This window comes from Periplaneta americana, chromosome 7 (assembly GCF_040183065.1).
Source record: "Periplaneta americana isolate PAMFEO1 chromosome 7, P.americana_PAMFEO1_priV1, whole genome shotgun sequence".
NCBI lineage: Eukaryota > Metazoa > Arthropoda > Insecta > Blattodea > Blattidae > Periplaneta > Periplaneta americana.
Window position 1 is genome coordinate 55,848,982 of NC_091123.1, and position 72,089 is coordinate 55,921,070.

The window sequence follows — 72,089 nt, forward strand, 5'->3', positions numbered from 1 at the left end:
CAGACCACTTGAGGTAGCCTATGTGAATATAAAGGGACAATTGAGTCGGTGTCGGGTGTAGTTGCTGGGTAGCTCAGTCGGTAGAGCGTTAGCGCACTCAGTCATAAGTCCCGGGTTCGATACCGTAACAATTTTTCCCTTGAAATTATTTAAATCAGTTTCACAGGGAGCTATACCTAAAAGCCAGATTTGCATGTTACTTTGTTCGCAAGTTCGCTCCACTCGCCCTGCGACCTCGTTTCCCTACCTACTCACAACATAAGAAGTGATTTTTAATAGTTGTATCGTAAATAACTATTCTGTGGCAATTGTGGATTCTACACGTAAGACATGTTTTTCTAGCAATTTATATATTTTTCAATAAGACAATTAAGACTTTTAAAACTTAATTCTTCCCTATAATGATGTGATTATATAATAATAATAATAATAATAATAATAATAATAATAATGAATTATTATTATTATTATTATTATTATTATTATTATATAATCACATCATTATAGGGAATAATTAAGTTTTAAAAGTCTTAATAATTTATTATTATTATTATTATTATTAATGTGCTAGCCAACATTCATTAGCCAATAAGATGGTAGCGCAAGCATTACAATAATGATGATGATTATAATGATGATGATGATAATAATAATAATAATAATAATAATAATAATAATAATAATAATAATAATAATAATAATAATAATAATATACAATCATTTCAATAATCTTCGTTGTGTAAGATTTTTTAATGCGCTACAAGAATATAAAACGCATACACGTTATGGAAGTTTTCAGAATAGTCAGGTAAAGAGGTCGTTTTATACAAACATAGTTAAGTTTCTAAAATAAAATAAAGATTTAAGAGAGTGGAAATAGAGTAAGTTAACCGTGTTTAAATTAACACTCGGTGCGACTGAATAAATGACTGTGAGAGTGAAGATTTCTGCTATCAAATAATTCCAGTATTTTTAACTTGGCCTTTATTATAATCTACAAGTACGTTTTAAATCGTCGTCTCCAAGAAAGCGTAAATTTCTAAGCATTCATTACGGTTCTTAAAACGAGAGGGAAGACCTAAAAGTGAAGAAAATGAAGGAAAGAATACAAGAGTTTTTGTTACTTTGCGAGCGTATGAAGCGAGCATTGTAGAATATGTTGTTTTTAGTATGGCACTTAAAAGCAAAAAGAAGGTTAACGGCAGTAAGTGCGCAATAGATGAGGACTGAAGCGACGATAGACAAGTTAACAAACGGCAGGAGAGAGCTGAGTACGAGCGTCAAAAGTTTCCGCGGCACGGTTCTATTATGAAATCTCCACAGGGTGTTCTTAAAATAAGTTTATTTTATGCGTCTTTATGGTTAAGTACGTAGAATGTACAATCGTAATAAAAGAAAGACAGAGAGTGAAGATGGCTTATTGGAATGGCACTGCTTATGCAACACGGCAAAACCTCAGTATATACCGTATTTGTGGCTACAGTGCCAGAGCGCTGGCGTTCCATCCAGGCGACCCGGGCTCGATTCCCAGTCAGGTTTGGGTTACATTTGTGATGTACAAAACAGACGTGGTAGATAGTAATGGACGATAATCGATAGTATTATTGATACTATCGATAGTTATGACTTCAAGTATCGAAACTATCGATGATCAGACTGTTTCAAATACTATCGATAGTTCAGACGATTTCTGATAGTACCGAAAAAAGGGAAGATTATTTATTTGTCTAATGCAGCGGTCCTCAGCGCAGAGTACCCTGGGGCTAGCGTCTCTTACCCGCGGAAAAAACAGCGCACCATGGTGCACTCGTAGCTGCTAGCGGGTATGCTCTCTACCTCTTCCTGCTGCACGACGGTGCACACGGGACGGCACCGCTTACCCTTTGCACATTTCAGCGAGTGCTGACGACCACTGGTCTAATGGCTAGTATATGGTCAGACAACATCTTGCAAAATGCCCTGCTCTGAAATTCTCCAAGGAAGTCGACCGCTACTGAGAAACCAGAGCTCGAATGTTTTTGATTACTTAATTCGTAGTTTTGTTCATCACTTTCTTGTTTTCCCTCAGTCAATGATTGTAAAGGGAAGATTATTTATAATAATATACTGGGGAATTCGAAAAGTAATGGCAACATAGTTACTGTTTCACAATAAATTTATTTAGGTTACTTTTGACATTACATACTTCAAATATAGTCTCCTGCCATGTCAACAATACGTTGCCAATTCTTGAAATACGGCGGACTCCATCTGCAGCAGCATTTCTCACTCACTGATCAATCTAAAGTTGCTCGGATGTCAACTCTTGATGGAAAGCGAATGCCTCGCTCCCACCCAACTTGCAATAGTTCAGTATGGTAGGACTTCTCTCCTACAGGCTTCTTGTAATGATCTAAAGCACTGAGTTGCATGTTTTTCTCTTGCAACTTGGATTTTTATGAAGCACCTTTGTTCATACCTTTACGGCTGTATTGCTTATTACAAATCAGAAACAATCACTGTATGTATTTACAAAATATAGCTACTTCCATCACGCAATCGTATGAAGTACCATATAGGCCTATATCCACTCGATTATTTTCCATTTTTCAATACGCACTCATAACGTTGCGTCATGATGACTGCCGCAAAGCATTACCCTATTCAACTTTGTTATTTTATGCATCTACATCAGGCCTGCACAAACAGCGCTCAACGAGAGACCGCGCTTCTTCGGAGCGGAAGAGCGGTGTTTACCGCTCGCAGAAACGGAGAGGAAGATACGTCAGAATGACATAGATTTGCTATAGGTAGAGGAGAGGGAAACGACCACTCATTTATCTAGTGGAGTGCAGTGCGTAGGCCTATTCTCAGTAACTGTTTCACGTTGCTTACCTACTGCTACAGTACAGTATGGAGGAATCTAAAAGACGGAACATAACATTTAACATTTAACGATTTACAGCTCCAACTTATTGATCTTCAATGTGACCAAAGGGCTAAATATCGTTTGAATAATACTACTAGCCTGGTTGAGTTTTACAAAACTAAACATTAGCAATAATATCCACGACTACACAGGCTGGCTGTGAAAATGATTGCTATGTTTGGCTCAACATTTATATTTGTGAGCAATTGTTTTCTATAATCAATTTTAATAAAGGCAGACATCGAACATCTGTAACTGATGTTTCATTACGATCAGTAGGCTACTGTTCCTTTCAGTTGCCAACAGCATAAAACCTCATTTTCATGTACTGATAAATAAATATATAACAAAATGATATTGTACATTTAAGTAGCTATAGAATTTCTATTATTTCTAAAAATAAATATTTCTTTTTTAATTAATAATAGTGAAAGATAGCTTTGTAAACACTGAACGGGAATTCATTTCATGAACACCTTGTGTACATTTTTGTACGAGATCACCCCTTCTTCCAGTCCCCCCATAGACAGAGAGCAACTAATACCTGCATTCCGCTCATGAGCTGTGAGCCGGCTCGGAGAGCGCAAATCTTGTGCAGGCCTGATTTACATCAAACATTGTAAACATTTTTTTTTAATACTCCTATTTCAATGCATGTTACTGGCAATTTTAAAACACTGACTTTGTAAGAATATTTATTACTTACATTTAAAACATTGAAACCCACTTTTGTAAATAATTACACATCCAAATAATTGGTTTTGCGCACAATTCTGTGTTTGTGATGACATTGTTTTTAAACCAATAATTTTATAATCTTCCCCATGTATTTTGCAAGATCATACTATATTTGCACACTGTTCATGTTTTTATGTTCATAATATTGAAATAAACTATGTTACTCTTTTAGACGTGATACCACACACGGCGAAAGCGCTAGTCACATTACAATTGTAACTATAACCTAATGCATTTTGTTTATATAATTCATTTGGATAATAAACTAAGACAGTTATTGAAGGATTTTATCAATTATTTTAAATTATACTGTGCTCAAAGTAAAGAAAGTCTTGTGCCAAGAAAGTGTTGCCAGTTTGAATCTAGATATTACAAACTCACAATACAGTATTTCTAGGCCTATACTAAAATTCTGTCCAATAACATCATTTGATGTTGAACAACCAGAAGCATTCAAATTTGTCCTTGTAGATAACAAAGCACGACAACAGAGAACATTTGAAAATTTTTAATTGTGTTTTTCAACCACAGAAAGTAAGATAAACAAAGAAATAAAGTGTACGCATTGAACCTTGCATAGAATAGAATGGAAATTTACGGGAGGGAGATAATGGCCTAACACTGCGACCTGTTACGATCTATTGCGCTAACCCTCAAGCTAGGCGCATTCCCAAACCTACACCGGTTGACTAGAGTAAAGTTCGCTGCGTACCCGGGTTTCGAGCAGATAACCCCCCCCCCCCTTGCCCCTAGGCCAGGCCACTCCGTGCGTCGCCAGCCGCCGATCGGGGAATTCTATGGAATGATGAGGAAATTGTGACGGAATGATGTAGATGTCTTGTATGGGGGAAAACGAGAGAACCCCGAGAAAATCCCCAACTGCGACCTGGTCTGCCAGAAGTGTCACTATGGATTTTTCAATACTGATAACCAGGCTTAGAGACTTTAGACCCGATAGATGGAAACAGTGCGATTTCAAGTTGGAAAGCAGGGCGGTAGTGGGTGGTGGCAGTGAGGGTAGCGACCTACATGTTATCCCATGTGCTTTATTTACTCAGTCATACTCATAAGGCAGGGAGAGGAGGTACTGTTCTGATAATAAAAACAATCCCGTACACCTAGTTCACTTTATCAGAAGAGAGGACAGGAGATAGCTAGTAGTCTAGTTGTGATCTGTGCATCTGTGTGATTAGTCTAAGAATATATGCGATATTCTGTGACATAAAAGACATGCTAGCAGGGAAGAAGTCTACGGACACTGCTGGGTTAGCGAAAATAGATTTCAATGACTTAGTGTTTTTTCGTTTTGCATCCATTACATCATCCACACCTGTGGAGTAACGGTTAGCGCGTCTGGCCGCGAAATCAGGTGGCCCGAGTTTGATTGCCGGTCGGGGCAAGTTACCTGTTTGAGGTTTTTTCCAGGGTTTTCCCCTCAACCCAATGTGAACAAATCCAGGGTAACTTTCGGTGCTGGACCGCAGACTCATTTCACTGGCATTATCATATTCATCTCATTCAGACGCTAAATAACCTAAGATGTTGATAAATCGTCGTAAAATAACCTACTAAAATAAAATAAATCCATTACATCATGTGATGTAGAGCGGAGCGTCTCCCAATATAAACTTTGTCTTGCCGACTACCGAAGAAAATTTAGTTTTGAGACCTTCAGAATGTGTGTTGCAGTAGGCTACATTGTAACAGTACCATGTATTGTACACCATAAGTTGTGTATATTGTGTAGGATTATTCTGTATGTTGAGTAAGTATTGCACTTGTGCTTATGACAGAAGCCGAAAGGAAATGCATATTAATTTATTTTGAAAATTTCGCATTATAGGTTTTTTTTTTAATTTTAATGTATGTAAACATTAATTTTTTGGTCCTATAGAATGTTTTCCTCTAACAATCGTTTTACTCTAATGTTTGATAAATTAGTTGCTTTTTTTTTTTTTTTTTTGGAACGTCACTGTACAGCACCATCAGACTGGACTGAACTGGGTTTCATGTACACATGCCTCTTCTTCTGCCGACTCCCATCCCCCTCTAACACAGTGAAAAAGCTGCCTATAGTATGGACTTAGTAAACTTATTCTATCGGGTCCAAAATCTCGATGTCTGCTGATAACTAAGCTGAGGATTTATGCCTATATGCCTATTTTAATCCTTAACCTGAAAACGCAAGCTTTTAGGTTACATATTCATTTTACGGCATTGTGAGTATTATATGCGAATTCTATAGTGCCTATAATTGCCTATTTCACTAATAAATGCCTATTTGCTTATAAATGCCTGAAGGTTGCCTAAATATCCGTATTATATATTATACTTGAATTTATTGACTATTCTAAAAGATATTTTTTTAAATCTGTAATTTCTTTCCTTTTTTATCCAGCAGCAAATATGAGGAGCATCGTTTCAAAACGTATTATGTGCCCCTTACAATTTTTTTACACGAACGACGAAAAACTGGATTACTCGTAAACCAGAGAAGTTTTCAAAACACTACACAAAACCATTTTTAAGTACTGGTTTCACAGTTTACAAATATGACGACTTGGAACCATCAGACGTCACAGCATGAAAGATAAATAAATAGAAGGTAACAAGTTTAATTTCGTCCACTGGGGGACTTAATACGTTTTGAAACGATGCTCCTCATATTATCCTGGCAAACCCAAAGCTAAATCTGATCTTGCTTTCATCAAAGAAAACTTTGGAAAGGTGCCTGCTTACATAACGAACCTGGAAACGAGGAGTATTCCACTCCACACTGCTGTGCAAGTAATGAAGAAAGTAGAAACTGTTCTTAAAAAAATACCAAGCAGTGTAGGAGAAACAATGAGAAATAAGTATTTGAAAATTGTGAAAAGAAATCCTGGTGGGAGCAAGTGTTATTGCTGATTGGAAATGCCATTGACATTACTACGTTCCCACTGGTTTGGTTCCCAGCTGAGATTGGATCCCTGAAGTATTGCTCCATCACTTCATGTTAAGTGGAGAGAAGTTTCTCCCAATTTAAGAACATTCTTACAGACAACAGACATCAGTTCTCATTACAACATTTGGAGGAATATTTAGTTATTCACTGCCATAATGACATTCCTATAGAAAGTAGTGTATAATGCTACGATATGGACGTGTTAGCCATTAAGAATTAGAAATTGTTAGTGCCTTTTTAAATGCCTATTTTATAATTTTGAATGTCTATTTTGCCTGCCTATTTCAACTGTTTTTAGCGCCTAAAAATCCGCAGCTTACTGATAACTTTACTGAGCACGAAGAGAAAAAGGAATTGGCTGGGTCACAGGCTGACAAGAAACTGCCTAATGAAAGATGCAGTGGAAGTAATGGTGAACGAGAGAAAAGTTCGAGGCATAAGGAGATATTAGATGAAAGATGACATTAAGATACAGTAATATATAGATCAGCGGTCATCAGCACAGAGCACCCTGGGGGCCAGAATCTCTTACCCGCGGAGAACATACTGCTCTTTGGTGCAGTCGTAGCTGCTAGCGGGTATGCTCTCTACCTCTTCCTGCTGCACGACGGGGCACACGGGGCGGCTCCGCTTACCCTTTACTCATTTTAGCAAGTGTTGACAACCAATGTTGTAGATCGTATGCGGAGACTAAGAGGAAGGCAGAAAACAGGAAAGATTGGAGAATGTTGGATTTTGAAGTGAAGGACCTGCCCTTGGGCAGAAAACTATGAATGAATGATGTCTATACCTGCCTGTCATTGACAATTTTTTTTAAATAGTAGGCTAAATCCTACAAAAATTGTCATTTGCCTGTTGATTTGCATATTTCTCGTTTTATTATGGATATTTCAGACTTTATGCATATAAATTCTGGCCCTAGTAATATCGAAATCGTATTTGGCGAGACGAGGCCAAGAATTCGCTTATGTGATTATTTGGTATTCGCCTTACAGTTGTGGAAACCTCGGAAAAACTCAACCGGGTAATCAGCCCAAGCGGGAATCGACCCACGCCCCTAAAGCAGCGACGGATCAGTAGGCAAGCGCTACAGCCAGAATTACGCCGCTGATTGTACATCTCCGCGTCATCACGTTGTATACAACTTGACACTAGTCTTTTTTTCATTAACAGCCTGCAATACTCCATGAAGTAAAAGTGCGTCCCCATTGTACAACTGCTTTCTTTTGTTAAAAGAAGACGAGAAAGGTTGCTTTCATATCAACACTTGATAGAAAGAGCAGGACCGCCTGTCCGCCTTTACGCCGTCGTTTCTTCTATTGTAACCAACGGATTCTTATTTTTATACGAACAGTCCGAGATGGACGTCCTCATACAAGAGCTCCGACTTGTGAAATATGTGTTCGCATGTGACATCAAAAGACTATGGCAGACTTCATGTTTTGCACAAGAATACAATGTCTTACACTGAAATGCAGCCAGTACAAACGTTCTTCTGCTATGAATGACAAAACAGTGGTCAGAGCTCTTTTCAAGTTACAATACAGACTTCTTTCACATTATGCATCGGATTAAAATGACTGGGTTTTTCAAAATGTTAGCAATAAAAAAGTATCGTCTCGAGGTTTCCTTTTAAACTAAGTTTTGTTTAATACATCAAATATTCATATGTATGAGGTCTCGCCCACATCATTGAATATAACACGACTAATATGAATTAGTCAATTGTATTATTACTATTAAATACGAGAAAAATTCGTACCGGCACCGGGAATCGAACCCAGGACCTCTCAGCTCTGCGCGCTGAGCGCTCTTACCAACTGAGCCATGCCGGAACACGACCCACGGCGCCGGCCGAACCCCCCCTCGTAATGCTATTTTACGGCCTTACTACCTGCACTTGAGACGATACACTTTATATATGCAGGAGCGCATATTTTAAATGACTTTGTGGCCATACTCAACGTCAGTTTCATGACAACTGCTAACAGCTTAATACATAAAATATTCATATGTATGAGGTCTCGCCCACCTCATTGAATATAACACGACTAATATGAATTAGTCAATTGTATTATTACTATTAAATACGAGAAAAATTCTTACCGGCACCGGGAATCGAACCCAGGACCTCTCAGCTCTGCGCACTGAGCGCTCTAACCAACTGAGCCATGCCGGGACACGATCCACGGCGCCGGCCGAATCCCCCTTGATTCCCGGTGCCGGTACGAATTTTTCTCGTATTTAATAGTAATAAGTTGTGTTTGTTTAATCAACTGTCCGAAGGCAGATTACAAACTAATAACACCAATAAGGCATCAGTCATCAGCAGGCTTCGGTCCTGGGCACAGAAACACATGAAGTTCAGAACGCACGGACGATAGTGTTCTGTTGGTCGAGAGCACTGGGAGATGGAGAGCGCCGTTACTTCGTGTCTCAACATGTAAACAGTCCGTCATAGTGCGACACAAAATATATTTCACCCTGTACAGATGCAGTATATACAGTACAATCCTAGTGTAGACAATAAATGTCTACCGTTAAAGTATTAACGTGAGTTGTAACCTTCAATCAGGTGTCCCTACGCCGAAGCCTGATACACGTATCGCAGCCAAGCAGCAATACAACAACGGTAATGCACATTACGGATCCACCTGTGCTGTTGCAGTCACCACACACGGGTCATGACGTCATTTATACTCCGTGTACTCTAAACCTCATACTGGTTACTCTGTGTCCCTAGGTCGAAGCCTTGTCATCAGGCAAGTAAGGTAAAAGATAATGGGGTAGGGTGACTAGTTCCTTTTCTCCTCCATTGCGTACATCGCTGATTAGTAAGTAACATTACACTAATCAAACTTCAGACGCACACATACAATTGTTTTCCTCTGAGATACAGACACAGACAAAACTATTCATACACAGTCATGATTCAAGTATAACATCATTCTATTACAGGTCTGGAACCAATTTTGCAGCTTCCTACTAAACCTGCCCAGACATTGACTTTTTGTGAATACTGTGTAATTATGTGCTTATGTCATCCAATGGGGGTTGTGAGGAGACTAATGCCGACAGTCATGGCGATTGACGGTGCCATGTAGAGAGAAAGTTGCTTCATCTGAAAATATGATACACTTCTATGGGCTCTGATTTATCATCCCAATCATTGTCTCACAGAATTTATTCTATCAAAATCATCCTCATTTTAGTATTGCGAAAGATGAATTTTATATGGCTGCCATTTCTGTGATTTCAACAATTTCCATACTGATACATGACTGACATCATATTCAAATGCCTTCTGTCTAGTTGATTTATGAGGATCTTCTTCAATGCATAACATCATATCAAGGGCATTTTCATCACCTGTAATTTTTTTGGTCTTCCAGCTTTTGGTTTATTCTCGACACTTCGTGTTTTATTAAATTTTTTAACTGTGTTATGTTCTTATTTGGGTATACCTCATTAAATAAGTTACATACGTACCTCTTGTTCATTTCTCTTTGTCACCATAACCAACCATCATAAGGATTTCTATCCTTTCTCTTTCGGAAACCATTGCCATGAACAGTAGTTTTAAACTCAAGAATGAAAAGAAGTCATTGTTGATTTATGTTTTTGTTTTGTTTGTTTCATGGCCTACTTCATATGAATACACACATTTATTTTGTGTTACACATCAAAGCATTTGAAAGAACCATAATTATAAACGTTCCCTGAAACAGTTATGTTATTGTTTTGTTTCATGGCCTACTCCATTATGAATGCACAAATTTATTTTGTGTTACATTATCAAAGTACAGGATTTGAAAGAACTATAACATTTACAAGAGAGTATTCGTCATTTATGCTGAGTCAAACTTCTATTTCTATGTAAAATTGAATGGAGATTTCAAATAGGTAACATTTAATATAGGGTGCCATTTAAAAAAAAAAAGTGTATTTTTTTTGCTACACCTTGTACATGAATCAGTACTTTTGTGAGATCACAACCATAAGTTTTAGTTAGATACCTGCAACAACTTTTGTTTTTGGTATTTTTTCATAAAATGAATATATAAAGAGTTATTAGCAATATTCCATACTTAATTAGCACACTATATATCAAACACAACACTAGAAGGATTATTATAACCTTTTATTGTGTTCTGAAAAGTGATGATCATTAAATAAAACCAGCGTTTCTCAGTTAAAACTTCTCGAAACGAAAACAGTTCCTGTTCTTGGAAAACACTGCCCCTCTGTTTCATCCTACAGAATCAGCAGTCATTAAAATTCCGAGTTTCATGAAAAGATGAGAATATTCACTAACGGGGATGAGGACGGTTGCGGGAGAACGGGAGGGGAAAGCGGTATCTCCCCCAACCCCAGCAGGTACGACAATTTAAGTGTCCTATTCACTGGAGGATCGCATAGTTTTATGTCTCACCGAACTTGTTCGTGCATTGTACTCAAACAGATTTTAAACTCGTTCATTTGAGTATCCCTGAATATTTGAAACCTGTTTCTTGGTTGGTTAGTCAAAGCTTTCATCAGATGAACAAAGCAAATGTCTCTTATAGAGATATATGAGTACACTACAAATTTATCAGAGGTAGGGTGGTGCAGTAACCATGGTTACCATAATGTTTATTTCCTCATTATATGAAGTATAGAGAAAGTAGCGTGGTGTCATAAAAAAAGGAAATGCAGGGTGTTTCCGAGGTGGTGTTACAAACTTTCAGGGATGATGGCGAAGGGCACATGTATCAATTTGAGATAAGGAATCCTGATCCGGAAATGACTGAGTCGAAAGTTACAAGCAAAAATAGTTGTTGGAAATGAAATAATTTTATTCTTCTGTACACGTTATTTATGTGTATTTATCTGTACATTTTACACATACTGTATTCATCTGACGTTGTTTACGTTGTCTACTTACAGTATTCCATTCAGTGCGCTGTCTGAGGGATGGGGACAGGAAACTACACTAAAGCAATGCAGATAGCGTAATGTGTAACGGACATGGTCGGTCCTGATATGCACGTCTGTAGACAGCAATGTATGTGTACAAGTTGCAGTGTCCAGTCGATCAGTCCTAGTGAAATGAAGGAGTACACGAGAGCGGAATAAGAAGACCTGATTTTCGAATACGGATGAGCCAATGGGAACAGTAAACAAGCTCACAGATTGTGTTGATACAAGTACCCACGTAGGAGACATCCGGCCCATACCATCTTCCTACGACTATTCCAAAGGTTAAGGAAAGAAGGGCACGTGGTGCCAAATTACAATTCCATTTCCACACAACTATTTTTGCTTATAACTTTCGACTCAGTCATTTCCGGACCATGGTTCCTTATCTCAAATTGATACATGTACTCTTCGCCACCATCCCTGAAAGTTTGTAACACTAGCCCGGAAACACTCTGTATATTGCGAGATTGTGAATAAAAAACGCACTTTTCAGCTTCTCTGATACAGTAAAAATATTCTTAGCATGCTAGATGTATTATCGGTGTCTTTATGCACTCTTTCTTCATAAATCTGGACATAAAGTGTAGCAGAGAACGTATTTCATTCCTTCTCAAATACGATTCTTGGAATCATTTATAATATTATGTACTTCATGCACGGCTTTCGGAAAAAAAAAATCTACGCTGTATGAAGGGTACACCGGACGTAGAATGTCACACAGTTTCGTGTTGGTTTCAAGTTTTATTTTCGTCTCTGTTTATAAATTGAAAACATGGGTCTATAATAAGATATCAATCAATCAATCAATCAATCAATCAATCAATCGTTTATTAATGTCATGAGCAACAGTTTGTTGCAATAGACAAAATAAAATAATATTTGACATAAAATATAAAAACAGATGAATACAACAATACAAATGAAATATAATACTGGTAATAATAATAATAATAATAATAATAATAATAATAATAATAATAATAATAATAATAACAATAACAACCAATACTAATAATAATCGTAATAATGAAGAGCAAATGTAGCTTATAAATTTAGATTATATTTAGAGTGGAGTCAAGAAATTCACTAATACTATAGAATGGATGGTTGATTAACCAGTTATACAAAACAGATTTAAATGGTATATAACTTGCATCATGTGTCTTTTGTGGTAACTTATTAAACATTGTTATAGCAATAGAATTGAATCATTTTTTGGACTTACTTAATCTAACTCTAGGTTCTGAAAGACAATACTTGTTAGCAATGAAACAGACTCTTTTATGGATACAATCGACACAAAAACCATAGACCAAAATAAAAAATACAATTAAAATTGAAACTAAAAATAAAAGAAAAGTATTTAGCCTATAAGAGAAACAGACTTACTTCCTTGCATGACTTTTATTCCTTATTTCTCTTATCACAGACTTTCGAACACAACAGTTCAGATGAAACACAATAATGCCACTGCAAGTAATTATACCGATATATGGTAGAGGCCTATATTAAATAAAGAAATAAACAAAAACAATCATTAATAATGCCAATAAATTGCATTAAATTTATTTCACTCGTAATCTTATTCACAATCCTTACAAATAAGAACCAAAGTTACTAAAATAACATCCAAACGACAGCATAAACGCTTCAATCTCTTTTTCTACTGAACCTGTTCTTAAATAACTGTTTAGTACTTGTATGGTTTGTGTAAATTTTGTAATTTTTAAGATTTTGTTTTTATTTTCGTACGATAAATCACAGTTCAGAAAATCCTGCTTCCACCTCTAGTTATTCAATTATGCCGTAGGAAGTAGCCTATATCACAATTAACTCAAACGATACTTGGGTACAGCCTGTGTTTCGATCTGTTTGCTATTTACGTATATCTGTAAACTATTCCCTCCAAAAAGTTACTTGAATTTAAAAGCGAAGGTTAGACAAGATCAGTGATTTAGTATGTCAAACGTACTAGAAGTTGGAAGTGATTTTCAAGAATTCCATGTTCGCCTTCACAACGACAATATCCTCGTCACGCATTCAATGTATGATGCTGAAGAAAGAGATACGCACTTCTGTCTGAAGTACGCACTGTTCCGACGGAAATTGACGTTTCTGATGCAACTCGCTTCCGTTAGCGAGGTCGATTCCTTCAAAATATTTTGTACACTTAGTTCCTGTGAAAAAGGCACAGAATAAAACTTTTCACCGCTTCTCACTACAGGCTTACATGCATCAGCAGTGTAGTAACTGTTGTTATAATATTGTTTTTACTGTAGGCTATTTCTCAGGTTTCATCGGCACATTCAGTACTCCTGCCTAGATGGAATTCCGTCAAGTTCAAGTAAACATGTTAAGATTCGCCATTTCAGGAGGAATTATTATGTTCCTTTTTTAATTTAACGAAGCTCGCAACTGCCGAGGTTACATCAGCGTCTTTAAGGACCGTATTCATAGACATTCTTAGCGCAGGCTTCCGGTGGATGATCAGCGAACTAACGTTTTTCGTATTCATAAACCAGTGTTAGCGATACGATACGATACGATACGATACGATACGATACGATACGATATGATATGATATGATATGATATGATATGATATGATATGATATGATATGATATGATATATGATATGAATCCTGTACAAATAACCAGTCGATAGCCGGGGCTAGTTTAGCACGCTCGTAGCGCGGGCTAGCGAAATGTCTATGAATAGCACCCTAAATCTTTAAGCACACTTAAATGCCATCGACCTGGGCCGGGATCGAACTCGTAACTTCGGACACAGAACGTCAGCACTACCGACTGTGCCACTCAGACTGACTTCAAGAAAGATATCTCCTAACAATGTAGCAAGTGTAAACAATTACAAATTAAACGTTTGTCTCATTGCACGAAGATTTTTGTGTCCAACCGGAAGTACCTATCGAACAGCGATACCCTCGACTGTCTTCACTGCTCATGCGTGGTTTTTTTACAAGGTAAGTGACAAGGTTAGTGGGTTAGTTGAGGGGATATCTAAGTGATGTGAAGCAGAGGATCTTAAAACATTGAAATATTTTCACATATTCCTCGCCCTCACGTACTTACATATCTCCTCAATTAACCCACTAACCTTGACACCTTGTACAAGACCGCGCATGCGCAGTGATGAGAGGCGAGGGTGAGATTTATCCACTCGTGTGTCGCTGTTCGATAAATACTTCCGGTTGGAACAAACACCTTCCGGCATTGAGACAAACGTAAAATTAATGATCTACAGGCACTTACTTTCCAAATTGACTTCCTAATTTCAGTAAACGATTTTATTTCTCGCCTGCCGATTATAGTGAAGCATTAGTCGGTGCTTGTATGAAGATCAAATAGGCAGATGACATCAGAATGCTTATTGAACATTTTGCTGGTGTTAGTTCTAACGACGACTCACGCGATGAGTTCAGAAACGGCGAAATTAGTGAGGAAAGGTCTGGTCGACTATTTGAAAATGCGATATAAATAGAAAAGATAGCTTGTAGTGCTATCAACTCTGAAACAAGAAGGCACATCGCTGAGACAAATGGAATCGTGTAGAATTGGACACTCAGCATAGATATACAGATCCGTGTCAACCATCTCAGTTCTGTAACAGCTGTAAAATTTGACCCACAGAATTTGATCATTTCAAGAAAAGAGAGCGAAAGAAAAAAAGAAGGACGACCTTGCCTTTGCAGCATCAGTATAATTTTACATTTACGACAAATGACTCATAATCAAGTATTAAGATTGCGCTTGGTTGAATTTTCAAGGGCTGAACCAGGGACAGATCCTTACAGTACTTGAACTTGCTTTGGCCCATTGTGCGATCTAACTTATATAGGCGATGATTGTTCAAGAACGACAGGTGACACTGTTGGCAGACTGTTGCAGATGATAAATGAAAAGAAGTTAATGTGGAGTGTGTTGGTGGAATTATAGAGGAGAAAGAGAGTAAACCCCCTGAAAGGTCTATTTTGTCCAACATATATTTCATCACGACCTCGCCGGAGATCCAACCCGAGCCTCCTGGATGGAAAATCAAACCATTGACGCAGAAAAATAAACCTCTTAAGATTTGGTATTTCAGAGGAGATATCTCCTATCAATATAAGAGATGCAAGGAATTAGACGACGTTATGTAACAACAGACCAACTAGCAATTGAGGACCGTTTTTGCAAAACTTGCTAACTGCAAAATTTAGATTTTGATAGATTCATTAACGTAAGGCAGGCCTCTTCATGATGTTCAAAGCGTCTTAGTAAAATTGGGTTGTTCCTCTTAATTGTAGTGTGTCAAAGTGTGATCGTTTTTTCAAAACTTGCTTTCTGCTATAAGTGAGAGATACAGCAGAACTTGCTACTATAGTATTTTGTCTCTTCTGTAAAATTTAGTTTTTTCAGTTAGCAAGTTTTCCAAAAATGGTCCTCAATTTTGCAAAAAATGATATTTTGGTGTCATCTGCAGGTAAATAGTTGAAAATATCTTAAAATACCAGAACACATGGTTTCTTATTTTTCGCTCTCAACATTTTAGCTGAGGCGCCTGTCTTCCAATACGGAGTTGCGCTCGGGTTCGATTCCCGCTTAGGCCGATTACCTGGTTGGTTTTTTCAAAGGCTTTCCCCAACCGTAAGGCGAATGTCAGGTAATATATGGCAAATCATCTCATCTCGAAAAATACCATCTCGTTATCACCAATCCCATCGACGCTACATAATATAGTAGTTGGTACAGCGTCGTTAAATAACATACTACAAAAAAATTGAGTTTTAGTTCTTGAGCACTTTCTTTTCCTCCATTTTGTATTCTGTAACAACAGACCACACATAGTTTGATATTAAAAAGTTCACATATCATTAACAGAACAAAGAGATTGATATAATATGTCACTTTCAGAAAGCGTGATTCTGTATGGGGTAGAGACCTAGACGATGCAGAAGAATATTTTGTAAGTCGACTACGGTTTAAATGAGCTTCTGGAGAAACCAATCTAGGAAATCACGGCTAGAAAAGAGAGCAATATTGAGGAAATTGAAAGAATACGAATGAAGTGGTATGGACATTTATGCAGAATGGATGAGACACGTATTCCTAATGGTGTACGGATGGAAGTTGAAGAGAAAAAGAAGAACAAGAAGAAAATGACTACAGACTTCATGAAAACAGAATATACAGCAATCTGTGAGGAATACTGGGGTCGAAGAGGATGATGTTCAAGATAGAGATCGATGAAAGAAATTAATAAATGGAAAGCAAGAATGAAGCGTGGTTGTATTGATATCTTGTTCTAGCGGGCGAAGAATCTACAACCTCTTTATGAAGAATATTCTCAATTTAAAAAAAATACTATAATGGTAAATCATGTCCTGTTTAGTACAAGGTGAGCCACTCAAACGGAAAGATTTCAAGGCGCAGAAAAATAATGAAAAGTTACTATTACATCAATTTAATGAGTAAAAATGACAAGTACATGAATAACCATTAGGTATGCAACCAGAAAAAAATTTCTTAAAAATTACGTCAGCCAAGTGACCTCCATTGAAACGCACACATTCTTCGAGTCTGGCCACGAACTGTTGCATAACCCCTCTCAGCATATTGACAGGTATCGCAGCGATCTCTTCTCGTATACGTTGTTTTAGGGCTGGAATTGTTATGGGTGGATTTCTCCCAAGCACCTTTATTTTGAGGTGTCCCCATAGGAAGAAATCACATACCGTTAAATCAGGTGACCTAGGCGGCCGAGAAATGACATGGCCCGGAAACAAAACATTCAAAGAATCCTTCGAAATTCTTGCGGTGTGGCTTGTTGCTCCGTCCTGTTGAAACAGTGTGTTTTCATTCACTGGAAAATGGGCGAGTCGTGGTGTAAAAAAGTTCTGTATCATTTCAACATATCGCACTGAATTAACAGTTACTGCAATTCCAGCCTCATTCTAAAAAAAGAAGAAGGTAAATACACTTTAAGTGTGTAGCTACGCTGTTCCCCGGTCCAACGCTCCATTGAAATCAAGTAATTGCAGTTTTCAGTAACGATCAGCACCATTTAACAAAACATGGTAGAGACAAACAACTTGATTACTAGGAAACGCGGAAATAGTGACGTCACCGCCTAAGAAGTCATAAATTGTAAAGGAAATAGATAGAGAAGAGACGGTTATATTCATTATTTACCCTCTCTATATGAACAGTATACTCCTATAAAATCTTTCCTTTGACTGGCCACCTTGTATTTAAATAATTTCTTCCATTCTCAGCGTCAGTTGAATTTTAAGAAAACTGGTACTATGAGTTTATAATTAATTTCAACTAAATACCTCAGCATCTCTAAGAAGTGACTGTGCTGGTTGGTCTGTTGTTGCATAACTCTATCCAATTACAGTTTAAAGGTCGATATGGCCTTAATTTACGAATTTCCCTAGTAATTTCTGTAAAACTTTATATTTCTCATATGTGGCTAATAGCCCAGATCAGATAGCCTATGTGTATGAATTAATCAACCTATATTATATTTGTATTCTATAATTTTGAAATATATATATATATATATATATATATATATATATATATATATATATAGTCCTGCTTTTCACGTGCGATATTATTCTTCTCTAGTGTTAATATTATATTATATAATTCCACTGTCGCTGTAATTTAAATTTTAGTTCCTATTTTATTTTACTTATTTTTTATTATTATTTTTTTATTTCCTATATTTCTCTTATATTAATATTGTATTATATAATTTCTGTAACTGTAATTTTAATTCTATTTCCTATTTTATTTTATATTCTCTTATAGGCCTATTAATATTATATCTGAACTGCGACCGAACACGAGCGCTGCTCATTCGATCTCAAATTTTATTAATATTACTGTATTTCCTGTTTTATATTGTTTGTATTATTTTATTTCTATTTCTCCTGTTTGTTTGTAATTATATTCTTTATTCTGTAAATTTAAATAAATAGATACGGATTTTTTAAATACATATAACAAATTCATCAGCCTAATGCTCTTTCAAGACAACTTTTATCAATTTAATTATTCTGCCATCTAGCGACTGCAAAAGAAGTCACGTCATAACCCTGATGAAATTGCATGGAGTAATAACTTGAAACTGTTGGCTTCTATCTAGCGGTAGTTGCCAAAAAATTCATTTTCGACAGTGGAGATTCTGGTGGTTGTTGTCTTTTATTATGTTGTCATTTCATAACATGGGAATGGCCAATCAGGGCTAATAGTCAAGCATTCAGTCGGCGATTACATGAACACGAAATAAATAAAACAGAAGTCTTACTAAAAATTTTCCTTAATATCAGCTCTAACGACGAATCAGGCAATGAGCTGAATGAATTAAGCGAGGGATAAGGATTCTGTTTGACAACTTGAAAATGCCAAGTAACGTGATTATAGTCTATGTCATCAAGTCTGACGCAAGGTGGCACACAGCGCTAAGACAAATGAAATCGCGTAGAATTGGGCACTCAACACAGATATAATAAGGGCCTTACAGATCCGTGTCAACGATCTCAGTTCTATTACAGCTGTTGAAATTGAGACACAGAATTTGATCATTTGTAGAAACGAGAGCGAAAGAAAAAAAGTGGGTGAGGAGAGAGGCAGAATGAAGCTTATCTCATCATTCTTCTTTCCTCTCCCTTTCTACGCTATACTAATGGCAGGACAAGAGTCGTCATTAGCTAACACTTCTCTAACACTGTCGAAGAAACATAGTAGAGCACACTGTGGGGATGTTGTCGTGAGCTAACGAAATGACGCAAAACTTGAAACGGGGGAGGTAGAGAAGTGGTGTAATGTGCTGTAATGGTGCTGACAGTGGACAAATACGAGGAGACTGTCTGTGCTAATGGTTTTTAAAGTTGTTTGTCGCTTCTACTGTCTGTGAATGGAGGGTAATCAAGTCTGTACCTTTCCCTCACATCTCTGCTGCATCTTCTAATTGTTTTGTGACGATCTTTGTAGAGTTTCTTTTTATAAGGAAAAAGACATATATTTCATAGCTAACTTTCCACATTTATTTATTTCTTTCTCCAGTACAAGGAGTGAGTTCGAAAATTATAATGTGCGTTCATTTCAGTTACAGACGCTTCACAAAATTTCAACATTGCTTATACAATACGGTACTACACATTACTTATTTATTCATTAAATGAAAAAAAAAATGAATTTACAGAGGCTGAGAAGACAAAAACCACTAAAGAATGATGATAAACTGATACTAGGGAACGGATTTCTAATTCCGTACTATTTTGCTTGTTACATCCTAGACATATGCTATTAAAAGATCTCTACGTTTCATGAACACAGGATCTCCCTATTAAAATTCTATAGGATCTAAAACGCCTAAATCAGGGCTGGGCACATTACGTGAATCTGAGAAGTGAGCGCTGTGTGCTTTAAAGAGCGGTTCTTCCGAGCGCTGTGACGTATGCATACTGTACGTCATTCAGTGTCGGTACAGTGGTGACTCCGCAGTATGATGGCGAACTTTGAAGACGGAGCTTCCGCTCATACAGTAAGCGGCCCGCTACTCCCACTGCTTTTAATGTATCATGGGAGGAGGAGTTCTTTTTCGTAGAGAGCAGTGGATTAGCGAAGTGTTTAATTTGTCATAAAACACTTCAACTGATTAAGAAGAGTATCTATTTCATATTTATATTGCATTATAAGTTATTATGCATTTAGTAATATATAATTTTAAATTATACAAGTGTTAACTTATATCTTAGTATAGTATATCAAAGTTTATGATCATATCACATTATATAAAGTTACATATTATGTCATGTCATGTCATGTTATGTTATATTATATTATATTGTTGAAATCCTCTATTACATATGTTTATATTATTAACACCCTACCATTATGTCTGAATGTAATCCTTTATGTTTATATTATTAATAGCTACCATTATGTCTGAATGTAATCCTTTATGTTTATATTATTAATAGCTACCATTATGTCTGAATGTAACCCTTTATGTTTATATTATTAACACCCTACCATTATGTCTGAATGTAATCCTTTATGTTTATATTATTAACACCCTACCATTATGTCTGAATGTAATCCTTTATGTCTATATTATTAATAGCCTACCATTATGTCTGAATGTAACCCTTTATGTTTATATTATTAACACCCTACCATTATGTCTGAATGTAATCCTTTATGTTTATATTATTAACACCCTACCATTATGTCTGAATGTAATCCTTTATGTCTATATTATTAATAGCCTACCATTATGTCTGAATGTAACCCTTTATGTTTATATTATTAACACCCTACCATTATGTCTGAATGTAATCCTTTATGTTTATATTATTAACACCCTACCATTATGTCTGAATGTAATCCTTTATGTCTATATTATTAATAGCCTACCATTATGTCTGAATGTAACCCTTTATGTTTATATTATTAACACCCTACCATTATGTCTGAATGTAATCCTTTATGTTTATATTATTAACACCCTACCATTATGTCTGAATGTAATCCTTTATGTCTATATTATTAATAGCCTACCATTATGTCTGAATGTAATCCTTTATGTTTATATTATTAACACCCTACCATTATGTCTGAATGTAATCCTTTATGTCTATATTATTAATAGCCTACCATTATGTCTGAATGTAACCCTTTATGTTTATATTATTAACACCCTACCATTATGTCTGAATGTAATCCTTTATGTTTATATTATTAACACCCTACCATTATGTCTGAATGTAATCCTTTATGTTTATATTATTAACACCCTACCATTATGTCTGAATGTAATCCTTTATGTCTATATTATTAATAGCCTACCATTATGTCTGAATGTAATCCTTTATGTTTATATTATTAACACCCTACCATTATGTCTGAATGTAATCCTTTATGTCTATATTATTAATAGCCTACCATTATGTCTGAATGTAACCCTTTATGTTTATATTATTAACACCCTACCATTATGTCTGAATGTAATCCTTTATGTCTATATTATTAATAGCCTACCATTATGTCTGAATGTAATCCTTTATGTTTATATTATTAACACCCTACCATTATGTCTGAATGTAATCCTTTATGTCTATATTATTAATAGCCTACCATTATGTCTGAATGTAACCCTTTATGTTTATATTATTAACACCCTACCATTATGTCTGAATGTAATCCTTTATGTTTATATTATTAACACCCTACCATTATGTCTGAATGTAATCCTTTATGTCTATATTATTAATAGCCTACCATTATGTCTGAATGTAACCCTTTATGTTTATATTATTAACACCCTACCATTATGTCTGAATGTAATCCTTTATGTTTATATTATTAACACCCTACCATTATGTCTGAATGTAATCCTTTATGTCTATATTATTAATAGCCTACCATTATGTCTGAATGTAATCCTTTATGTTTATATTATTAACACCCTACCATTATGTCTGAATGTAATCCTTTATGTTTATATTATTAACACCCTACCATTATGTCTGAATGTAATCCTTTATGTTTATATTATTAACACCCTACCATTATGTCTGAATGTAATCCTTTATGTCTATATTATTAATAGCTACCATTATGTCTGAGTGTAATCCTTTATGTTTATATTATTAACACCCTACCATTATGTCTGAATGTAATCCTTTATGTCTATATTATTAATAGCCTACCATTATGTCTGAATGTAATCCTTTATGTTTATATTATTAACACCCTACCATTATATCTGAATGTAATCCTTTATGTTTATATTATTAACACCCTACCATTATGTCTGAATGTAATCCTTTATGTCTATATTATTAATAGCCTACCATTATGTCTGAATGTAATCCTTTATGTTTATATTATTAACACCCTACCATTATATCTGAATGTAATCCTTTATGTTTATATTATTAACACCCTACCATTATATCTGAATGTAATCCTTTATGTTTATATTATTAATAGCCTACCATTATGTCTGAGTGTAATCCTTTATGTTTATATTATTAACACCCTACCATTATATCTGAATGTAATCCTTTATGTTTATATTATTAATAGCTACCATTATGTCTGAGTGTAATCCTTTATGTTTATATTATTAACACCCTACCATTATGTCTGAATGTAATCCTTTATGTCTATATTATTAATAGCCTACCATTATATCTGAATGTAATCCTTTATGTTTATATTATTAATAGCTACCATTATGTCTGAGTGTAATCCTTTATGTTTATATTATTAACACCCTACCATTATATCTGAATGTAATCCTTTATGTTTATATTATTAATAGCTACCATTATGTCTGAGTGTAATCCTTTATGTTTATATTATTAACACCCTACCATTATATCTGAATGTAATCCTTTATGTTTATATTATTAACACCCTACCATTATGTCTGAATGTAATCCTTTATGTCTATATTATTAATAGCTACCATTATGTCTGAATGTAATCCTTTATGTTTATATTATTAACACCCTACCATTATGTCTGAATGTAATCCTTTATGTTTATATTATTAATAGCTACCATTATGTCTGAATGTAATCCTTTATGTTTATATTATTAATAGCTACCATTATGTCTGAGTGTAATCCTTTATGTTTATATTATTAACACCCTACCATTATGTCTGAATGTAATCCTTTATGTCTATATTATTAATAGCTACCATTATGTCTGAATGTAATCCTTTATGTTTATATTATTAATAGCCTACCATTATGTAATTGTTAAAGCAGTGTGCATATGGGTTATGTGAATAAGCCTAATGATTTATGTGTGTGCATAGAGCGAAGTTTATTCCATTAAATTAATAGGAGTGTTATAAAGTCTGTACTGTACAATGGAGTGATGTAATATCCTTATAAACTATTATGTACTGATAGACTGAATGACTAGAACAACCGTGGCTCTTGTTATATTAATGCAGGGAAGGTAGCTGTAATGCGAGTCCGCCACTGCGTGAGCGTTCTGCTCTGGCTTGCCTTGCGGAGCGAGAGCAGCTCTGGCCGGCTAAATGGAACCGCTCTCATGCCCGGCCCTGTCCTAGACGTAATGCTATTAAAAGACCTCTACGTTTCAGGACACAAGAACCCCCTATTAAAATTCTATAGGATCTAAAAAGCCTAAATGAACCATAAAGTGCTATAAATGCCTAAAAACTTCATTTGTCCTTTTTAGTATTTCGCGTATATTTAAAATAAAGGGGTGGGGGCAAAGGCTAATTGGGATTTCCCGGTTTTTGATCGGGTCAAAAACCCTGATAGAACTGATATTTAACCCTTGCGGTGAATTTCAGTGAAGTCCGGGGGGCCTAATTAGGCAAATTTACTCTCCTCACCTTCACGCTGGAGCCCCCTGGAATCTTTTAAGATGCGAAAGAGAGAGTGGTGTGCGGAAAGCAACGAGCAGGTACCGCATTTACCTTTCCTAAGAAAAACTGCAAACATGGCATGATGAATCTTTCCACGGTAAAAGATACCGGACGGAAGGATGCACTGAACAGGAGAAGAGTTCGTGGCAAAAGCAGATATCAGATGATAGGCGATATTAAGATATATGGATCATATGCGGAGGCAAAGACGAAGGCAGAAAATAGGAAAGATTGGATAATGCTGGGTTTGCAGTGAAAGATCTGCCCTTGGGTAGAATACTATGAATGAATGAATTAATTAAAATAAAATACCAGTACTAAAAATTAAAAAATGATAAAAAAAATTACAAAAATGGTACTTAAAATGTAAAAACAAAAACAACAAAACTCTTACAAATACTGGTCTGGCAAGTTCGCCCATATTGGTCTTAGAAAAGAAGGGAAGAAGTTTTTACCTAACCGAAGTTCGTTTGGAAAAGTTCATCCTAGCATAAGTTGTTCAGATTAGGCGAAAGTTTATAAATTAGTTTATGCGTCAATGCACCCATATTATGTGAACTGCAACTTACCCCTTTTACACAGAATGCGAACATAAAATTCGCGGCGGCAGCGAAAAAAACCGCGCAGGCGGCGAATCTAAATTTCAACGCTGCACATTCGCAGACGTCCGGCGATACATTCGCGTCAGTGTGGGCACACTCGTATACCGCAATGTACACTGAGCCAGTGGCAACTTTGCGAAGTGAAACATTCGCCACCGGTGCGAATATTTCGCGTCAGTGTGGGGAGGCCTTTATGCTAGGATGGAGTTTTCCAAACGAAACAATTTGAGTCTTCAGTTCAATTGCACTCTTTGTCAGCACGAATTCCTTGTACTTTAAATTTCACCTAAAATAGATTACTTACTGAAATTAGAATTGTTAATTGTTAATTTTATATCAACTCCTAAAAGTCTCTTTTTAGCTCTTAGAAATCCGTTCCATACTGATAACAAAGTGAGCGCATTGAGATATGAAAACATTGTCTAACCTCTTAAATAAATAGTAACGTATTTCACGTCCATGATTTCTAGATGAACTAACTCTCATAAGCCAATAGGCTCTGTTCAAATCCCGCTCTAACCTGAATGTATAACTTGTGATGGGCAAAACCGTGGTCCAGTCAACACAGGGGTTTTCTCCGGTGCTCTGTTTCTCCTGTGACATCCCAACAATTCTCCATCAACATTAATTGCGAGTTTAATGTACATCCACAGCTTGTGGTGCACTCTGGATAGTCCCCGGCGAACTAAGTGGTCTACGCTTCTCGGCACTAGTGACATCTATGAGTCCGCTCGTGGAATCTGGGCGAATAACGACAAGTTAAGAGCCCTGCATTGGACAAAAAAAGGTAAACTTACTCGTAAATACTGAATAGGAACAAAATCCGTCCAGTCCTTTTTAGGACAATTTTCATAGACAAGCAGAATGCATGCTCATTACCACTTTATTGGGGATCAGGTGTGGTCAAAGCGTGCATTTTCGTGAAAATATCGAAACAGATTTTTTTACAGCATCGCAATGTTTTATTTTAATAATCTGAAACTACAATTCCTGGATACCAACAGTTGCCAGAAATTCTAATCATGGATGAATATATAATACGATGCGAAACTTACTGAGTTTCCCGTAACACATACTACAGGCGCTGTTGTAGAAATTGATCTTGCTGCCACCTGTTGGAAGGAGGGACGTTATTACATCTAGCAGCGCACCAAGTAGCGAAAGGAGTAACTAATTACTCCATGCATTTAGCAGGGCACCTGGTGACGAAAATGTTAAACTGTGCAAAAAGTGTTCCCTCCCTCCCTCATCGATATTCAAAACTAACCCAATTTAAAATAAAACATTTACATTTTTATTCCTCACAGCATCTTCTACTGAAAATTCTTACCGGAGCCAACATGAAGATAAAAGAGCCTATCTATTTTACACTACCCAATTAAAATATAACCAGACAGACAAAAAATAAAGCAAAAGATTAGATAATTGGGATTATGTTATTTGGGTATTTATTGTACAGCGCAATGGAAAAGTCTGCAAGAACTACTTCGATAGTTCAATTTATTATATTACTATTACTTTACAATACATTCAACAACACTATTTTTACAACGTCCATAAACATCACTATTTTTACACACACGTAGTATCACTTTATGTTCGCTTATTAACAAGTTTCTGTCTGCCATCTTGTCTCCTCGAGCAATATCTCAAATGGATAAATAGAGGACTCTGGATAATGTACCCAACACGTAGTTCTAATGTTCACCACCTACGACGTTGGACATTGGTCATCTTATTTCAGCCCCCTGCCGCCAGATGGTGCTGACCGCAGTTTCGCATCCTATTATATATTTATCCATGTTCTAATGTTCTGGAAGGATACCCCCTGATCAGTGTTGACTGCAGAACTTTTCCCCGGGTTGAGGGCATATACTATACCGGGAGGGAGGGTTGTGAGGCAAACAGCAAAAGAAACAATAATTCAGATCTTACCTAACAGAGGCGAATATAAGGAGAACAACGGGAATACAAGAAAAGCAATGGGGAGGTGAAGGAAACCAGAGAAAGTTAAAGAAAACAAGAAATCTAAAATAAGAATAAGGAGAATGCAAGAAGAACAAAAGAAACGTAAAGATAACAAGAGGAATAAATTGAGAAAAGGGAGAATACAAGGGGAACAAGCGGAATAGGAGAAGAACTAGGGAGGAGTTATATTTCCCAAAGTTACTCACCGTACTTAGTGAGGAGAAAGAGGAGCATCATAGTAGCTGATAAGGCCGGAAAGAGGCTGTTAAGGGAAGTGGGTAGTGATGCCATTGTGATTAAAGAATTTCAGTACAAAAGTTTAGTTCAATATTTCTAGGTTTTTAGTGTTCAGAGTGAAATAAAAATTCGTATACTTATACAACCAATCATTCTGAATTCATTGGTATAAAAGGCAACTAATTAGGGCCTGTACTACGATCGCCTGTTAAAGCTCCAGATTCGTATACTCCAGTTTAGCAATCTGGAAGTTAAATATTTTGTTCTGTACTACCAGCGGATTTTAACTGCAGGATTGTTATCCGGAAGATATAGTAACATTTTTATTACGTTGGCAATGAAGTTACTGAAAATGTAGTAAAATTTATTGCGTTGGTATACCTTTCCCTGCGTATTTCATGTTTATGTTCTGTGTTTATATGGTACTATTTATTTTGAGGTTTTATTGTAAGCATTATTGTTATTATTTATTATAATGCTGAAACTCCAGCCAAGAAAATAACAGAGTGAAGAACAGAAAATTACACATACTGTATGAAGAAACTTTACATGGAAGCAAAAGGTAAGATTTTAAAGGTTATGTTTCTTTTCGAATAGTAATAATTCCTACAATATGATAGTATTTTGGTTTTAATTAGTAGGCCTAAAAAGGACGGGTGCGGGTTCCAGCAAAAGTGCGTTTTTCTCCATAATCATTGTTTTATTCATGTGTAACTGCACAAGAAGTGTAGGTGGCAATTATTTTTGTATTGTAATTAATATTAAGTGTGCTTTCAGTTTGTTGTATAGCCTACATTATTAGTGAATAGGGCCTATTTTGGTAATTTTTTTAGAAATAATGTACTCACGGCTCCAAATCATGGGTCGAAGGCATAGTAACTCGTTTAAAAAGAAAAGTTCACTGATACTGATAAAAGATAATAATGAATGATGTTTTTGGCCTGGGATTTCTAACCAACATTAGTACAGCAAGGTACACTGTTCCTAGCAAATTACCAATATTTCAGCATGTTAGGCCTACGTATTTTACTGTTAGTAAATGGGCGGATATTTTGTATTAGGCCTATAATACCATTCGATCACAGATAGGGCCTAACATTATTTTTTAAAAGAACAGCATGAGGTGGAGAGACGTTTCCACTAAAATGCAATATCTGTTGCTGCTACCAGTTCGACTATAATCACTCACTGTAATGCACATTCAACACCTCGTAAAATAACACAGAAACAGAAGATATTAAGTTTTTTCCAAAGTTTCTATGTACAGTATAGTCATATGTTTGATATTGTACTGACAATCGTCCAGTAAAAGCTCTTGCTTATTTAGGTATAGAAACTTAGATAAGGGAAAAAGAGAAATACAGTATATTTTCTAATGTTGTAGGTTGCATATGGAATTAACCTAGTTTTACTTCCTTTTTAGTAATATAGAATGAAGCATGGGAAGAATATAGTAACATCAGCACAAATACAAGGACCTGAAAACAGCTGAGAAGCAAATTTGAATTCTTGGAAAAGAACACAAAGAAAATTGCTGCTGCAGAGAGACAATGCAGGCTACAAACAATTGGAGCCCCTCCAACTGAAGCAAAACCAAATCCAAACTTAGCCAAGGTAAGTGATTTAATTCTCCTATCAATTGAGTGATTTCTCAGTGATTTTTATTCATATTCAATGCATAAGTTCACTTATATGTTAATTTATACAATTATTACATAATAAGCAGAAGAAATTGTATAACACAAGTTTGAATTCTTTTTATTTATTTATTTATTTATTTATTTATTCATTCACTCATTTATTTATTTACTTACTTTTGTTACAGCCGAAGTAGTAACTAAACCAAGTTCCACTGATACCAGTGCAGCTAATAACACGAATGAGGTTAGTGTGTAAGGAATTAAGAGTCAGAAGAAGAGATGATGAGCTTTAGAGATAAAAAAAAATATTAGATTCTTGAAAATTGTTATACAAATTTAATTTAATGTCGGTATTACATTATAATATTATTATTTCTTTTTTATTTACAGTACCATTCAGGTTCACAGTGCAATTCTTTAGTTTTTGAAGTGAAACCGGACATCCCAACAATATCTCCAGGTAATTTGATTTATACTGCAAAACGTTCTTTCACATTCTACGTACGATGCTTACTTTTCCAATCCGAAATAGCTGTAACATGTAAACACATTTTCAGCCAACATGTTGAAAATAAAACTAACACACATACTATATGAAATCTGCAGCAAGCAGTAGATAAATTAGATGCAAAAGTTTAAAAAAAATGTTAAAATATAAATTGTACATAATGATGAAATGGTCACAAGAAATGGATGTCATAAAAAGTAAACATCATTGTATTATAATATTATGTGGGATTTGAGTGGGAATTTGAAATTTATAAATGTAGGCCTAAAAATAGAAAATACACTAAACTGAAGAATTTATTTTGAGATTTCTCTGTAATGGGTTTGTAATTAGATTAGGCCACATTATGTTAAGTTGTATTTCAATTTTACCGTGAGGATTCTCACTTTGAAACTTGTGAATGATTTCTTGTGTACAGAAAAACTGAAAAATATCTTTTCATAAGGTAAAACAGAAACTGACTACACTCTATTTACAATAGAACTATTTGCTTGGTTTTCTCTCTCTCTTTTTTATTGCAGCTTCACTTTCTTATTGTTAAAAATGAGTTTGGATTAATAGCACGTTAGAAAATACAATACTGTTACAGCTGCTGACTTTGAAGTGTCCACACATTTATGATAAAACATAATCTTTCTCCAGAATTAAATATCTTAAGAATTAATTCCACTCTTAAAATATTACAGAGTCAGCTGGTGCAGCAGATGAAGGTCTTCCACTGTACGGGTATTTACACAGTGTAATGAAAGTAAGTTTTAAGTGAAATTACTGGTTTATTCAGTGTAGGTAGAGTAGGCTAAACTCAGAAAGATCTGAATATAAGCATATATCCCTCTCTTAAATATTTCAGCTGATAATGGGATAATAGCTGATCGAGTTACACCCCAAGGAGGCTTAAAAAAAAGAAAGAAAGAAAGAAAAAGCAAGCCTCTGAGGAATGCATTAGCCACATTGAAAAATCTTTCTCCATCTGTGAACTGTAAGTTTAATGTTGACTTAATTTTACTTGAGATGTTAGAAATTCATGAACTTCAGTACTATTACAGTGATTTCTTTAAAAAATACATTAGTTGAAAGTTGGATGCTAACATTATAACATAGAATGATTTGAAATAAAAGTAAGTCATATCCTCATGTTTGCAAAGAGATGGGGTTTGGAATATCAAAAGTAAGATTTGGAGTTTTTACATTACATTTTCCTCCTCTTTAATGGGTGGTCTATCTACAAAGACATCTTCAATTAGTGGCAGAAAGTAAATGCTACAATAATCACCCATTCTTTATGTTTTAACAAAAAATATGTTTAATTTTGTTGACCAGATTTGTTTGACCTGGATGACTGGGAGATTACTTCTTCTCATCCTTCTAATGGAGTGATAATCTCTTGCAGCTGTTCTTGATCCCTGTGGTCTCTGGCCTCTGCTTTATCTGCTAGTCTTCAGGATTAGGTTCGAGTCAGGTGATAATTATTAGGTAATCTAAGGTTTCTGGTTGGGTTCGGGTCTGGTTCAGATCAGGCCGAGATGGGCCGGGCCTAAGAATTATGGCCCGTGCAGATCTCTAACAAATGGGGCTTATAGCTGAAGTTGGCTCTGCCACAGTTTTCCAAGTTTTGTGTATTTGCATATGTATTTGTGTTGTGTTTAATTACAGTTACTATGTACTATTATGTATTAGCCTGTATATTATTAATTTGTAAATATGACATGTACCATAGCATATATAATGAGACAGTGGATGTAATAAATGATTATGCTTATTGTGTCTCCTGAAAAATGTCGTGTTTTGTTCACACAAAATAAATAAATAAATTTTAAATTTAATTGCAGCTATAGTGCATCTCTCTTGTTTCAAGTACACATTCACAGAGTACCTGAATACAATTGAAGTGTCAGCTGGAACAAAGTTGTAAGTTACAAAATTTTCATTCGGTGTGTTTCCGTGTAATAATGTTGTATGTCATGTTACCTTGCTATACTCCTTGGCTTGCAACTGTCCATCAATGCAGTACGTGAAATTTGTCCACTCAAAAGTTTGCTACCCTCATAAGAACAAAGTTGTACGCATATACACATTTTTGCAGCTCCTGTACATTTTACCAAATATAACTTATAACGTTGTTCCAGCCGACGCTTCAATTAATGTGCCTCTTGAAAAATGTTGTTTTACCATATTTTGCTTATGTAAAATAAATTTGAATTGCAGATACAGTGCATTTTTATTGTTTTAAATAGCCTACAGTGTACCTGGTCATAATTTTTAAAATGTATTTATCAAACCTTTGTGTTTGAATCATCTTAGCCTGTTAAGACATCACTGTGAGGGATCCAAGCAATAAAATATATATAAAAAGTAACAGTATGAATATGTTTGCATGCATGAATCACTAGGCCTAGCGTGAATGAAACAGCTCCCTTGCAAAACATAAATGCCAATTCCAAAACTTTCAGGAAATGAAGAAAAACTGTCACGTCTAAAATTCAATAAACCGTTACAGTTTGTTAAATAATAATACTGTATATAGGAAGCATATCTTAAGTCTGATTAGTGAAATATGTTAGGCCTACTCCTACTGGTGAGCTATATATGCAAGGAAGGAGAAGGGAACTTGCCACCTTACCACATTATCTCCTGACAGTTGTCTCATGAGTGATGCCTTATTGGTATTCCAATCTATCTTTGGAGAGTTGACTAAACAACTAGCAGACACAAAATGAAACAGTTCTAGGAAAACTTTAATCAAGACCTATAATATATACATAAAACCTGTATTAAAATACTATTCAGAAGTATTCGTAACAGCATCAAAAAGAGACAGAATCCCTTGGGGGGGGGGGGGAAATAAGCCTTGCACTTAATTACTGGAGCAAATAAAACTACTCCCAATGAAGCATTAAAAGTCATCACTTCAATTAAACCAAGCAGCAAGTGCAGCACTAGCTCGATTGACAACAGTTCCTGCTGTAACTTCGTGGACCCCACAAAAATCTCCTACTGTTGTCAATGTTCTCCCAGTGGCATAGAATCTCAATACCAGTAGTAGTTGGTCCATTGGAGGTAAGGCATTATTTCTGGAAAAATATATAAAGAATGAGATTTGGTTACAACTTTACCGGTAAATCTTTACAATAGCGTTACCAAAAGAAGGCAAGGACTCCCTACAGGATAGCCTGTAAGAGAGAGGTTTGGATGTAGTTTTGACATTTTTTTTTTTTTAGACAATTGTAAATATATGCAAATCATACTAACCTGTCACTAACTCGATCTTACGAAAACTTGTCTTTTCCCTTTAATTAGTAAGGAAACACAGTAATGAAATGAATGTGTTGCCCTTCCCTGCCGCCTACCCGTACCTTTCCACCTCACTCCACTTTCACAGCAACTTTCCACCTTTATTTGGGAAATTGGTGTCGGCACTCAATTTTTCTTTCGTTTATGGTACATATGACTTGACTAGAAGGCAAATATGTGAATACATTTGTATCTTAAAGTGGTAATGCAATTGTGAAGAAATGGTAGTTTACCATATAAAGGATTTTGATATATTATATACTGTTATTATTTTTATATAAAAGTATTCTGAAACTGTTATTATTGTAGGTTGCCCTATATTATTATATCAATCATCTTCATACCTTGTAAGGGCAACAGAACACCTGCATGAAGCAACATTCTAACCTCACTTCTACTGTATTACAGGTTACTGTACTTCAAAGTAATTATTATAGTGCTATTATATACAAAATATTGATGTAATACCTACAGAAATAGTGTAGCTTATTATTAACTGTGTACTTACGAGCTGTGTCTTGTTTCAGTTGATAATTGAGTTCATGTAGTAGGTTTCGTTATTCGAAACTGTCTAAAAAATTTCTCGTCATCCCATTCTTCAAAATTATTTGGACGCAGCCTAATTCGTTTTGCTGTTCTGATATAACGAAGCATCTGCTCCAGAACTTATCATCAGAATCAGTATCAAAATTAAATTGATCCTTCAAATCACCAGCTGTACGACGTGCAGCCATCTTGATTTCAACACCGAGTTCCAACCTCCGGATAACGCCAATCTGCTACTCTGCCTCCCGGATTGCTAATCTGGAAGTTTAGCCTCCAGATTGCACATAACCAAAAGTCGTAGTACGCAATTACAACCCAACTTCCGGATAAATATGCCATCTGCCGGATAAGTTTAAACTAGAACTTTATCCGAGAGTCGTAGTACAGGCCCTTAGTTTCGTATCCAAATGCAAAAGAAAGGCCCTAACTGATAAACCTGTTTTCCCACTTTGCTAAATGTATCTCATTCATCAGGTGCACATTACTTGCTACGATCTTCACTCACATAGATTGTTTTTTTTTTTTAAGTTATCAAGTAATGTACGTTGTAAATTCTAAAGCAAAATTCAGTTAAATGTCTTGGGTGCTATTCACAGACATTTCGCTAGCCCGCGCTACGAGCGTGCTAAACAGGATTCATATCATATCATATCGCTAACACTGGTTTATGAATACGAAAAACGTTAGTTCGCTGATCATCCACCGAAAGCCAGCGCTAAGAATGTCTATGAATACGGCCCCTTATCTTTAGTGAAACAGGAAAAATATTGAAATTTGATAAAGAATTTTTGCCATTTTTTTAAAAGCATATATATATATATATATATATATATATATATATTTTTTTTTTTCCTCGTGTTATGTGTCTGATATTCTTAAACCCGTAGGTCTACTTTGTAGAACACAGGCTGCAGAAAACACTGTAAAAATATCATGTAAATTGATTCAGTAGTTTCAGAGAAAAATGCACTCAAGTTTGAAAAATATAAACTTACAGAAAACTGCATTAAAAATATTTATGAATTACATGCGCCGCAAGAGATACCCTCCAACAATATATATACTTTTTTTAAATACAAAATAAAATGATGATAAAGGGGTGCTCTATAAATGATAAATTGCATAATGAAGACAAAGAAAACGAGATATATGTGCTAAGCCAGGTTGCAGGAAATTGCAGTTACAGATCGGTTACAGCAGCATTTTACAGAGAATGGAAAACAGACTACCAACAGTGGCATACAAATACAAGCCAAACGGCAGGAGAGATGTGGGTTGTGCTGGAAACCAATGGACTGAGTGAAGTCGGAACACACCATTGATCTAATCCTCACTGTGTTGATGATGATAATGACTATTCATTTAAATTCCCCCCAGAGGTATTAATTATGTGTCCCTTGCTTGATGTGTGTTCTGTATTGCTTTAAGCGGTGATTTTACGTCAAGCTGGCTAAATGACAAAGGAACTCAGCTACTATTGAATGTCTAGTGTCTACAGGACGAAGTCCCTTCCTACATACGTATAAGGCCAGCGCATATTATACCCGGATAATGTAAATCATTCTACTACAGTTAACCACTAAAAGTGACTTTTTTCCTAATCGTTTTCTTCAACCAAATTTTGAGAGCATGTACAGGACTAATAAAATACAAATTTTGAACTCCCAAATGTTTTAGGCTTCTGACTTTTTATTTTATTTTATTTTATTTTATTATTATTATTATTTATTTATTTTTTTTTTTGTATTTTAGAAATATTTTCAAACTCAAGTTTTTAGTATAAGATCTCAACTTTTAAGCTTCCTTTTTTTTATTCCATTCGCAAGACATAGAATAGTAATATGCGTTACAAGAGCGGTATGTTGAAGTTTTCATGTTCGAGGAAAAGTTTGAAAAAGCGAAACGTAGTTGAGCTTTTTTTAATTTCCGAGAATTGAAAGAAAACATACCGCTCGTGTATCGTACATTATTTTGTGCGAAGATCGTTAATTAGTTGCAATGAAATCTCCATCTTGGTTTCTGTTCAATGACGGCAAATTTGCAAAACAAAAATATCTATCTTCAACATTGTTGCTTTAAAATGTTTTCTGTGTTTACTATACTCCAGCAGGCCGTGATATACGTCTGTCTTTTTTTTCCCCCAGTCTATAAATGCGAACTTAAAACAAACGGTAAGGTTATGTAATGATTTGTTTTTCATTTTAATATTTTAACAATATTATTTACATAACATATTGCACTAATAACATCGGCATCTGGAATCTTGCTGATTTTTTCACGGCTTCCTTAATGTTACTTGCATCACGAATGCAGTAACTTTAGTGGAGTTGTAGAGTTTATTTAATGTTTGCAAATATTTAAAAACAACAATTAACAGTGCAATTTAGGTGAAATTGCAGTGGTAAGTTTCCAATTTATAATTATTACTATATTGAACGTTTCTAAAAATAATATGTTAAAAGCCTAAAGCAGTAAAATCAATATGTCACTCAAGCGGTAAGAAGAGGGAAATTGGTATGTGTGTTAGGTTGGGAATACTGAATGTGGAATTTCACACTTTCCCCGGATTGGTTTTGTGCGGAAACCAAGCAAATACGCACGATCTCGCACAAAAACATTTATACGCATTAATATCATAAAATACCTCATTTATTCACTTTGAAAACTTTTTTTAAATTTTGAAAATGTTATTTTTTCTTTAATTCACGAAAAAATATTAATAAAATAAACTAGCAGCATTTCTTATAAAATAAATGCACAGAAACATGCAGCTACGTCATAAATATTTGCAGTAAAATTGTAATCCAAATTAATTAATATTTGGAATAAAAAAAGTTGGTGTTGAATCAAGAAAAATAATACTTACGGAAAAATGGATTTGAAAGTAAAATGAATATTTATGTAACGTAACACATACTTATTAAAATTCTTCCCCGCTGCATTCATCTAGTAACTTCAGGGAGCCAACTTTAGAACAAAAAATTACTAGATTTGTAATAAAAAATTTGTAAAAAAGAATTCTTTGATGAAAAAAAAATAATTTTGATAGCTGTTTAAATGTGCCCTTACAGACTTAATTAAAAAAATAACATATTTGTAATCAGAATTGAACTAAATTCATTTGCAGTATGAAAATATAGGGTAAAGTTGCCTATTTCCGTGATACCCTAATCCCGTGATACTTTTTTTTAAATTGAATGTCAGTCAAAGCTTTGTCGTTCGACCGTAGCGCCAGACATCTTTCTCGAAAGATTGCACCTTTCGCCTACTTTTGAACATCAGTAAACTTCCTAGCAAGATACATCCCGTGACATTCAGTGAAAAAAAACGTATCACGGAATTAGGAGTATCACGGAGTTAGGCACTTTACCCTACATTGTAAAGAAGTGAAATAGCCAATAAAGTATTTTTTGGAAAATATTCATGATTTTAAGTGGAGCTGGTCATTATCGCATGCAAAATAATGGTAAAAATAGCCTATCTTCTAGCAGTCATAAATGTAATAGTCTACTATTTATCAGTGGTCTTTCATTTTTGTTAGCTATGTGTGTATACATATTAAGCTTTAAAATGAAAAAGAATGGTGACTCTAGAGTAAATCTGTATCCTAAAATTAATTTTTTTAATTAAGCACAATTTTTTTTTTATAAATTCACTACATGTCTGTGATTAGGTACACTCTATTCACTTATTATAGCACATATTGAATTGAAAATTTGACCACTTGCTGCTAATAGATACTAAAACATACCCTACTAAAATTATTCATATATCTGTAATATTATGGGCATAGGGCTTATAGTAATCATCACCGTCAATAAATTAAAAAAAATTGAAGATTAGTATAAACCCTATGCCCATAATACTACAGATATTTTAATAATTTTAGTAGGGTATGCTTTAGTATCTATTAGCAATAAGTGGCCAAAATTTTAATTCAATATGTGCTATGATAAGTGAATAGAGTGTACCCAATCACAGGTATGTAGTGAATTTATATAAAAAATATGTTTAAATTCAAAAATTAATTTAAGGGTAAGATTTACACTAGATTAACCATTCTTTTTTTCATTTTAAAGTTTAATGTGTATACATATATCACTAAAAAAGTGAAATAGCTGTAATAAATAGTATTACATTTATAACTGCTTGAAGATAGGCTATTTTTACTATTACTTTGCATGCGATAACGTCCAATTCCCCTTAAGTGGAGTCTCCCCTTAAATCAATTTTAAAATTAGACACATTATGTTTATATCAACTTTTTTACTCAAAATAATGCGTACTACCACCCTTAAAATATTTACTATTCCTCCTGAATCACTGTATGTAATTTTCGACTTAAAAACATTTTATTTGCGCTTGTAAGATATCAGGTTCTTATAGTTATTCTATTAAGAGGCACAGGCGTATGTATCGCACTGTATGATGGGACTTAACATCTCAAGGTTCAAGCAAACCTTTGTATAGGTTGGAGATATATTTTTTGTCGGTTAGTTAACGACAATGTAGCAACTATTAAGTCCGTCTCGCATCATTCTCTATTTTCATACGTCTCTACACTTTCAGTACGACATAATTTGCTTCATTAACTAATTGTTGAATATATTGTACTCAGTCGTCCATTCTCAGCTTCCCCCCTTCAAAATTCTATATGTTTCTTCAAACGGAACGGTGTACATCGAATTGAGACAAGTGGCCAAGAGGCTTGGAGCTCACAGAGACACTTGCTGTTAACCCCAAATTCCCTTGCAAGGACGTGTGATCGCGTTCCTTACAATTATTTCTCCTTCCACTTCTCGTTCTTTCATTACGTCATTGTCCTTATTGTATATTCATCTTGCCTTTGATACTATTTATCTAATCGTAAATCCATCGTTATCTGCCATAATAATTACATACCAGGAACAATAAATGCACTTGTAATGCCTCACTTTGACTACTGAGATGTTCTCTTCAGAGACTTATATTTTTATGTCCAGTAGCATTAAAAATGAGGACAACGTACGATTTTCTGCAATGCCTGGCCGGACGCAAGACACACACCTAAAAAGCAGGACATGTCCGGCGAAATCCGGACGTCTGGTAACCGTATTCAATACAATTGACTACAGCTTCCGCTGACATAGACGTAAGGGTGGCTTCAGTAGGTGGCGCTCGCTCTTTTTAAACGCAGGTTCAAATGAACAGTCTCAACCGTTATTTACTAATATCAAGAGCACTTCACTAATCCCTATTTCAGTTTAGTTGATAGGCCTTCCCCTCTACTCACACTCTCGACCATCAGTGAAGGGGAAGTTGCTATTGTCCATTTTATTAACGTTCGACTAATTGACTTGAAACATAGTAAAAAGAATTATTATTGAAAATGTTTACCGGTAATCAAAAGTCCACACTAAGCGTTTATATTTAATTTTATTGCTGTTTATTTCAACTCGAACATTGAAAAGCTACTGAGAGCAACACATTAATTACCTTTATAATAAATGACGTAAAATAGTATATTATTTTGTTTTATTGAGGAATTACTTGTCAATAAGTTTATTACGCACAATATATTTAAACTTTATTTCAATCGGTAATTATGTATGGAATTATAGGATGGGGTAGCTCATTTAAATCCAATTTTAATCCACTTTATTTATTACAGAAGAAAATAATTAAAATATGTCTTCATAAACCTATTGATTTTCCATCTCAAATTTGTTTTTAGACTTCAATGTACTTAACGTAAGACAAATTTATTATATTGCATTAATAAAATTCATACATAAGAATCGAAATAAGTTTGAATTGTATTCTCATAGTTATGAAAAAAAGGTATGAATTCTTTAAGATTGTTTGAACCAAAATGCAACACTGTTACAGTATTTAATCATAGTAGTAATTTAGGCCCAAGAATATATAACAAATTTATATTTAAATATCCTAATCTTGTCAATTCTAACAGTTCTAGTATTAAATTTAAAAAGTTATGTATGATTTTATAAAAATTGAAAAATTGTAAATTTAAATTTATATACTATAAATGCATAAAGACAAATTCTATTGTATACTTAATAATTTCAATTCAGGAATCCGCCCCTGAGCACGATTTCTCCTCTTTCAGGGGCGAGCTAAAGTTTTTTCTGTATATATTATATGTTATGTAATAATTATTAGCAAAATAATAAATAAATAAAAAATAATAAAATGAATATTCATTTACTAGTTCAACCGCAATATATGCTGGGATGAAAACGACTGGAAGAGAAGCAAAGGCCATTAGTCCTTCTGAGAATGTCTTGTTTATATAACATTCCTCTATATAAAGCTTTATGAAAGACGCAGGGAAAGTTTTACACCACTTATGCTTAAAATAGCTGTCTCCGAGCTACCCTCACACACGTTCCTCCAGGCCATTATCATGACTGAATTATAGAGACTGTACGTCTCCAAGTACCATTACAACTCACATCCTCTTAGCCTCACCCCCTCATTCTCTATATATCTCTCTCACTGCATAATCATCATAAGGGATTTTTATTTCTTCTTCTTTCCCTTTCTTTTCTTCTACCATTTTTACCTCACGAGCGATAATCCAACTGCGCCGGGAATTTATTCTGTGGAATTTATGATTACGAAGAGAAACAGAACACGCACTTTGTTCCCCGTAGCTCGCTTCTTTGCCAACTCACGAGGCATGCACGATAAGGCTAGATATGCAACGCGATCGAATGCAAGATGTTATTCAACACAAATGTCTTGTTACTCGGTAAAAGGTCTTCATATCCCCGCTGCTCAACACGCATTTATGATATCAATCTCTCCCGTTCACTACTTCTGTTAATGTATGAAGTCAACACTCCTCGGTAAATTAAAGTGTTTCTAAAAGTAACTTATCTTCTTCGTCGCCGTCATCGCTGTCACCATCATCGTAGTCGTTATCGTCACCATTAGGAAGTGGTCGGGGTCGCCAGCGTATAGATAATTATACAGTATGGACACTTCGCGTCGGTACCTTTAATGTGCAGGACTGATTTCAATGACCTTCAAACCAGTTTGAGCGTGAGATTCTGTTTTCTTCCAGGAGTTGGCACTGACATCACACCAGCTAGCAGTCGACACAGCGGAAATATAACATATACAATTAATACGTCTAGGTACATTATGTACTCAAATAAAATAAATTAAACCGATGAAATAATAAATCCGTCATTAAGTATAATGTGTAGACTCTCCTTTATAATGAGAATTGAGACGTTGACCCCAACAATTAAAATACGTAATAATTTGATGTATGTATGTATGTATTCATTCACACTGCAGTGGGTATATACCCGGTGGCAGTGGTAACTAATTACACTCAATAATGACAATAATAAACTTATTAATTAAAAATACAATTAATAATAATACTAATAATTAATACTAACAATAAATAATAATAATAATAATAATAATAATAATAATAATAATAACAGGGAATATACTAAATTAAATGAAACGATAACTTAAAATAACATTTGAAATATATCTAATTTGTATCTTAAAACTAAGATCGAACTAAACCCACGAGTATGATATGTTCATATCTGCACAAGTACCTTTCAAATTACACTCATTTCGCTGTCAACTCACTCACTGCAATGGAACTACGACACATTTCACTGATTCTATCCTGATTTCACTAACACTTCAAAAACATTTCACTGTTCAAATACTATGCACTGTCACTATAAACTATAAAGCTTCACTGACAGGAACACGTTTCACTTACACAGCACACTTCACTGACACGACATACTTCTTCACTGATACAACACACTTCACTGACACAACATAATTCTTCACTGATACAACATTTCAATAACAACATATCATTTACACCCTTTAAATACTGTGTATAATTGCCGTCTATTAGTAAGGTCCTTAAGTCTATTTTTAAATACATTTTTGGTTGTTGGTAAAGTCTTAGTAAGTCTGCAGGTAAAGCATCCAGTCCCTGATAGTACGATTGAGAAAAGAAAACTTTCCAGTGTCCGTCCTCTGCCTTCTTTCCCTCAATTTATATGAGTGGTCGTTCCTTGAAGAGTAATTTGGCGGCTGCAACCTATTTTTTATTTCTCTCCAGGCAGGCTCACCTCTGTATGTTTTGAACAGTTCGCATAATCGAATTCGCGTTCTCCTGTCCGTGAGTGTGTCCCATTTTAATGGTGAATTTTTCCGACAACACTTAAGAGCCCGTTTTTGAATCTTTTCCAGTGTCTTAATATGTTCTAATCTGTAAGGATCCCAACATGCAGCACCATATTCCATAACTGGACGTACTAGTGATTTATATGCAATCTCTTTGGATTTATCAGAACCTTTTCTTAGTACCCTCATCACAAAGTGTAACGCTCTCCATGCTTTTCCCGCTGTGTCTGTAACGTGTTCCCCCCAGCCGAGATCGCTGCTAAATGTTATTCCGAGGTATAGCGCTGAAAATGGAAAAACAAAACTCCTATGAGAAGTAAAACCATACATCTATATTATATTGTATACAAATATTAAACGAATTTGATACTTAATTTTATAATGTATTATGTTATTTTATAATATAATTTATTATATATGAAATATGAAAAATTATTATTACAATTAATTTGTCACTGAGAAATAAGGAAACGCTGTTAACTTGAATTTATTTGAAGCAAAGCGTTACTGGATTATGCAATAAGGTAGGCGATGTTTGGATCCTGTGTCTCAACTCTATACTCAATTATTTTCTTAGCGTGTGCTCGATTACTCTAACCTCTAGCGCTTGAAAGTGGAACTAAACGCCGGCGCACAGAGAAACAAAACACACGTAAATTCGCTCAGTGTCCACTTCGCTTCGGTACCTTTGATATAGCCGGACTGATTTCAATGACCTTCAAGCCAGCTAGAGCGTGAGATTCTGCTTTCTCCCTAGAGTTGGCGCTGACATCACACCAGCTAGCAGCGGAAATATAACACATATAATTAATACATCTAGGTACATTATGTACTCAAATAAAATAAATTGAATTCATAAAATAATAAATACGTCATTAACTGTAATATCTAGACTCTAGAGTTCCTTTATAATGAGTGTTGAGACGTTGACCCCAACAACATTAAAATACGTAATGATTTGATAGCACTGAAAATGGAAAAACAAAACTCTTACGAGAAGTAAAACCTTATAGGCTACCTATATTATATTATATACAAATATTAAACAAATTTGATACTTAATTTTATAATGTATTTTATTATTTTATAATATAATTTATTATATCTGAAATATAAAAAATTATTATTACAACTAGTTCGTCACTGAGAAATAAGGAAAAGCTGTTAACTTGAATTTATTTGAAGCAAAGCGTTACTGGATTATACAATAAGGTAGGCGATGTTTGAATCCTATGTTTCAACTCTATTCTCAATTATTATCTTAGCCTATGCTCGATTACACTAACCTCTAGCGCTTGAAAGTAGAAGTAAACGCTGGCGCACGGAGGAACAAAACACAGGCAAATTCGCTCAGTGTCCATTCTTTATAATCCCTATTCGCTGGCTGTAACGCCAGAGGTCATAGTCGCCTATTAATTAACCCTTAAATTGGCAAAACTTCATTTCTCACACTAGTTTATTAAACCGTGCCGGACTGTAAAGAAAACAACTATCGCAATGTCCATATGATCAGAAATTGAAGATTGTGAATGAATATGAATACAGATAGCCGGGCTAATCTATCCTTTGCAATGCGCTCCACTTTACCAGCTCCCTGACAGCTTCCTTAAAGATCTAGATAAAATAATTAGAAGTGCTGTCAAAGAAATGATATCTCTTCCTGATGGTACACCTAACGTCATGCTATATTCTTCTAAAAAGTACGCGGCCTAGGCTGAATGGAAAGCTAATATTCAGCATTTTAACATCTGTAAACGACTCTCACAAGTCAGTGATGAACATCTCCTTCTTGTCAGGGATCTTGAAGAGGAGAAGAAAACTGATCTCAGGCGCCTGAAAATTCCTGAAGCCAGCATAACACCTCGAACTACTGGAAGACATCTACTTGATGAATTGCGAAAGAGATCGTTTGAATCCTGGTGTCAGTTACTTCATAAGAGGCAAGGTGTAGTCATCTATGAACAATATCCAAGAGCCAATTCATGGGTCAGCACCAAAAGAATTTGTCGTCTTCGGAATATATTAATGCAATCATGATGTTCTGCAACCTTACTGCAGTGCGCTCCGTTCCTGGCAGAGCTTTCAGCACCATCCATTGCCGTCAACCTGGCTGCAACGAGACAGAAACTCTTGGCCACGTGTTGGGCTTTTACGAAAAGTATTGGGAATAAATTTGAATAAGGAACAAAAAAAGTTTCCTTCCCAGGCAGGATTCGAACCACGAAAGTCTTAGTTACCAGTCTATCGTGCTCTGGAGTGAACAAGGATCTGAAATCAGCTACAAGGTCGGTCCGGTTTTTTTGTCACTACTGTACAACCCTTGTGTTCACCAGCGTCTTGTACCTGTGTGCCATACTCGGCCGACGACGCCCGACAGGACAAGAACTGAACGAGATGAGTGCAGCTATAGAACTTCTCGCCGCGTCGAGTGAATAGTATGATAGGAAGAAGGGCAGTAGAGTGGTAATAATAACAACACAGAAAAACACACACGCACACATACTGTTCGAAACTGACGACATTACAAGTGTAAATCGAAACGGTATATAGAAGAGGTAATCTTGTAATTAACTGTGACGTAATCTATCAGCAGTCCTCATTAGCTCGCTACTAATCATTTCACATTTGTATTGTGTTCAGCTTTGTGAACACTGGCGTTTAAAGATACCTGACCTCTACTAAACGATTGTATTCGATCATTTATTCGTGTAAATGTGGCTTCTTCAGTAATTACTTCTATGAATATATGGTGAAGATAAGTCAGTGTGGCTAATTGTACATAAACATACACGCATTATGGAATTCAAATTTTCATCCGCCTCTAATGATTGTGAAAAGCGCTAGGTTTAGGAGGTAACCGCTGATATTGTCAGTTATAAGGATTGGTTCTAGGCTAAACTGCCACGTACATAGAGCTCTGTGTTAACAAAATGCTTGTGTGTACGATCGACTGGTTACGGTAGCGGCTGTTTGTACAGTCCGCTCCGTATGAATGAATTCTTAATAGAATTTACGAGGGAGAGTAAAAAAGTAACCTTAATAATTGTTTTATTAACTGAATATGTACAATACGACTACAAACACTTCATCACTATTCAACATAGTCCCCAGTATGTCCAATGCAAGTGTTCCTGTTATAGGCCTACTATTTTGAAAAATGATGAAGTGTTTGTAGTCTTATTGTATATATTCAATCAATAAAACAATTATTAAGGTTACTTTTTGACTCTCCCTCTTACATTTACAGCATCACTTGTGTTTCAAATTAACTCGAACAAATATTATATTTACAAAAAAATATCATTATTGTCACTGAAGTCAAACACATTTTCCCCAGGTTCTGAATTTAGTCGCCTTGTTATCTGTTCTTTGTTGGATTTTGTTTAGGCATTCCGATACAACCTCACGTCACTTAAGCAGGTCTACTATTGAGGAGTGTCGAATTTCACTATCTCTGCTTCTTACAGACAGTAGAGACATCCTGCAATGAGACGCATTTTGTAAACAATGTATATAGAAATTATTTACTACCCTGATACCAATATTTTTGCTTGAGCCCTAGTTATGAGATTGAGGGCCTCGGGCGTAAAACACGGTAACTGACATTTTGGCCAAAACTGAGATATGTCGCGTCTAATATGGTATCTTACATTCTGAGTCTAATGCAGTAGTTAGTTTTCCAACATCTCAACAGATGGCAGAAGTATACAGATTTTACTTTCCTGGTAACTATACAAACTGTTGCATGTGTAAATCTTTACCTATCTTATAACTTCAAAACACTAAAACGCCATTTACCATGTTTTACTCCCGAACCCCTCAATTTATACTTAATGAACATGACCATAACACCCCCCCGCCCAACAAATTTTTATCCGTCCCAATAATAGTGTCATCTATTGAGCAATAGCGGAACTATTTCCAAGTCTGTCCATTCTTTATATCTTTAGTTCTGACATCCCGTGGTTAAAAAGTTCGCTTACAGGGTCAGAAAATTCAAGGTGAGATATCTTTGAACGCTAGAGTACAGATCCAGAAACAAAGTTTCGGCCAAAGTCAGATGGCCTAAATTTTGTTTCTGGGTCTGTACAAGGCGTACAGTTGTTGAGAGCTTACGTTGGTGTTTATATTCAATTGAGTTGACTCAATCGTATTTTACACGTCATTCGGTATAGCAACACATAATGAAGCAACGATACTTTATTGATGAATGTTGCGAAGAATGTTTTCTGAATGCATTGTAGCCTCGCTGTTGTCTATGAAGAAATCCTGTTCTTCGCTTCGGAGAATCATTACTACAGGGTGTTTCCGGGCTGGTGTTACTAATTTTCAGGTATGATGGGGAAGGGCACATGTATCAATTTGAGATAAGGAACCCTGGTCCGGAAAAGACTGAAATGAAAGTTATAAACAAAAATAGTTGTGTGGAAATGAAATTGTAATTTGGCACGTGCCCTCCTTCCCTTAACCTTTGGAACAGTCGTGGAAAGATGGTGTGGGCCGGATGTCTCCTACGTAGGTACTTGTACCGATACAATCTGTGAGCTTTCTACTGTTTCATTGGCTCATCCGTATTCGAAAATCATATCTGCATATTCCGCTCTCGTGTACTCCTCCATTTCACTAGGACTGACCGACTGGACACTGCAACTTGTACACACATATTACTGTCTACAGACGTGCATATCAGGACCGACCATGTCCGTTACACATTACGCTATCTGCATTGCTTTAGTGTAGTTTCCTGTCCTCACCCCTCAGACAGCGCACTGAAAGGAATACTGTAGGTAGACAACGTAAACAACGTCAGATGAATATAACCCGTCTGACGAAACATTGCAGTTTTCAGATGAGGGCGCTCGTGTGTCGTGAATGCGATTCTCTCAGTATCGATGCATGGCGAGTCAGCTGGAGAAATGTTGGTACAGTTTGACAATAAAAACATCAACAGCTGTTATGAATATAAATACAATTACCAATACCATAGTTGAATTTACTTTTTCTGTCATGTACGGTATATACACGTACTTTATTCCAGAAGCAGCTGTATGCCTGAGGCAGATGTCTCAATTTTATCTCCACTATCAGTTGAACTGCCTTCGTCTGCTGTATCTGTGCTGCTACCTGGCCTATCATAATTCATCTCATCTTCATCACACTCACAATGCCTATGTTTATTACTATCCTTTCTATTTCCTCTTCCATTAACGCGTCACGACGCCAATATTCGTCCTCGATATGTTTAACAGATTGGCAGCATTTTATCCAGACTTCTTTGCTGATTTCGCTTATTGGTTGTGCGGTCATTTGTTTCAAAACTGACAGCCTCCAGAATGTATCTTTTCTGTCATTAAACCGTATCTGTTTCTTAATAGCATTCAGAAGCTTGCGTAGGGTCGAAATTTCTTTTTTCTTCTCTTGAAACTCCAAAAATGTCCTGCGGATGACACATTTTTTCAAAATCATCAAGTATAATTTTCTTTAGATGTGGGCGGCTTTCGCCAGGAGTTGAAAATTGTCCTCCAATGCGCTTTGCTTCCTCACCTCCTTAGCTATAGTATGTATTGTTCTTTCACTCTTCCCCACCGCCGTTGCTGTTCTTTTCACAGCGTTCGTTAATGGAATGATTAGACCTTCCTTTTTCTCTTCTTTACAAAATTTTAGCACATTGTATATAATATTTCTGCTTTGCGAGTGTAAGACTTCGCGTGACGAGTGTCTCGGCGGAGTTTCCATTCGCTCTTGTGCACACACACACACTTCCGATACCGACTAGCAGACTGAACGAACTGAACTGAGGCATTTCTTTACTGCAGCGCTGTGCATAGTACGTCAGAACAGGGTGACGTAATGCAGTATCGATCGCATGTTTATGTCCAAGCTTACTCTACCTGCCGTCTGCAATGATTCTTCAGACAGGTTATACAGTATGTATAAATGTACAGATAAATACACGTAAATAAGGTGTACAGAGGAGTAAAATTATTTCCTTTCCCCACACGTATTTTTGCTTATAACTTTCGACTTGATCATTTCCGGACCAGGGTTCCTTGTGCCCTTCCCCATCATCCCTGAAAGTTAGCAACACTAGCCCGGAAACACTCTGCATATCGCCAGCATTGAGATCTTTTGAGTTCGTAACTGCACAATAGTACAAGGAGAATGAGATTAATGGGATTTTCATCTCCATTTTCCCCAAAGAATCTCACCTCTAACAACAGTCACAGTCCAAAATTAAATACCTTAAACGCATTGTACTGTAACAATCATATTCGACTGAAACAGGATTAATTTCTCGCTTTCGTCTGTCATGTAAACTTACTCAAAATAATGGGTTGTTAACAAAGCTTAGGTCAGTGGATGGATTTTCAGAGAATTTCGAAATATCAAAACGCATTCTATTAAAAGCCAAGATGAATAAAGGAAATTCAAAAGGAAAGACAAAATCAAATTTGCTTTATGGCAGGTCAATGGTAATATACATTTTAGAAATAAAAACATCTCATTCTTGCTTTACAACCAACTCAAAGTAAACAGAGGTTTAGTTGTTCTAAAGTGTGGTATTCAAGCAATATATTACATCTCATGTTGTTTCATTCAAGTCAGCAGTATGAGTATAATTACAATTATGATATAATACAAGAGGAGACGCTTTGTGTTTCACTGTTTAGTGCGAATGTAAAATCATATATGAATTAATTACTTGAATACAGTATTACAATGCAAGTTACCTGCTTTGTCCATCGACGCAAGGGTATTAAAATGGAGTGTTTCAATGTGAGAAGCATTTACCTGAAAACAAGAGAAAATAATATGTATCAACAGATATTGTAAAAACAGAAATTATGACGTATTAGACTAATGCACTATCATAACATAACTTTTTATACTAATGGAAGTAGTTTACATGAGCGAATACTTTTTTTATCAGTATCATGAAATAAAATCTGGTAACACTCAGTCTATTTACAGATCCGATTATTGTGACTACAGAGAACGGCAGCCCCTATTATGACATAGGGATGCAACTAGGTTATCAAACCATCAGTATTTAAATTGATTTCCATAATAAATATTTAGTATAATTACGAAGCTTACTGGATGTCACAATTTTAAATACCGTCTAGAGCTACAACATATGAATGAAATCCATAAATGAAAATAAAATGACAATTGAAATTACTATACAGAGTGTTCCATATTTCCTATTACAAACATCTAGGGGTTGTAGAGGGGTCTAAGTAGATAAGTTTTGATTGGGAACCCATGTCCGGAAATATATCGTTTTGATGCAAAATAAGCTTGAAGATCGAATCGATTTCACATCTCCCATTTCACTAGAGACAATGAGCTCTTGCCAGTGTGCACTACAAGAGTGGTTCCACGTACCGCCTAACGGGTCCCAGGTCTTGACTTTCCTGCAAGAGGTACTGGTAGAGTTATGTGAAGATTTGCCACTGGCACTACGTCAGTAAATGTGGTTCCAACACGATGGCGCACCCGCGATCTTTTCACTTGCCGTCCGCGAACATCTCCACCAAACATTCGGGGAAAGGTGGATAGGTCGAGGTGATCCAACTATTTGGCCATCACGGTCGCCAGATTTAACTCTCGACATTTTCCCTTGGGGCCACATGAAGAACCTTGTTTATGAGACTCCTGTAGAGTCAGAGGAAGATCTTCATTGTCTCTAGTGAAGTGGGAGATATGAAATCGATTCGATCTTCAAACTTATTTTGCATCTAAACGATACATTTCCGGACATGGATTTCTAATCAAAACTTTATCTACTTAGTCCCGTCTACAATCCCTAGAAGTTTGCAATAGGAATTATTAAACACCCTGTATATTATATATAGGCCTACATACACATATACGAGGGTGTTCGGAAAGTAATGCCTCCTATTTGTTTTCATGGAAACTACAACAGATAGAGGGAGAATAATAAGACAGTTAAAGATTTCAGCTACATATAGTTATTTTTCCACAAAGTCACCACCATTCGTTATGCATTTTTGAGCCTGTATGCCACACTCGTAAAAATCTGCACCAGCAGAGACAAGCCACTTTGTTACAGCTGCGATGACAGCATCCTTGTCTGAAAAATGTTGCCCACGTTCTCCATCTTTCATAGGCTCAAAGAGATGGAAATCTAAAGGTTCTAAATCCGAACATACGGTGGATGTGGTAGGACAGTCCAGCCAAATTTTGCAACGTGGTCGGTGGTCGCGAAACTGGTATAGAGCCTGGTATACTGGCTGATCGTGCTGCAAGCGAAAGTTTTTCTTCTCTGGCCCGATCATAAGCGGAGAAGTTTCCTTGGGGAAGGAGGCAAAAAAAATTATAATGGGGTTATGGGGGACATCATTTATCTCCACCCTCCCCCCCCCCGTTATAGCTTGACCATGGTACAGTATATCGGAATATGATCATTTAATAAAGGTATTTATGCTCGACCATGCCGAAATGTAGTAATTATACACCTGGTAGCAGTACTTTAATGCATGTCATTAAAGTACACCTATTCATTAAAGTTCAGGTTTTCGATTATTCTCGGATATGCAATCGAAAGACGAGGGAAACGTCACGGAGGCCGGAAATCCAATACTGTCGCAGAAGGTTATGTTCTGTTACTATAATAATTAGCGTTAATTGTAAATAATATTCAAATAAATTCAATTTGTCATCTCATTTTTCAATTCTAAATCAATTTCCAGGTTATACAATCTCTGCATTACATCAAGGTCAATGACATTACTGTTCCTCGGAAAAAAATCAATACTTTCGCGTCTGCGCACATCTCACAATTCACGAGCTATGAACAAGGTCACGTCCGATCTTCTGTCAGATACAAATAAAATAAATACTTCTGAATAATTTAAAGTTAGAAATATGGTCGAGCATAAAAAGTCGTATGAAACTTGCCTATAATGGTAATTAAGACGCTCGTATGAAAATTATGAAACTCGCTTGCGCTCGTTTCATAAACAAACACACTTGCGTCTTAATTACTATCATTATAGGCTCCTTGCATAATGCACTATTTCGGGATCATGATTCTTATAGTGTTACATCCATATCCGCGATGTTTCGGACCGAGTTGTATAGAACTTGAACTGTAGGTCTACTGCAAATTATAATAGGGCATAACTTAAAGCAATCTCACTCTTTTCTCTCTCGTATAGAAACACATGCAGACATCAATAAAACTACGTAACAGTGCTAACAAACTTTTTTATATGAAGTTTACTTTCCTGAAGATATCATATGAAATGTAAACTCTAATTATGTTATTTAATTCGTCTTTAAGTTTACACATTATACCGGGATAACCTTCCTTTTTTTCTGCATTATTGCGAGTGTTATTCATCCAAGTGGCGGCCTGAACACCTGCAGACTTCTACCACATGAGTACAGGCTGTTACACAAGAAACATTACAGAGCTTCCATTCCTCAAATGAAGTATAGCAATTCTTATACATTCAGAAATTTAAAATAAATATTATAGTCCAGACACATGATCTGAAGACATTAATTCATCAATTTAAGCATAGAAACTTAATCATAAACAAAAGCAAAAAGATCTTTTGAATTCAATATATTCTAACGTTAATAGGAAAAAAAAAAAAAGAGTTGAGACAAGTTTTGAGGGGCAGTGCCCCCCACGCCCCCCTCCCATAACTCCGCCTATGCGCCTGACTCTGGAAATTCAGACTTTCAGCTTAGCCAGCATCTGGTTGTACCGTTCAAAATTGACATGCTCTCCAAGCTCCAGGACATCCAAAAGAACCACAGCTCGCCTATCCCAAAAGATTATCATTTTCATCACTGTTGAAACGCACTACGTACGGCATCCACGAATGGTCTCCATACACCTTTAGCAAGAGTCGATGGATGTCAATGAGTGCAATTTGTTCAGCAGTGAGGAATTCAGTAGTAACACAACTTTGTTTCTTACGCACCTCTATGTCAGACATTTCGGTAGACTGCCCTGTTGCCACTATCTGACGCACGACAACCAAACTAATACATAAGCGTGAAGGTTAGTATTAGTATTTAGTATTTATTTATTTAACCTGGTAGAGATAAGGCCATCAGGCCTTCTCTGCCCCTCTACCAGGGGATTATAACTATAATATAAACAATAAAATTATCAATTAATATTAAATTTACAATTACAATTACAATAAAATTAAAGTACGACAAGATTACCTGATTAATGAAAGCTAGACATTTTATCATAGAAGTTAAGAACAAAGAATATTTTTGTATTTACTGAATTACAAATAAAACCTAGAAAAACAAAATTCTATAGTGACGAAATTACCATATATTGAGATATTTTGTGATAGATTAAGAGAACTATTTACAAGAAACCATATCTGAACGAGTCTCAATTACTGACAAAGTGCCTAGTAAGTTTGCGTTTGAATTCAATTTTATTTCGACAATCCCTGAAGCTAGCAGGTAACGAATTCCAGAGTCTTGGCAGGGCTATTGTGAAAGAGGATGAGTATGAGGAAGTGCGATGGGATGGTATTGTTAGTATTGTTTCATGGCGAGAGCGTGTGTTCAGATTGTGGTGGGAAGAAAGGTAAGTGAAGAGAGACGACAGGTACGGAGGAATAGAAGAGTTCAAGATTTGGAAGAGAAGGAGAAGTGAATGTAAATTTATTTTCTTATCTAGTTTAAGCCAACCTATTGTTTCCAGAGATGGAGTAATATGATTATATTTACGAACATTGCTTACAAAACATACACACAAATTATGAGGACGTTGAAGTTTCGTTTTGTTGTCGCTGGAAAGGTCAGTCAGTAAAATGTCAGTATAGTCAAAATAGGGAAATACAAGCTTCTGCACAAGGGACTTTTTTTAAGCAAGAGGGAAGATGAATATTTATCCTTTTTAGCACATGGATAATAGAATATACTTTTCTGCGGGTTTCTGTGATTTTCATGTCCGTTGAGATTATTATCCATGTGAATGCCAAGATTTTTTACCGAAGAAAGGGATATGCACTGTACTTACTTTAACGGGGGAAATGTCGAGGTGCTTTACAGCGTCGGTTTGCCGTTTGTGTCCTAATATAATTGCTTGTGTCTTTCCAGGATTGATATTAAGATGGAATTTCTTTGTCCATGTCACAATCGAGTCAATGTCTTCGTTCAGTTTGTCTATAGCGTCGTTTACTCGGTCTAAGCGGGAAGAGATGTAGCATTGAAGATCGTCAGCATAGAAGTGATAGTTACAATGCCTTACAAGAGATGTAATATCATTGACATATATTGTGAACAACAATGGTCCGAATACCGACCCCTGTGGTATACCTGATGTTATGTTAAGCCAGGAAGAGCTTCGATTCCCGGATACAACACATTGTTGTCTTTCCCGTAAGCAGGATTCGAACCAACGCACAGCAGTCTCTGACAAATACAGATTTCTCAATTTATGGGTGAGCATGTCAAAATTTACAGGGTTGAAAGCTTCGCTAAGGTCGAGAAGTGTTAGTATTGTTACTTTATTAGAGTCGATTGCTTCAACCTTCACTATCCGGCTGAGACGTTATAGAGGTTGTAAACGATATAAACTGCCAAAATTATATAAGCAGTACATATCGGTCTACTGAACAAAACATCTAATGAAATTTAATTATATCTCATAATTTATTTTCAATTTACAAAATGGTTTGTGCACATTCATTTTAAAAAAGAGTTAATCAAAATCTAAAAATGTTTGTCAGAAAGCAAACTCGCTCTTGTTACCTTTTTACTCAACTTTTTTTTTTTACTGTTCAAAAAATGCCTTAGAAAGTTGCTATTTTATTTCTTAGGCCTATATCATGATTATCATCAAATGAGACGTATGATTTGAGGCTTTCTCGGCGTTGGTTCGCTTTCGACTTTCTGTTCGGACATCACTTCCCTGAATGGCTGCAGAGATAGCAGTCGAAAGCTTGGAGCATTCCAAAATCTTAACTCGGCTGATATCCCGCGAAAACATATTAGCGATCAAATGAGACGTTTTGAAATTACCGTAGCTATGAATGCGATCCCATGAATGTCTTTACATTTTTTTGTTCCAAATAATCTCAGGAATCACCTCCATAAACCGGAGTAGAACTTTGTGAATCACCCTGTGTTATATGGTAAGCACTTTCAAATAATCGAACAAACAATGCCAAGTCGACGTTGTGTAATAAATATAGTACGTCATCTATTATTCAATCTAGAAATGTCTTGATCGCATGTCGTACACGAAAATGACGAACACAATCTTTTTGACACTTTCCTAGAAATACGTTCAAGTTTTGTGTAGTATTATTTCCCTTCAATTCCACTGGAATGCATTAGAGTTAATACACTTTACTTTCGGCAGTTAAAATTCAAATTATCTCGTGAATAAAACTCGAAACAAGAGGATTTTTTTAATACTCTAGGCGTATTCCAAGAAAGAAGTCATGAAACAATGATCGCCTATGAAATAACTCTTCATGCACATTACATTTCATTAGCCGTTCAACATCTATTTTACACAGCGACATTAAACCACTTACGAATTCGTTCGAAGAATTCCAATTCTGGTCTTATACCGACTGCATTTTAATTAAAACGCCACACTCACACAGTATCTTTGAATGCAACAGAGATTATACTAGGATTCCCCTTTTATATTGGAGTTTTGTGGAATGCATGTAAAATCCACGAATTCACAAGCCTTTGACCTGTTCCTTGCTTCACAATGAACCAGACTGCAATAAAATTCAGTTCCTGACATAAGCAACAGCCATCATTTCGTCTCCAAGTGATTTTACTATTTTATTTGCTATCCATTCAACCGGGAATTCTTCACTATATGCAAATAGTTACAATAGAAAACATTTATTGCTAACTTTTATACACCATGCCTTGTCCTCGCATTCTCTGTATCAGTTAATAGTCTTTGAAGAAACCAACACTTCTGTACTTACTGTAAACCTGAGAGAATTAAATTATGTTTAATTATCTCTTGTTAGAGTTTATAACATTTTCACTCACAGTAATTTTGTTGTCATATTACGGCACAAATTTTACTTAAACATAGTATGTATCGAAAACGAGAACGAATATACAAGTTGACCCGTAAGTAATGTCATTAATTTCAAAGGGTTATTCATTTAGATATTTAAAAAAAAAAGTTTAACACAATTTTGCTCGTCTTTACTTCCTTTTCGAGGAAAAAATAGTTTTATTTGAAACATTTCATATCATGTTTTGAGAAAATCATTGTTTTAATTCCTAATATTATTAGTCAATTTAAAAGAGCAGTGTATTATGCACCATCACCTTTACTTTTTAACTTCGCTCTAGAATATCCCATTAGGAAAGTTCAGGATAACATACAGGGCTTGGAATTGAACGGGTTACATCAGCTTCTTGTCTATGCGGATGACGTGACTATGTTAGGAAAAAATCTACAAACGATTGGGGAAAACACGGAAATTTTATTTGAAGCAAGTAAAGCGATAGGTTTGGAAGTAAATCCCGAAAAGACAAAGTATATGATTATGTCTCGTGACCAGAATATTGTACAAAATAGAAACATAGAAATTGGAGATTTATCTTTCGAAGAGGTGGAAAACTTCAAATATCTTGGAGCAACAGTAAAAATTTAAATAACACTCGGCAGGAAATTAAACGCAGAATAAATATGAGAAATGCGTGTTATTATTCGGCTGAGAAGCTTTTGTCATCTAGTCTACTGTCAAAGAATCTGAAAGTTACAATTTATAATACAGTTATATTACCGGTTGTTCTGTATGGTTGTGAAACTTCGACTCTCTCTTTGAGAGCGGAACAGAGATTAAGGGTGTTTGCGAATAAGGTTCTTGGGAAAATATTTGGGGCTAAGAGTGATGAAGTTACAGGAGAATGAAGAAAGTTACACAACGCAGAACTGCACGCATTATATTCTTCACCTGACATAATTAGGAACATTAAATCCAGACGTTTGAGATGGGCAGGGTATGTAGCACGTATGGGCGAATCCAGAAATGCATATAGAGTGTTAGTTGGGAGACCGGAGGGGAAAAAGACTTTTGGGGAGGATAATATTAAAATGGATTTGAGGGAGGTGGGATATGATGATAGAGACTGGATTAATCTTGCACAGGATAGAGACCGATGGCGGGCTTATGTGAGGGCGGCAATGAACCTCCGGGTTCCTTAAAAGCCATTTGTAAGTAAGTTGTAAGTAAGTGTATTATGATAATAAATAATTCAAAGAATTTTAGTTCTGTTCTTTGAAACTGGAGAAATTTAACCCGAACATTATGCAACATTTTAAAATTCCTTCGCAGAGCGAAAAGTTATCGTACAATTAGATCTTAAGTAAGACGTATTGCTGGTGTAAGTTAGATAACATTAATTTGTAATATTAAAATTTAATCCATTATTTAAAATTGTAGCGGTGATGAAATATACTGCAGTGGGAAACTAAGCAGAGGTTAAAGTATCGTCATCTGACGTGTAATTTGCCATCGCCCATGTGAACCGTGATTTAGGACTTACTCATTTCAGCACGGTCAATCTTTTTGTCTACCATTGTACATCAAATTATTGTCATCGTACAGTGAATAAGTTTGATCTCGAGACAGTAAGATGGAAGGGGACAGACGACAAACAAACGTGAAGCAAATGCAAAACAATGAAATATATTTTCATTAACGCGAGCGAGTCTGAACCCGTAAGTACACAAACATTTATAACAGTTTTTTGTTTCTTATTTATTTTTGGGACGTAGCAGGTCTTAGCTCTCAGCTGTTAGCGGCGGCTGAAATATTTTACACTTTCATTACTTCGCAAGTTAAACAAATAAGCAATATTTCAGACCGTAAGAACAGATTCCTTGCAAGAGCCACGATCTGTTTTACAGCATTATCCTATGCTCGCAGTACTAAAGCAAACAACGCAGCGGATTTCGTAATGGCTGGGAAGAGAAACTATGCAAAACTTGAGAGGTCAAGGTTGCCTTCTGTTTGCAGGGATTCCGATTTAGGATAAACAATGTGGTTCACTGGGCAAGAATCATCAATTCCGTCTCCGCGCTAACATTTCCGACCTGGAATGAATCTCTCGCACTCTCTCGTTCTCCTTCTCTCAGATTGTGATCCTTGGAAGACTTTGCATTGCGTGTCGGCAAGTAGCATGCTAGTAGCATCAGAACATGAGATTGGCACGCTTCCTAGCCGCCACAAAGTGCGGTCCAGAGCCCCACTTAATGTACAACAGCATGGGCAGCAAAGTGCAATATAATGTAGACACAATGTCTCTGTAAGAAGACTGATTTACTTCATCTACATCGTGTTCTATTATCACTTTCTCATTACGTGAAGCGTAAAAGAAAAGAACTGTAATTCTGTAAAGCGCTTTGGTAGAGTCAGCAAAGCGTCCGCTTATGATGATCGCGAGTTCAAAACCCGGAAATAGCATAATTGTATATGTGGCCGGTTATTCAAAAGCTACGAAAGATTTGAAAGTTACTACAAGAAATGTACACGGTGGGCAGTCAAACGGAAAGATTTCATGGCGCAGAAAAAGAATGAAAAGTTACTATTATATCAATTTAATGAGTAGAAATGACAAGTACATGAATAACCATTAAGTATGCAACAATAAAAAATATTTCTTAAAAAATTACGTCAGCCAAGTGACTTCCATTGAAACGCACGCATTCTTCGAGTCTGGCCACAACTGTTGCATAACCCCTCTCAGAATATTGACAGGTATCGCAGCGACCTCTTCTCGTATACGTTGTTTTAGGCTGGAATTGTTCTGGGTTTATTTCTCCCAAACATCTTCGTTTGAGGTATCCCCATAGGAAGAAATCACATACCGTTAAATCAGGTGACCTAGGCGGCCAAGCGATATTCCTGTTCCGAGAAATGACGCGGCCCGGGAACAAAACATTCACACCATCCATCGAAATTATTGCGGTGTGGCTTGTTGCTCCGTTATGTTGAAACAGTGTGTTTTCATTCGCTGGAAAATGGGCGAGTTGTGGTGTAAAAAAGGTCTGAATCATTTCAACATATCGCACTGAATTAACAGTCGCTGCATTTCCGGCGTCATTCTCGAAAAAGAATGGGCAGATTATTCCAGTGGATGAAACCGCGCACCATACCGTTACCTTTTGGACACGGAGAGGTTTCTCATGACCATTGAAATCAATTAATTGCAGTTTGCAAGTAACAATGAGCACCATTTTGCAAAATATGGTAGAGACAAACAACTTGGTCACTAGGGAACGTGGGGTTAGTGACGTCACCGTTTAAGGAGTCATAAATTGTAAAGTAAGTAGGTAGAGAAGGAACGGTTAGGCCTATATTCATTCTCACCGTCTTCATATGAACAATATACTCCCATCGAATCTTACCGTTTGACTGGCCCAAATGTTATGTTAGGGGTGGGGGGCGGGGAATTGTAAATTTTCAATGGTAGCCTACTTGGACTGTAATTATTAGTACTGTTACCATTACTATCGAAGTAACAAAGTGGCGATTAATTTAACTTTACCTAATGAACGTTTCTTGTCATAAATAATACCATGAGTGAGTTTTATTGTATCTAAAATTTCACAAGCGCGAAGTCAAGTGAAGCGCGAGGGAAATTAATCAAAAGATGACCCCAAGAGTGATATTTACTAACTGTAAGACTATTTTGTGAATGAAGTATTCAATAAACAGTTTTAATAAAATAAAAGTAATAATATTAGTGCTGTTGATCGATCAAAATATTTAATCGATTAACTATTTGAATTTAATCGATTAATCTATTTTGCCTGTTTGAGGTGTTTCTTATTAATAGATGCATTTTTTGTTATTTCAAAGCAATATTTCTTGATTATTTGCAATTTTATAATTAACTGTAATGTAATGTGTTTGAAATTTAAATAGGCTATATGAAACAATGACCTACTTTACTAACAACAGTAAATAACAGTAATTTATTTCGGTGCTTAATCTGCTAATAATCGTGCTTTAATACTATTGGTGTAGTGATGATCGACAATCCACAGTTACAAATATAATATTATGTCTTCACGATAGCAACAATCAGCTCTATAATCGTAAATATTAAGCTCGTTCTCATAGACGTCGTTACGTAGGATTTTGAATTGTTTGCTTTCATATTTTCAAATTTTATTATTACAATTCTGCGCTACACGCGTTCATTATTGTAGGAGAAAGAAATTTGAGTGAGGAACAGTCAGTTATTGTCGGGTAACAGAAGGTATAAGTAAGATCGGTTAGCTAGAATTTCTGAATTCAGTAAGTCATTGAAAAGTAAACTTCAATTACGAAGTAAAAATGTGAGTTAAGTTGATATAATCTATATGTATTGCTAAAATATATTATACTTTTTTTAATTTTATAATGCACTCTCTGAAGTCGAAATTGCGATAGAAAATCTGAAAAATTATAAGTCTCCAGGTATCGATCAAATTCCAGCAGAATTAATACAAGAGGGTGGAAGCGCATTATCTAACGAAATTTATAAGCTTGTACTTGCTATTTGGGAAAAGGAAATTGTACCAGAACAATGGAAGGAGTCCATAATCGTACCTATCTTTAAAAAGGGGGACAAGACTAACTGTAGTAACTTTCGAGGAATATCACTTTTGTTGACGTCGTACAAAATTTTGTCCAATATTCTTTTGAGAAGATTAATTCCATATGTAGATGAAATTATTGGGGATCATCAGTGTGGTTTTAGGCGTAATAGATCAACTATTGACCAGATATTTTGTATTCGACAGATAATGGAGAAAAAATGGGAGTATAAGGGTACAGTGCATCAGTTATTCATAGATTTCAAAAAGGCATATGACTCGGTTAAGAGAGAAGTTTTATATAATACTCTTATTGAATTTGGTATTCCCAAGAAACTAGTTCGATTAATTAAAATGTGTCTCAGTGAAACGTACAGCAGAGTCCGTATAGGTCAGTTTCTATCTGATGCTTTTCCAATTCACTTTGGGCTAAAGCAAAGAGATGCACTATCACCTTTACTTTTTAACTTTGCTCTAGAATATGCCATTAGGAAAGTCAAGGATAACAGAGAGTGCTTGGAATTGAACGGATTACATCAGCTGTTTGTCTATGCGGATGACGTGAATATGTTAGAAGAAAATCCACAAACGATTAGGGGAAACACGTGAATTTTACAGGAAGCAAATAAAGAGAGAGGTGTGGAAGTAAATTCCGATAAGACCAAGTATATGATTATGTCTCGTGACGGGAATATTGTACGAAATGGAAATACAAAAATTGGAAATTTATCGTTTGAAGAGGTGAAAAAGTTCAAATATCTTGGAGCAACAGTAACAAATATAAATGATACACGGGAGGAAATTAAACAGAATAAATATGGGAAATGCCTGTTATTATTCGGTTGAGAAGCTTTTATCATCTAGTCTGCTGTCAAAAAATCTGAAAGTTAGAATTTATAAAACAGTTATATTACCGGTTGTTCTTTATGGTTGTGAAACTTGGACTCTCACTTTGAGAGAGGAACATAGGTTAAGGGTGTTTGAGAATAAGGTGCTTAGGAAAATATTTGGGACTAAGAGGGATGAATGGAGAAAGTTACACAACACAGAACTGCACGCATAGTATTCTTCACCTGACAATTAGGAACATTAAATCCAGACGTTTGAGATGGGCAGGGTATGTAGCACGTATGGGCGAATCCAGAAATGCATATAGAGTGTTATTTGTGAAGCCGGAGGGAAAAAAGACCTTTAGGGAGGCCGAGACGTAGATGGGAAGATAATATTAAAATGGATTTGAGGGAGGTGGGATATGATGATAGAGACTGGATTAATCTTGCTCAGGATAGGGACCAATGGCGGTCTTATGTGAGGGCGGCAATGAACCTCCGGGTTCCTTAAAAGCCGGTAAGTAAGTATTTTTCAAAATTTATTATGCATTTTTTACGTTTTTATTGCCTTTTTTGCCTGCCTGTTTAACTGTTATAAATTCCTAAACATCCGGGCTCTAATTATCACTACCGACAATACTACTAGAACTACTGGTATCATTGTGATTAATTTTATCACCAGTACCATGGCAAACAACATCATATTATTACGAGAGAAATCCAGGTAAGCTTCGTGAGTATGTAGGATCTTGTGTAAGATGCTTGGCTGACACTTTCTACATTTGGTGACATTCGGGTTTTAATGGAGTGGTAGCTTTAATACACACAATCGATTGTTGGACTAGCAGAGAGCTAAGAATATGAAGGAAGACGAACTATATCGGTGGCATTTCTAAGAACTTTGGAGAGCTTCAAGGAACGGACGGCATTGGAAATGAAGGCAGAAAGGGATTGGGTGTTTTATCATTGAAGCATGAAATAGGAGGATGTGGGAAGAGATGGAAGAAGTACCTTCTGAGAATTGGAGCCCCGCATCCCCAGTCTCTGAAATTGATTAAATTCGATCAATCTTGTATTCAAGCGCCATTAATACGATCAGCAATAAATAAAAACATATCAATCCTTTTTTCATTATACAAATTCGTCAGTTATTTATTATCTTGTTAAATGGACATGCCATCTGATAGACAGAATATTCGCTACCGCTTCACAAGATAAGTAAGGTAAAGGTTAGTAATATTGTGATAGTTCTTTTTGAGAATTAATTACAATTTTACTGAGCTAGAGAAAGACCGGTTTTGTGCAGCAACTTTTCACGAACATTCCCTTAACTACTCGGCTATTTTACATCACTGGGACTAGTGATAGCGAGATGGTATTTTATGAGGTGATCGAGGATTCGCCATAGATTAACCTAACATTCGCCTTACGATTGGGAAAAGCTCGGGGAAAAAACCCAACCAGGTAATCAGTCCAAGCGGGAATCGAACTCGCGTCCGAGCGCAATTCTGGACCGTCAGGTAAACGCTTTAAAAATTGTATAGGTCTAAGATTATTTCTTTATTAGATATATAATAATAATAATAATAATAATAATAATAATAATAATAATAATTTATTTTAGCTGACAGTCAGCAAAAAGCATACTTACATAGGCCTTATGAATTAATTTACAAGCTACAAAGAACACGACAATTTGATTTCGATAAAAGTTGTGTATTTACTTATGAAATAACAGTAAAATACAATGAACTATGAATTAAAAATAAAATACAAACTGTGTAGCAGAATTCAACTGATATACATAGAATGCTAATATATATTTCAAATAATGTTAGACGATAGGAAAATATTATTATGAGAATTTTGAAAATACAGCGCTATCAGGATTCATATCTAAAGAATGAAGTTACCATGTAGTTAGTGACCGTTGAAGTCAGTATAATTAGATTGAATTGCTAAGGTTACCCTTTAAGCTATTTTTAAAAATGTTTATTATCTTGCAGCCCCTAATACTTTGTGAGAAGCAATTCCATTGTCGCTTAGCGCGTCTAGCCGCAAAACCAGGTGGCCCGGGTTCGATTCCCGGTCGGGGCAAGTTACCTGATTGAGGTTTTTTTCCGGGGTTTTCCCTCAACCCAATATGAGCTAATGCTGGGTAACTTTCGGTGCTGGACCACGGAGTCATTTCACCGGCATTATCACCTTCATCTCATTCAGAAGCTAAATAACCTAAGATGTTGATAAAGCGTCGTAAAATAACCAAATAAAATTAAAAAAAAATCCATTGTCGCGAGGTGAAGACTGTAGAAGATGAATAACAAGTTGTTCTATGAAGAGATATAATTATTGTGCCAAAGATAAGCGGTCTGGTATTTACATCGTGGTTAGAATATAGATAAGAGAAACGTCACGAAAGATAATTTGGTGTTGAAGTATGCAGAATTTGAAAGAGTAAAGCCAAAAACTGTAAAGTAGCACAGTGCATTACAGGCGTTATGTTCGGTTCAAGTTTGTCGAGTGTGGTGAAGTTTGTTATTTGCCGTTGTTCGCTCTGCAGAAAAAGGCCTATCGTGTTGTCCCAACTTGCTATGAAAACACTAGCTGCCCTCCATTCATGTTTTAACCGCTTAAGAATTTTAGCACAAATCTTAAGATTAGTCATTCGTATGAAATAAGACGAAGTTTTTAATGTCTTTGTTGCCTCTCTCATGTTCGAACATTGCAGGACACTAGTGTAAAGTCCTATGTTTTTAGAATCGGAGCCATGAAAGACTTGCGAAGGACTGTGATATGTGATCATATCGCCGGATGTTGCACACGTATCTGACGCACATATTCTGACCTCGCTGTAACTTGTCTGGCAGTTTAGAACTGTAGCACTCCAACCAGGAGAAAGTCTCAGGGGAATGAGACGCAGCGGAATATACTTTGAATGAATGTTGATGTCATAAGGTCACACACGTGGGTACATGCATCTCCATTGGCTAACTCTCAAAGCACAAACGATACACACACACTTATACTACCCTAGTTACAAAATTAGATCACGGTTAATCTCCTGGTCTTTTAATCTCTCCATACAGGAAATAACATATGGAAGAGAGCGTATATTTTTTTTAACTGACGTTATAACGGTAATATTATCTATCTACTTCGCTCCAATAGATGACGCAATAGTAACCATATTCCTTTCACGGTTAATCTCCTGATTGGAGAACAGTAGATCACTTAACCCTTTGATGCGCAAATTAATTTTTTTATCATGGATCATACCAAATACATTTTTTTTTCAACACTTTAACTCTGCACACAATTTCAAAACACAGATGGCACCTCTATGTATACTCAAGAGGTGGTTCCTTGGTGGAATATCTGTGCCATAAAATTTAGAAAGAAAGAAAAAAGGGTTAACAGAACGTATCAATAATCGAAGTGCGGCATTACTAGAGGGGAAAATATGAAAGTTAATCAGGGAAAACGGCTTCAAAGCTGAGTACCTGACAAAATTAATGCACCGGTCTTCAAAATTAACATAGAAACGTAAGTAAATACCCTCCTGCCATTATAACTCGCTGCTTATTGCTTCAATCATTATTTAAGTTACTGATTTGCTTCACAGCGTTCGAGTCGTACCTGTCCAAAGAAGTTTGTTCTTAAAATTGCACGCCACTGACGCAGAAAAGGAGGCTCAACGTACGTAGGAGGGAAAGATAGTGAGCAAAGGAGGAGAAGAGTCTTACTCCGCACTGATTACTTTCCCATATGCTGGATTACGGAGCGGTGCGACGCGCCGGGCGTACCCTGATCCGCGCACATCGGCTGTCGCAACCCCCTCCCCCACTCCCGGAGGATAATTGAAGTGTATCGAAAACCCGAGTTCCCATTAATGTGTTTCCGGTCCGGGAGCCAAAGTGCATGCCGCACCTCATCCATTGTGGGGGAGACCTTTCATTACCGCGTAGCTAGGCTGCGGTAATTGAAACTGGGGAGAACGGCCGTGGAATTGCACAAGTCCGGTCGACGCAAGGGGAGAAGATGCTAAACACTCTGGATCGATGGAAATAATATTTCCTTCCTGTAAAGTCGGACCTGGCGCCAAGAGTATTCGGTACAGCATCTGGCTATGCGCTGGAAGAACGTGGTTTCGATACCAGGTGACTGCAAGGATTCAACTTCTCTTCACAAGAGCAATGTCAGCCAGATGGGTAAGGCATCAAATACAGTGGACGAAAAATATCTGCCAACATATATTCTATTCATAGATTATGAGAAGGTATTTGATACTGTTATAAGAAATAAACTATGGAATATAATGGAAAATAAAGGATACCCAAAACATATACTTAAGGTGATTCAGAGTCTGTATAGGAAAAAATAATAAATATAGAAAATGGACAAGAAATTACGAACAAAAGGGTAGCAATAAACCAGGGAGTGAAACAGGAATGCCCATTGTCACCAGCAAATTTTAATGTATATATAGACGCAGTATATTGTACGAAATGGAACTATAAAAATTGGAGTTTTATCCTTCGAAGAGGTGGAAAAATTGAAATATCTTGGAGCAACAGTAACAAATATAAATGATACTCGGGAGGAAATTAAACAGAGAATAAATATGGGAAATGCCTGTTATTATTCGGTTGAGAAGCTTTTGTCATCTAGTCTGCTATCAAAAAATCTGAAAGTTAGAATTTATAAAACAGTTATATTACCGGTTGTTCCTTACGGTTGTGAAACTTGGACTCTCATTTTGAGAGAGGAACATAGGTTGAGGGTGTTTGAGAATAAGGTGCTTAGGAAAATATTTGGGGCTAAGAGGGATGAAGTTACAGGAGAATGGAGAAAGTTACACAACACAGAACTGCACGCATTGTATTCTTCACCTGACATAATTAGGAACATTAAATCCGGACGTTTGAGATGGGCAGGGCATGTAGCACGTATGGGCGAATCCAGAAATGCATATAGAGTGTTATTTGTGAAGCCGGAGGGAAAAAAGACCTTTAGGGAGGCCGAGACGTAGATGTGAAGATAATATTAAAATGGATTTGAGGGAAGTGGGATATGATGATAGAGAATAGATTAATCTTGCTCAGGATAGGGACCAATGGCGAGCTTATGTGAGGGCGGCAATGAACCTCCGAGTTCCTTAAAAGCCAGTAAGTAAGTAAGTATAGACGCAGTCATTGAAGAATGGCAAAGTATTTTAACAGAACATTTTATAGTCGGCAAAGAGAGCATAGATACTCTTTTGTTTGCCGATGATCAAGTGATTTTCAGTAATTCAGAGGACGGCTTGCAAATAGCAACAAATAAGTTATTAAGAGTTATTAAAGATTACAATCTAAAAATATCCTTAACAAAAACTAAAGCAATGGGCTTTCTGGGAACTAGGCATCTAAGGACCAAAATAGTAATAGAGGATAAAATAATTGAGCAAGTGAGTAGTTTTAATTATTTGGGTTGCAACGTATCCTATTGCGAAAATAACGATGTTAACAACAAAATAAATAAATTCCAGAGAATGTGCGATACAATAAAAAAAGGACTTTATCCCGGAAAACACTAAAAGAGACCTAACTAAAATCCTATAAAGTAATGGCAGTCCCCGTTCTTATGTATGGCAGTGAAAATGGGCATTGACTCGATCAGAAAGAAGAAGGATAGAGGCTGCAGAGATGAGATTTCTGAGATCAGTGGCAGGATACAATCTATTGGACCAGAAAAGAAGCACAGACATAAGGACGGATTTAGGAATTTTCAACTTAAACGACAGATTAGCAAGACAAAAGAAAAACTGGAAGGAACATAATATATTAAGGATGAGTGAAGACAGATTCCCAAAAAAAAAAAAAAAAAAAAAAAAAAAAAAAAAAAAAAAAAAAAAAAAAAAAATACTGAACTACAGACCGGAAGGAAGGAGGAATGTCGGAAGACCCCGCAATAGATAGGAGGACACTTTCCAAGAGGAAGGAACACGCCACCAGGCCTAAACCTTGAAGAAAATGATTATGATGAAAAATATCTCGAGCCTGGTCTACGCCACATACGAAAGAGGGCGAGATATGGAGAAACAAAGAAATGATGTCTTACTGCGAATTGTTAGGAGTGTTGTTAAAACTGAAACCGCTCTATACAGGGTGTTTCAAAAATACAGGGCATAATTTCAGATATGTATTCCACATATGTAGATAATACATAAAGTTCATTACAACATGTGTCCGGAAATGCTTGGTTTCCTACTTATGGTCTTCAAAACAGTGACATTCACCGGAACGTTTTTCTTCCTGCAGATAGGTGCCATGACAGAAGATATTAACAGAAGACGCTCTGATAGTTAATTCTGAGGCGAAGGATACATTGAGAGTTGTGTTCGGCGTTGTACTGTGCGATATGTACTCAAATCAGGCGCTGGCAGAAGTGCATTTCATGTACGGTAAGGCGCACGGCAATACTCCGCTGGCTCGTCGTTTGTACCAGGAAAGGTATCCTGATCAACGGATAGGTAGAGGTGACTCAATTGTTTGGCCTCCACGGTCACCTGATTTGAATCCTATCGATTTCTAATTGTGGGGTCATTTAAAATCATTGGTGTATTTGTCTCCGGTGCCTGACATGGCATCCCTTCGGAATCGAATTGTGGCAGGTTGTGAGGAAATACGCAATACTCCTGGAATTTGGGATCGTGTTCGCAGGGCTATGAGACATCGATGTGAGGCCTGTATTTAAGCAGGAGGTGGACATTTTTAACATCTGCTGTAAAGGCAACTACCTGCGGGAAGAAAAACGTTCCGGTGAATATTACTCTTTTGACGGCCATAACTCGGAAACCAAGTATTTCCGGACACATGTTGTAATGAACTTTTTGTATTGTCTACATACGAGGATTACCTACCTGAAATTATGCCCTCTATTTTTAAACACCCTGTATATTTCTCCTTTATTACGCTGAAGTAATTGAGTCAGACAGTGATAGTGAGCGGATGTTTTTAATTTCAGCAGCATGAAGGATTTGTTTTCAAACTCGCCACACCCGTTCTTTTCTTCCGAAAATCTGCTTTCAGAAATACAAATCATTACCATTACGGTCGTCAGGCTCAGAGATATTCTGTGCCTACTGTAGCAAATCGTGGTGACGAACTTGAGGTGTAGGAATATGATGGTGGAGCAGGCTTTCTTGATCTACTATGACTTTCGTGCCACCATTTCGAAATTAGCATCATCACCTGCTTCTGCTGCTGCTAGGTAGACCAACTGGCCCGTTTCAACTCACTAGTCATCCTGCCATAGACGTGGACGTCTTCTAACGTACATTGTGTGTTTCCTTTTGGCGTATAGGCCTATTTGTAAATTAGTTTCGCAAGTTTTTCTTCGGGTATTCTTAGAATGTGTTCTCTCAGACTGTTTTATAACCTGTTATAACATTATTTAGATCACAAATACCTGTATTAAGCTGCTTTCTTGTTGTGCCACTTGTTATGTGGTCCTTGAGGATATATCCAGCAACGTACCTTAAAAACTTCATCTGGGCTGTTTCTATCATTCTCCTGCGAGATCGATTCATCAACCAGTTTTCAGAACCATACATTAGAGCTGGTAGAGCCATTGAATTCTAGTGTACTTTGTATACTTTTTTTATTTCCTAATTTCGTTTTATTGTTTCAGAAATACTATGAAACTTACATAATTTGTTTCTTATACCTCTATCATAATTACAAGTTATTTTCGCAACCCAGACAATTGGAATATTGCACTTGATATATAACTTTACTTTTAGAACTGTCTTTGATCTGAATGGGATTTTGCCTAAGCATTTTTTTATTTTTATTTTTCAGTGGATATAGGACATGTAGATTATAAGTAATCATTATTTTATCGAGTTCAAATGTTTCCATTTGTTTTCACTTTCCGCAAATATAACTTGGTCAACAGCAAATAAAATTGTATTTAAAACGGATGAATGAATTATAAAATTATCCCATTTCGGCATTCGTCACAATTTACAAACAAATATCAACGCTGTAATAGCCACTGTCAACTATAGCACTGTAATTTTTATTTTTAACACAGTATTACATGTTCGATGTTTCGAAACAGAAAGTACAATTCCATGAGATTCCATTTCTTCTAGAATGTGACCATTGCTATCCCAAGAGCTGGCACAGATGTCATTATTAACAACACCAGCATCACTACAACCATCTGCAGCACCTGCACCGTCATGTCAGAAGCATTACCACTCCCCAGGGTTGCCAGATAAAGGAGTCGAAACCGTCGTACTAACTTATGAAAATTGTCGTACTTCAGCATAAAATTGTCGTACATTCCTCGACTTTCTAATATGTCCACCGCTCTGTAGCAATGGTTAGCACGTCTGACTGTGAAACGAGACCAGTTATTTTTTTATTTCAGTAGGTTATTTTACGACGTTTTATCAACATCTTAGGTTATTTAACGTCTCAATGAGATGAAGGTGATAATGCCGGTGAAATGAGTCCGGGGTCCAGCACCGAAAGTTACCCAGCATTTGCTCATATTGGGTTGAGGGAAAATCCCGGAAAAAACCTCAACCAGGTAACTTTCCCCGACCAGGACTCGAACCCGAGCCACCTGGTTTCGCGGCCAGATGCGCTGACCGTTACTCCACAGGTGTGGACGACACGAGTTATCTGGTTGACGTTGTTTCCAGGTTTTCCCTCAACCCATTAAGAACAAATGCTGGTTAACTTTCGGCGCTGGAGTAATTTGGCTGGCATTATCACCTTCATGTCATTGCGCAGTTGATAAAGAATCGCAAAATAAATATATCTACCAGTAAATTTCAGTTCCAATTAAAAATACTACTAATTATAGTTCACATCCACAATGACATTCAGCATTGAAACAAATCACCACCCATTTCTTCATCATCAACACTGTCATCGCAGTAAGGCGTGCACGATGACGCTTGGCTAGAATCAAGTTTCTTATTTTTAAAGTCAGCAGAAGTTGATATTTGGCCGGCGCGGCGGCAGATAGGCCAATTTTACCATCAATAAATGTGACGGCTGAAAATTATATCAAATTAATTCATCTACAATCGACTCAAACCCGACACCTCTATAATGTCGGCGCATTTAGCCTTCTTAATGCTACTGCGGTACTGTTTAATTGATAAAAGACTGCCTTTATCGAACAAACAAGGAAGTTAATAAAATTAAACCTGTATTACTTTGATATAACTGCGCCGTATACGTGAAACCTAGAGCTCAAGATGCAAATTATGACTTGCATGGCAAGCATAGTTACCAGATCGATTTTAAAAGCATCCTCCTCTTAAAAGCATGTTTCTTTCATATTAGTCCAGAACATAATAAATGAAGAAAACTTGTCTAAAAGGGACGAATTAACCATCAATTTTATTTCAATTACAAACCAACATTATGAGTTCCTAATTATTTTTTCCCTTCAGTGAAATAGTCGTACAAAATTGCGTACGACATAGAGTGCGGTCGTACCTCGTACAATTAGTCAAAATAGTCGTATGCGCACGACTATAGCCGTACGTATGGCAACCCTGCCACTCCCACTACCGCAATAAACATCACTACTACCAACATGAAAACTAGCATACATATCACCACTTTTTTTTTTTTTTGCTGTTATTTATACTCGCTCTAACATCTTTGGTCATATCGCGAGTTAATCTTTTCGGGTGAAATCCGAAGGCCTGTGTACTATTGTTGAGTATTTGTTCTATTGTCGTGAACTAGATGGCGACTGTAGAAGTATTACTGATTTGTTATGAATATGATTTTGGTGATGAATGAAGCCGGTGATATTCAGAGATGTTGTTGCCCGAATGTCCTGGCATTTGCCTTACGGTTGAAGAAAAGCTCTGAAAAACCTCAACCAGGAAATTCAACCCGACCGGGAATCGAACCAGTGTCCTTGGTGTAAGAGACTAGCATGCTGATCCCTACACCACAGAGGTGGTCATTACCAGTATTATTTCCATCATAATGATTACTAGCATCAACACACCACAAACACAACCTCCACCATCATACTACGACTATAACCACAATCTTTGTAACTCATTGATGTCACTACCAACAGCGCTACAACCATCATCGTCAATAGATGCACAAATATTACAGTCCGCGTCACCGTTTTTGGCGTTACGTGCCAATGTTTTACATTTTCCGCAGTCAGTCTGACAACTGTGTTTGGCAAATGGCTGATGTGACGTGTATAGGAAGTGGTACCATTCTCAGCTGCACTAGCAACATGCACACAAACTGGGCACTATATATCTAGGACACACGCCAAAAACGCTGATGCCAGCTGTACCATCATGAGCAGCACGACCATTGCCAGAAGCACCATCATCACTAGTACTAGGACTAACAATCACAATTACAAGTACCAACATCACCACTGTTATCATTACGAACACTACTATTGTCAACGCATTTCGAACTGGCGGATCAAGGTCAAGCAATGGACTGAATTACCAACACGTGCTTACCCCATTCCTGCACCATTCTCCTCGACTAAAGACAGTTGGGATTACCAGTGCTTCAGTTCACAGTTTTCAGTTAAGTGATTCGTGCGTGGTTTGTACATTTGTACGTGACCTTGATCCGCCAGTTCGAAATGCGCTGAGTATACCAACAGTAACGCAAAAATTATTGACATTTCTACCGCCATTATGAGCATGTTCACCATTGAACACATCATCATCACAATCACCTCATTATCACCAGTCATAACCATTGTCATAACTACCATTAAACCTACCATCACTATCGTGTCGCTGTTATTTCCGGCGTGACTCCTCCTCTTTGTTTACGCCTTAGGGAGAGAAGGCTCTCTAAAGTCTAGGTAGGTAGTAACGTTCGCCATTTTTGTTCTTTCGTTGCCGTGCTACCAGATGAGAAATCTATCTGTCGCACCGGTAAACATTATCATGTCGTAGTTCCTATGACAATAAATCAAACGCACTGAAATTGAGCAAATAATTGAGCGGCAAATAATGTACTCGTGTGCCTTCTGCGAACGCCAACGAAAGAACAAAAATGGCGGGCGATTATATTAAGTATTTATCGAACCTTGCGAAGTGCATAACGTCATCAGCAGAGAATGACAAGACTCTCACGTTTAAATCTAGCCGACCTGCAACATGATTGGCGGCCGGAAATAAGACCGACGGGACTATACCACCACCAGAAACACCACAACTACTATCAATATCACCATTAGCGTCATCACCAGTATTACCACTATTACTGGAACTAGTATCCTACCGCAAAAACTATTAACTTCATCATTATTATCATATTCACCATCCTACATACCATTATTACCAGCTTCATCACAGACATCACCATCATACTTATAATTACTACCACCAGATCCACCACAACCAGAACTTCTACAACTACCAGTACCAACTTAACCACCACTACTACCACAATTATCACCATCATCACTGTCATGTTCACCATTATGCACACCACTTCCATCAATATCACAGCTACTATCGATTACATTACAACAACCATAACCATCATCATCATCATCATCATCATCATCATCATCATCACCGTAAGTAACTCCGTCGCTAAAACCACGACAAACAGTTTCTTTCAAGAATGAAATATTTTTGCCCTCTTCTGTTTTCACTCACAACTAAATGGCATGATGTAAGATACAACATAATATAAAAGTACCTGAGAGCAAAGTGAGAAGTTCTATAGATATAGAGATATGGAGGCTGAAAAGAATAATCAGATGCATTTTAAATTTGGACAGAAGTTATTTCCTCTCTGTAAAGTTTCATGTGATAAACTTGAGGCTTGATGTATGTCACAAAACGAACATGACGAGACCCTGCGTTTATCTCACGCAAGGTAATGTTATGGAAGAAAAAAGTCAGGTTATGCTGTTATGTTGCCAATACTTGCCCTTACATTACACAATAAAACTGAAACTGTTGCTTCTAACACGTAAGGACAATTACCTAAATACCTTCACACTGTTTACTACTACTGTATTGCAGTGAATTTTAAGCACAGCTTAGTACACTAAATTTTTGTAGAGAATTTTTCAGTCTTCCAGGGAACATGGACATAGATAGAGATATACTTTCGGCAACTTTGCTCATACAGAGAAAGAATAGAGTAAAAATAGAAGAAGAGTCTGGGTCCATTTATTGGTTTTGGGAGGATAGAATAGAGGACTATTTCACAATTTATTTGATGATTTGCATCAGGACTATAATTTTTTTTTCCTATTTTCCCATGTTTAAGAAATCATTTCAAGAGCTTCTAGCAGGAATTACTAATGAAATTAAAAAAAAAAACAGACATCGTGGCACAATAGACTGTATACTGTCATGGCGGTGTAAGGAATTGGTAGCCCAACAGTCGTCCGTTAGCAGCGCCACAGACGCGCCACTAAAATAGTGGCCTACAATTTAATTCTATGTAACGCTACGGGAAGCGACACTATTCTGTGGCTGTGGCTGCGTCTGAAGGCCCTCAGTTATATCCATTATTCACAAGCGGCAGCGCTTCTAAGAGTGGCCGCGTCTGAAGGAGCTCTAAAATTCATGTTCTCCCGGAAATTAACTTTCCGTTCAGAGTAGAGTTTTTTTTTTTTTACTTATGACCACCTTTTACTTAAATACCAGGACCGTCCAGAAAGTAAGTTTTCCTGTGGCCGTTTACAG

At 36.2% G+C, this 72,089-nt stretch overlaps 3 long non-coding RNA genes and 1 other non-coding gene across 4 annotated transcripts; 2 read left to right on the forward strand and 2 right to left on the reverse strand.

The window, feature by feature from the left end:
* Positions 1–8,349: 8,349 nt before the first annotated feature.
* On the reverse strand, positions 8,350–8,425 carry TRNAC-GCA (transfer RNA cysteine (anticodon GCA)). Its single transcript has one exon. It is a non-coding gene; the product is annotated as a tRNA-Cys (tRNA).
* Positions 8,426–27,713: 19,288 nt separating this feature from the next.
* On the forward strand, positions 27,714–28,886 carry LOC138703111 (uncharacterized). The gene is made up of 3 exons (XR_011332970.1): positions 27,714–28,402; positions 28,614–28,672; positions 28,819–28,886. It is a non-coding gene; the product is annotated as an uncharacterized lncRNA (long non-coding RNA).
* Positions 28,887–29,595: 709 nt separating this feature from the next.
* On the forward strand, positions 29,596–30,764 carry LOC138703110 (uncharacterized). The gene is made up of 2 exons (XR_011332969.1): positions 29,596–29,915; positions 30,257–30,764. It is a non-coding gene; the product is annotated as an uncharacterized lncRNA (long non-coding RNA).
* An 893-nt stretch (positions 30,765–31,657) lies between these two features.
* On the reverse strand, positions 31,658–33,162 carry LOC138703112 (uncharacterized). Its single transcript, XR_011332971.1, has 2 exons — positions 32,736–33,162; positions 31,658–32,007 (listed from the first exon to the last, which is right to left on the reverse strand). It is a non-coding gene; the product is annotated as an uncharacterized lncRNA (long non-coding RNA).
* Positions 33,163–72,089: the final 38,927 nt, after the last annotated feature.